Below are 72089 nucleotides of genomic sequence, written 5' to 3'. Positions count from 1 at the left end.
TCATATCACAAGGCGGAGCAGAGCTCCTTCAGTTCAGTAGGGCTGTGTCTGAACGGGACTGAACTGATAGAGTGAAGCAGGAGAACCAGCTCTGGTGGTTTGATAGTGAGTAGTCGGGATGGGGTTTTAAGCCTTGGCCGGCTTACATACTTGTTTTATAGTTTTAGGGTTTAGTTTTAGGTAGAATAGGCATAGTGGCTCAAAAACAAAATCAAAAAAATACTTTAAAAAAAAAATACATTTAAAAAAATACAAAACAAAAATAAAAAAAAAATTTTAAAAAACATGTAAAAACAAAAATGTTAGAAAGTTAGATTTGCTGCTGTAGTTGTTCTATTTTTAAGTAGTTTATAGGTAGAAAGGTAGTTTAAGTTACCTTTAAGTTTTTTTTTTATCGATATTAGTTTTTCGCAAATTTTGTAATAAAAACAAAAATAAATAAAATATAAATTGAAGAAGAATAGATCCGAAAGGCATAAGTATTAAGTGTTATAGTTTAACTTAGAGTGTGTATATGGGACCATTAAGATAGTTGTAAGTTATGGATAAGTAGGCTAGTTTTATGAATTTTTGTCTAGCTTTAAGATAGGTTTAAGATTAAATTAATAAAAATAAATAAAAAAAATTGGGATGAGAAGTTGTCAGTGTGGGTTGCATCCCAGCCTCATTTTTAATCTTAAAATACGAACATTTAACTAGACAAAACTTTTACCAAATTAAACCTTAGAATATCTTGATAAAAGTGTACTTACAACTTTAATATCAACCGGTTTCCCTTAACGCCAAAAGTTAGCCCTCAATGTTTACCAACTTTCAGTTATTCTTTTTATTTTTTTAGGGAAACTATTAATTGTTTAGCGATGTTGATGGATCGTCTGTCAATAAGTGGCGTTGGTATCTTCTTTGGTACAGTTCTAGTGGAAACATTGCACATTTACAATTTGGAACGGGGACTAAAATGTCCATTTTCCTTTGCTAGAAACATTCTTAAACACAATTTTGTTTTTTTCCTAATGACAACTAAAATATATCAACGTCAATCGCTTCAAATGAGGGAATGTAAAGTCTTGAACAGATTTAATAATAAGGAAGCTTGTTTCGATTTTTCTAAAATTTCAAATTTTGAAATATTGAAATTTGAGATAATGCTAGTTTATTTTTATAAAATTCAGCAGAAATCAAATTGAAATAATAATTTATAAATACGTTAACATCTTTTTATTTCAACTACGGTAATTTTTCGATGCCCTTAATCGTGTTTTAAAAGGTCGTGCCATTGTGTAAATTTTAATGAATTTCACACGAAATCCATTAAAACAACGTCAAGATATTTGTTAAAAAGGTATTTTTGAATAATTTCGTTACATAAAACATCCAAGTTTTTTTTTTTTTCCCCAATTATGTGCATTGAAATAAAAATTGGATACAATTAAATTCTCAGAAAATTGTATGTTTTGAAGAGTTCATTCCCGTTTTTGCCAAAGTACTAATGAAAATGCCAATCTTTTTTCCTACTAAATTTTTCGCTTCACCTTTGACCTAATGAAAAGTTTTTTATTAATTAAAATGTCTTCGTCATGCATAAAATATTCTATCTAAGTTGAATTAAATTGGAGATTCCAAAACTCACGTGCGCGTCAGCCGGCGTCGCGTCGTGTATTGATTTCAAACATTGAATAACCACCATTAAATTCTTTGCCGGGCAACCTAAACGTTATTTAAAAATAAATAAAATTTCAAAAACAAATTTTCCACGAACTAGCCATGTTTTCGCAATAATATTGTTTTTTAGGTATGCCGACACGTACGTTGTTGGTTATATTGTGTTCTGTTCGGTTCGGCTATTATTTTGTTTTGTCTTACTTTTTAACTCCGCCAAAATATTATTGTTTGAATTCCTGGCTAAAAACGCTCGTATACAGGGTGTAAAATAATAAAAAAAAAAAACTTTTCAATTTTGAAATTGAAAATTTTCTTATGATTTCAACCAAAAAACACAAAAGTCTGTTTAAGTTCTCAAAAATGTGCTCTACATAAATATAAGGCTGTGGGTACACATTCCCCTCTTCAATCAAGAGTGAATTCCGTTTGCTATTTCAAGCACCTGTCGTCGTTGTTTTTTTTTCTTTTTAAGAAAGTAAATCCTTCGATTCACCTTTTTTATTTTTCCTTTCTTTTTTGGGCACAAGAATCGCATGTTGGGAAATGGGGCATGTTTGTATATATGGAAAAAGTTTTAACATTTTCAATCGCAATACGAAGGTATTCCAGAAATAATGAAAAGCAAATATATTCATAGAAAGCGAAGAACTTTGGATTTAATTTTTGTTCGTCTTTTTCATTTTACATTTTTGAACAAATTCATGGTGAATTGACTTAATTCAGCACAACGGTGCGGTGACCGGGACGATTAAACAGTTTTCTTTTTTAGAATAAGAAAAGAATAGGTACATCGTGATGGAAATAGTAGCTTATATGCGGGAGAGGAGAATTCAAGGTGACTTAATAACTAAAATAGGTATTATATGAGAGTTCGAAATTCTGTAACGGTTTTGTGGTTTAGTTTTAATATTTGCCCTTGAATTTTTTTTTAAATTCTATCAAGAAAGTAGAATGGGATGCGGTCTGAACCGTGAATGTCTGTCGACATTTCTAAATATTATAAAAAAATTGAAAATATCTTTCTTTGTCTTAACGATACCATTCGAAAACCATTTTTGTGAGTTTTCAATTGTTTTTATTTTTAGATTATAGTTTTTTTTAAGTTGTAAGAGTTAACTAACTGCCAATTTTTGACAAAGTTCAAGTCTCTAAAACTCAGTTCATTCATAAATTAGAACTCCATAGAGCTATAACTGATTTCTTCATCAAGTTCTCAAGCTCTAGAACTCTTATTTTATTTTAGCAATATTTTTATTTCTTCGAATAACCTAATTTTTAGATTCATCTCGGTTTTGGATTAAATATCAGACCACAAGGACATTTTATGTGCAACAATTAAATATTTTCCAAAAATACACAAACATGAACCGCAACTACATTAACGGACCATGACCATTGAGTATCCAGAAATGGACATAAAGGGCTATTTAAATTATTACTTAACTTTTAACAATATTGTTGCATTTTTGGTTTTGACAATAATCTGAACAATTGGCTAAATTCACTGAACACACGAGATCTTGAAACTTTCAATATAAGACTTTCTACCATTTAAATTGCATGGATGATATGATATTTTAGAGATTGCACAACTCTCAACCAATTTCTTTTGATTTTATATTTTTTTTTTTGAATATACATATTCATGTACAACATGAATTTTAACAAACAAAAAAAAATAATCAAAACCAGATCCTTAATCCAAAAAAAAGTGACAAATGTTTTAGATTTTGTTTGCAACATCTGAGTATTTTGAGTCAGAACCGGCTCAAGTTCTTAATATTTTTAAAATGGCGAAAAGATAAACCGAAAATTATTATATTAATTTTTTTTCGAACTTCGTAAAAATCGAATTCTCAATTAAGTATTTTCTTCTGACGCTAATATGTGGCGTGATAGTTAGTGAGTTAAACTGTTATGCCAGAGGTCTTGGGTTCAAACCCATCTTAAGGTTTTTGACGGGTACTGCATGCCTGCGAAGAATTGACAAATAATCAAAGTCTAACACCTGAAGAGTGCTTTCTGAAATTAGTTGTTCGGATTCGGCTTAAAAAATTGTGGGCCCCTCCACTACTGAGGCCATTACTTGCACTCAGAAATGGTTGAAAGTTGTAAGTCACTAGGCCCTAGTTCTCAGCGGACTGTTTATTAACTTCCCATATGAAGTTATTGTAATCAGTGCGTTTTTTCGAATTTTCAAGGTTCCTAGAGTCAAAATAAATTATGTTTAGAGAGATTTCTGTGCATGCGTGTGTAAGTACGTTCGGGAACCAGTAGTGATATCGACTTTAAATAAATGTTGTTACACAAATAATAATGCAGAAAGATGAAGGAAAGACTCTCAAAGTGCTTAAACTGTATAGGTTTTTGTGTTGGTTTAAAAAAGTTGTTGGTTGAATTATTCATATAAAGAAATAATTAAGTTTGAAATCTAGTTTTTTTTATATAGAATCGCAAAAAAATTGTAGCATTTCTTAAATTTTTAAAAATTTAATGAATGAACTTAATTTGAGAGATATCAAGAACCGAACATCAATTTTTACCAAATTTACGTACAATTTTTTGTAGATCTTACTTTTGTATAAAAAAATGGACTGTTGGATAAGAAAAACAAACTACTGAATATCGAATTCAATATTTTATGTGCAATAAAAAGAGTTTGAAGACCATATTTTTAATTTGTAACAGCTTTTTGAGTCGTAAGGAAATTTTTACTAAGTTTCAGTATTGTTTTTTTGTTAGGTTTTGTTTAGGATTTTCCTCAAAATTTTACTGAGTGTTCACAATATTTTTAAAAAGAAAAATGTAGTTTAAAGCCAATATCTCAAAGCTTTGAAAAGATATTTGAGTGGATGTTTATGTTTTTTTTTTTTGTAAAAAAAATTGTCAATTTGATTTTTCTCAACATTTTTCAGAAGAATTTCTAATAAGATAAAATAAGTTTGAAGCCTTAATCTCAAGTTTTTGAAAACATATTTGAGTCGAAATTCGATTTTTACCAATTTTGAGTAATGCTCTTTGAAATAAACATAAGTAAGGAAGTTCCAAATAAACAAAAGGAAAAACAAAATATCCGAAAAACCGAACTACTTATGTCATTAAAGCAATTTCGTTATTCGCAAGTAAACAGACATAAGTCAACTTATGCTTTTCTTCCGAATTTCGTTAATTCATTCATGTAAGCACATGTCTACTTGTGCTTTTTTCCATTTCAGTAAAGAACACAGTGCCTGGACCTAAATGTACTTAGGTTTTTATTTCCATAATAAGAAATCATCACACATGTGCAGCTCAGTTGACTAATGTCATTTTTCCCTTACACGTTTCAAATATTTTGTATGAAATAACTGCACTCATTCGTTTATTCTCCAAGCAAATATCCTCTGCTTAAGGTAGTTGTGCTGTATTTGTATAAGGTTTTCATCCAGTTGGTGAACGATCATGCGCGAATTTCCTAAAAAGTTTGAGTTGTTACAGTGAGCCTAAATTAGTTGATGGAAATAATAATAAACATTAATACTCGTTCCTATTGTTAATTACCTGTAAAAAAAACTGTGTTAAATATGAAAAGTGTTAAATATATATTAAGAAAAATCATTTGTGAAATAATGAATACTCGGGCAGGTAAAATGTTGGCACTAGCCATTACTAAGGTGGATACAAACTTTGAAAACAAGACTATAAATGCAACAGTGAACAGTGTTGTTTACTTTAATTTTGTTAAGTTTAATTTTGTTTTCTGTTTGATGTTAAACATAGTATTTGTTTCATAATCTTTTATTAAGTTCCAGTTAAAATAACCGGCAGTAACATTAAAATAAGTTCTAAATCCTTAGAATAACCTTTTTCTCAAGGGATACAATATAATATTACCTTAGTTCAAAAAATCTTTGCATAATAATTTTTGTTCTTAAATCGCATCTCCAAAGCATCAAATATTGCATTCCTTTTCGATTTGTGTTTGTTCTTGTTATTAGCATAATTAATGTAGTTTTAATTTCGGATTCTCATTATTGCGTGTATTTTTATTGATAGCCCAACAAAATTTGACTCTTTCCGAGTTGGAAAACGCTCTTCTCTATGAATGCCTTCGAGACGCAACTGCCAATGAAACAACTGTCAATGAACCAAGGGCAACGAAATAAGGGCTTGCCTTATAAGTCGAAAGCCGGAAAAGCTGTCGGGGGAAGAAAACTAAAATACTTGTCTTCATGTCGAAACGAATACAAGGAAAAATTGAAAAATACTGGGCACTTGGGAGGTACAACGCACAAGTTCTTTTCATGAACTCAATGATCATCGTAAAAGATAAGGCGCCAACGAAAGCCAAGAAACCAAACACTGTTTACAAAAAAAGGCAAATTTCTATTGATTATTCAATTGAATTTGCAAAAGAAAAAATAAAAGATTGCAAAAAATGTTTCTTATTTTGTTTCGGTGAAACAAATTAATTTATTTGAAGCGTAATTGCAAAAAAAAACATTACATCGGATGGTCTAGATTTGCTGGACAAAAGAGGTTCATCAACACGACCAAGAAATATTTGCAGCCTGGCCTTACTATAACAAAGATGTACGAGCTTTATTGTTCCGAAGTGGACACCCCAGTCAGTTTATCAAAGTACTCTCAGGTTTTTCGAGAACTTAATGTAAAAATAAAGAGTCCTAAGCTGGATACCTGTGGAACTTGGGATAGATATGCTACTAAAATATCGATTACCCAGAACTCTGAAGAAAAGAACACCAGCTCTAGACATACAATCTCACAGTGCATGATTTTTCAACAAATAAGCCCTTCTGTTATATGTGGCATGAAGGTACAGCAAAAAGAGGAGGAAATAAAATTTCATCTTGCTTATACGAACATCTTTTAAATGTTCCAATTAATGTCAGCAATCTGATTTTATAAAGCGATTCTTGTGCGGGGCAGAACAAGAATTTACACGTGAGTGTTATGTTTATGGCAGCCTTAGAAAGAAATCCCAGTTTTTTGACAATTGACCATAATTTTTGAGAACCTGGCCACACTCATTTAGAGTGCGATGTCGATCACTCAGTCATCGAAAGAAAGAAAAAACACCTCGGTGTCAAAATACACCATCCAAGGGATTGGATGAACTTGGTTGCGTCAGCAAGAAATTTAAACCATTTTCACGTAGTAGAAATGGCAAACGAAAAATTCCCTGATTTTGCTGATCTTGCAAAGAAAAAATTTACTTGGCGGAAGCTCAATACGGATGGCGAAAAGTATCTTTGGCGCGATTTTAGATGGATCCGTTATAGTAAAACAAATTTCGGTACTATTTACTACAAATATACAGTTTAAATGAAGATGAGCCATTTAAAGAAGTAAACATTCGTAAGCGCGGGTATAACGCGATCAACGTTACTGACTTAAATGTTATTAAAAAGGCCCCTGAGATTTCTAAAGAAAAGAAGGAAGATCTGCTATTTTTGCTAGATTTTATTTGCCCTGAATTTCAAAATTTTTATAAGGAAATTATTAAAGGACCTAATGCTGAGCAAGATATTCATTCTGATATTTTAAGTAGCGACGAAGAAAATGATTAAAACAAATTTTTGATACATAATTCAGTATATTTGAAAAACCCCTATAATATAATAATTTATTTATTTTATTTTTTATACCTAAATTAAAATGAATTTCTGTTTTCAAAACACTTTTTGCAATAATCTATTTTTTAATAATACAAAAACATGTATGTAACATTAACAAATTAATATATTTTTGTCTTTATTGAATAAATTTAAATTTGTTGCTTAACAGCATTTTTTGCATAATTATAATCCTAAATCACAATCAGTGGATAATTTTACTTGAAAAAATGTTTCTTTTACAATCGTAAGTTTAAATTTTTTGAAATACCACAAAGCAATAAAAGCGTAAGTAAACTTGACGAACAAATACCAATTGTTGTTAAAAAGGCAAAAAAACACAAGTTAATTTATTATTCAAATATTTAAAAATCTTTGTAAGGAATAACGACATAGGACGACTTTAATGAGTAATAAAGTCATTTTGTGTTCAAGCCAAACGGTTTTTTGCTCAAAATCACAGTATAATAAAAGAATTTAAAAGAAATTTAAACTTCAAAAAAAAGTTAATTATATTTTGTATAACTTAACAACTTAAAAACTGTGCTTATGGTAATATTTTTGTCTGTAAAAGCGTTTCAACTGATGACAAAAACTTCAAATGCTTCTCCTGAAAAGTATCGAAAATTGACTTATCCTGTTATGGGTTATTGCCACAGAAATATATTATTTTACATTTTTTTTATAAATCAAAAACACTGAAAAAGAAATATTTTTCACCTCGAAAATTTTCAGAACAAAATAATAATTTTTTTAACATCTGGTAAAATCATCAGTTTTTTTTATAAAAAAATATACTCAAAGTTTTTAGAAATTGATTTTCGACTCTAATATCTTTTAAAAAAATTGAGATTATGACTTCCAACAAAGTTTATCTTCGGAAACATTTTGAGAAAACTCAAATTGACAGTTTTTTTAATTAAAAATAACAGCATTTTTTGCATTATTATGTGTATAACGAAATTTATTTGAAGTTGATATCTCTACTGGTTCCTAAGCTATAGACGTTGCCAACATACGGACGTACGAACCACCCTTGGTGTGTTAGTGATCCTATAGGACCAATTTTGTATACTACTCGAACTGTGGCGAGAGTCTTAAAAGATTGCAACATACATAGAACTCCGCTATTGTTCTGAAGAGGTGTTCTTTAACGCTGGCGAAACTACTGCTTAAGATTTTTCATCTGTCCTTTTCCTCACGTCTGGTACCGAGTATATGGAAAATAGCATTTGTAGAGCCTATTTTTTGCAGCATTTTCATTTTCTCCATTTTTGCACTTGATATATCAAAAGGGTTGGCATCAGGGTCCCTCACCAAAAATGTGTGTTTTCATTGGGTCATTAATTACCTTAAGGATTGTCCAATACAAGTTTTACTAGATTAGTAGATAAGGTAACAGAAGATCCAAGAAAAATAACAGCAAATCGACATCAAACCTTTTTTCTTCTTGTTTTTTTTTTATTTGAAATGACTTGAAGTCAAATTTTTTAAGCCGACTACGTTTTACTTTATATATATGGGAAAAAGAAAAGAGCTGTTTTTATGGTTTTGCCGGCAATTCTTGGAATTTTTCCCGCCCCCGCCGTAAGAACCATCCTTGAACTTCAACGAACATTTAAAAAAAAGAATTGGCCAATTCGGTATAGGCGATGTTGAGTTATGCGGTAACCAACACATTTTGCGGTTCATTTTATATAAATTTAATGAATTTAGGACCTTTTCTAATTTTGTATAGGTACTCTATTTATATCACTAATGGGCATCACTTTCACTTCAGGCTTGCTTGCATTCCTAGACTTTTTTAACAAGTTTTGTCTGAGAGTGTAGTATTTTTTAGTAAAAATCTTATTTGCTTAGATGAACCATTAATTTTCCAGGTTTTCGAAAAAATTAATAAATTAAAAATCAAAGTTATAAAGTTGATTGCGTATACACTGACTTTTCTAAAGGATTTGATCAACTTCGCCACGAAAATATTTTATTAAAAAAAAGCTCTTGGTTTTCCACCATTTTCTAAGCTCGAATCAAATCTTACCTTGAAATTATATCCTACCAAGCAAAATTTAAAATTGTAGTCTATGATGTTTTGTTGCTCAATCTGGTGTTACCCAGGGAAGCTATGTTGGCCTCTTTCTGTTCATCCTTTCTATTAACGACGTAACGTGATGTAGTTGCTGTAGTTTAACATTTTGGTGTAAGAAAAATAGCCTTTTCCCTAACTCTTCAAAATGCCAGGCGACAAATTTATCTAAAAAACTTATTATAAACGTATTTCGCAGCAAAAACTTTTTCTTGTGTCCACTTTTAAGGATGTAGGTTTTTAATTCGGTTCCAATAACTTATCACATTCATTTTATTGTCAATGAAGCGAGTTGTATGCTTGGTTTTGTAAAACACAAAGGACATGTACAATTGCCATGTAAGTCTTCATATCGATGAAGTATGGGCTTCCTAAAGGTTCTTCTTTGAGAGGATCCTAATGAACTGACTCTCTGACTATTAACATCGTATTCAACTCCTGAATATGCTATCTCAACCAAAAGCTTATTAATAATAACTTAATATTTCTTCATCAACTCATTAATGTTAAAATACATCTTTATTATTTTTTTAAATTTTATTCACCATAACTTTTCATATCTGCAAGAGTCTTTTAAAAATGCAATCGATTACTTAATAATTCAACCAATTTTAATACTGTTTTAAATAAATCTCTCGAATATAGTCAGAAAATTTTTAATTTAAATGTATTGCATTTTCTGAAAAGTTCATTAACAGTCAATTTACTTATTACAAAAAATATCAATTTTGAGTTTTCAGGGACGCACGCCGTTTCCGTTTTTTTTTTGCTTCTGTTCACGAATTGCAATTTCACAATTTATTGAGAACTTACATAACAAAGATTTATAACTTGAACTTGAAAAAAAGGAATAAAATAAAACAAAGAACGAAAAGAAAATTAATCATGAAGTAGTCGCTATATTCGTAGCTGTGTGCATTTATTCTTATCCTTGTGGCGGTGGCCTTAGCCTTCAAGTCATTGATGTCTCTTAATACCTTTTAACAAATCAAACACAAAAAAAGAAGGAAAGAAAAATTTCAACTCAATTGTAGAAAAAGAAAAAAAAATAAGTTCATAGAATATTTTATCTTCTTTCGATTATATCCTTCGTCCTTCGTGTGAATTTGTTTCCACTTTATTTCCTGATAATAATGACTTCATTACCGTGGCACGCGGCAAGTGAATCGATTACATTCTGTTTGTTTTTCTTTAAGAAGTGTATCTACTTTCTCTGCCGCACCACACCATGGCGAGCGGCCGGCGACTCCGCCAGGGGGAGGTACAGATGTTGCAAGAAAGGTAAAGTAGTAAAGATAGCTTGTAACGAAAATCCCACTCCAGGTTCGTGTATAAACCTTATACCGTTACCAACTATACACTCGCTCGAGTAGGAAATGACGTTCTTTTTTATTTAATTTTTTTACTTAACGGTTTAGTTGTCCCCCTGGTGGTGGAAAATGGAGCAATGGAGACCACCCGTCATGGTGTCGTTGTCCTTCTCATCGTTCGTCGCCATTGCCTTCGCTGGCTGTTGTCGGTCGATCATCGCTCGTTTTCGTCCGTAGCCCCGTGCGGTTGTGGAGAAGCAGAGCTTTTAATTTTTAAATACTTAGACAAAACTGCTGCTTGTGGTGTTGCTGCCGTGTCGCCGGTCGCTCGTCGTCGTCCTCGTTGTAGTCGCGGTTGGTCCCTGTAGACTATGTTAAAGTCTGCGAGTTCTAAAGTATACGAATAGAGGTGAGTAAAAGGTTTATCTTTTACAAAGGATAAGAATCATCTGGGGGGAAGTGATTATAAACGTTTTAACTGCTCGCTCGTGAAACCTTTAATAACATCCATCTCGGTTATTTAAGTCCACGATGGAATTTAATATGAAGTACTTATGTAGATAAATTTATGGAGTGAGACAAATTTTAATAAACCAGTTAAGGATAATGCAATGTAGCTCTACGTGAATTATAGATAGTTACCGAAATTATAATGTACATTCTTAGCAATAAATTAGGTGTATACCTACGTTCCTTACCTACGTATAAAGGATCAAAATGGTACCATAATACGTTTAAACTTTCATTTGCTGGCCACGTGTGCCCAACTACGCAGGATTAAACGTAAACGCTTTACTGAAAATGTCGATGAAAACTTGGCCTAACCGATATTTCATTTTTCAAGACAGCCCAGATCTACATTTTTAAATTACTGAAACAACAAAAGAAGTATCGGGTTTTTTAATAAGAGCGCTACAAAAGTTTTTTTTTTAAATAAAACAAAAACAGTTTTGTATATCAATAAATTCTTTATTCCTGTGAAAGTCCCTTTGATGCCATAATGTATGGAAACCGATTTCTGTTGCATGGTCACCACGGGCACGCTTGCAGAAGTCCAGCGTTGAAGCCAATTTTCGACAGTTTTCAATTCACGTTCGATATTCGTACGAAGTTCATCAATCGTCGCTGGCATAGACCAAAGACTTGACGTAGCCCCATATGAAATAGTCTAACGGCGTCAAATCGCACGACTAGACCATTTTGTGAGGTAGCACGTTCTCCAAACTTGGTTTCCAATAAATTGATTGTAACATTCCCTGTGTGGCTTGTGGCGTCGTCCTGTTGGAACCACATGTCCTTAAAGTCCATATCATCTAATTGGGGCCAACAATATTCGGTTATTATTGAACGGTAGCAATGCCCATTTGTATTACTGTGCCGGTCTTGATCATCATGGAAAAAGTACGGCCCAATGACACCGCCGGCCCATAAACCACACAAAAACCGTATTTTTTTCGGGATGCCATCATGACTCATGGAGTACGTGTGAATTCAATATTCTCGACACTACAGGCACTTCTTTGTCTCAGTGGCACAAACAAATTTTGTCCTGAGCCTGTGGATTCAAATTTGTCCACTAGACGTTCAATTGTTGTTCTGCCAGGACAATTATGACGACCATAAATTGGACGTAGCGCTCTCAACTTTGAGGCCACCAACTCCGAATTTCGGTAATAAATTTAAATTATTTCGACTCGGTTTTGGTTTTTATATCTTTTCATCAAGAAATGGTAAACCTTACTAAAGCGAAATTTCAAAAGATCGGCAAGAAACATGGCGTCGTTTGCTTTCCTCGTCGCTTTACTTTTGAGCGTCCTTGTTGAAAAACCCTGTATTATCAAATTCGTTTGAAAGTTCTGTTGAAGTTTTAATTAAATTTACTGAAATCAACTCCTTCGGAGGCTCCTGCACAGTCTCAGCGGAGATATTTCCGGTTGATTTTGCATTGTTTTTAAGTATGTACGAACTGGGTACTGTGCCAGTGGAATGCAATGCATCCATATCTACCATAATGCGTTAGGATTAGAATGACCTTAAAATATGAGAAAAAAAGTTGCATTCCTATTGACGTTAGTATAACGGTTGAACTTATAATGGAGAAGAATACAACTGGTTATTTTAATAGAGCAAAATCTGATAAAATTTCAGAAAATAAGGGTTAAATAGTCAACTGACATTATTAGCTACGAACGTTTTCAAGCGATTTATATAAGTTAATTGTTTTATTGCAAACAATCATTCTGAACGCTCTTCGGTGAATACTTTAAAGGAGACCAAAGTAAAACGTGGGAATTTATATGTAATAGTATTATCAAAGTTTAGGAGCTTCTTGTATACATAAAGTTACATAAGGATGCAACATTTTTTTGGACCAATGTTTAGGAAAGTACACACTGAAGAAACGAAGACACAAAAATAAACTTTCAAAAAGTCCAGGAATGCATCGAAATTGAGCAAAATGGTCTATAGTTGAAATTATCCTTTTTACAATATATCTTAAAAAACAATTAAATATTCATTGCACATATTGTGGAAAAATCAAATAGAAATCTTTTATGTATAACCTCAGGTTTTTTATGTATTAAGTTTACACCGGTCCGGATTTAGGGGAGGACAACGGTGGCGGAAGCCCTGGGGCCCCCAGAAACGAGGGCCCCCACAATAGAGACTTCGGAAAATGTTTGTTTCAAATTCCAACTTATAAACACTAGTAAACATCTTTTAATGTGATATGTATTTTATTGTGTACCTTTACCTTCAGCCTACAGTACTTTGGACAAACATGCTACATTATATTAATCTTAAATGACAAAAATCATTGGTCAATATTTGTTCAATCCAATCAGGCAATCAGTGAAATATCAAAATCTCAAATGGCTTCGATAAAGAAGCACTTCCAATTCACTACCCATCTTGAGGGAGTACCTCAATTGGTTAATGGCCCGCAACCTCGGCTTGGAGGATAGGTATTCGATTCCGTGACTCGCCAATTTTTTTTTTTCTTATATATGTACATTTGTCAATACAAATTAATTGCTGAAGAATTGGTATTCTTCAATTCGTGGAAAGATGAATTATTATTGAGAAATTATCGGAGAAGAAAAGCGGCCAGTTTTTAGTCTTAAAAAAGCTCAGCGACACTCGGTGCTCTTGATGAGCTGCAGCTACGAAAGCCTTAGTCAACGGCTATTTGGAAATCGAAGAAGTTCTTACCAGCATTTCTTTCAATAAAGAGCAAAAATAGGTACATGGTGAGGAATGAAGCAACGCACCTTTTACAGAAGATGAGTGGTATCGAAACCGCTTTGTTTGTAACATTTTGGAACGCTGTCTTGGAGCGATTCAACGCTACAAACAAGATGTTGCTATAGACCTAAAAATGATTCTTGAATCGGGTATGCGTGCACTAGAATCATTGAAATAATTCGTGGAATCCAAACGAAATGATTTTGATAAAAACGACGAAAGTAGCGAAAAAAATATCCCATACTGATGAATATGTACAATCACGCACCCGCACCAGAAAGAGAAATGTGAGGTTGAATCCGTTCGATTAAGGGAAAGCACAAGACGCAAACCTGCCATCATCCCACTGAATGACCAACTATCTGTTTCTCTTACTGAAAGATTGCATGTCTATGAGCTATACGTTCGAGATTTGTATTCCTGAATCACATAGAGGAGATGGATGCTGAAAATTTGCACGCTGCAACAAAGGTAGTGGTGAAAGTGTATCCGGATGGTTCAATTTGTGTCTTTAATTGACTCATACAAAAAGGAAAAGGACTATGGAACAGATCAATCGCCGGAACGTTTTTACTACCAAATTCTGGAAAATCAAAATTTCAGAGCTACATTTGGTTTTGAAGGTAATAAATTGCACTGGAGAGCGCTCATTTTCAAAAATGAAAATTATAAAAAATAGGCTTCGAGAAACTATGGGACAAAACCGTCAAATGAAGCTCTTTCTCCTGAGCATTGAAAGCGATTTACTCCGAGAACTGGGTTTCAATGAAAACATCAACGATTTTTCGGCGAAAAAAGCTCGAAAGTTTCCGTTCGTTAACCCTAAAATTTAATTTTAGATAATTCTTTTTTCCGTTTATATTTAATGTGTTTGTTCAAAAATAAAGGAATCCACTTTGGTTTCACAATAAATTATTTATTGAAAAACTCGAGTGAAAAAAAGGTTTACTTTATTTTGAAAATAATTTGGGGCAAGGATGCCTCCGCTTCTTTATTGACCCGAAGCCTCTGGACCTCTAAATCCGAGACTGATTTTATAGACGCATCCTTAAATATCCCCAAAAAAAATAGTCAAACGACGACGTTAACTTTAAATCAAATGATCTTGAAGGCAAATTCGCCACGGGTCCATCCGATAGTCCAAACTTTTGACTATGCTGAGGCATAATTGAGGTTCTATGCCGTCAATGTGTCGAATTATCACATATTTCAAGTATTGAATTATTGCTAACTTATCGATGTGTAGTACCCGTGTTATGATGGTAAGTGCGATAGACTGTCATGCGAGAGGTTTTGGGTTCGATCCCTGCCTTTGTCACCTAAAGTTTTTTTCGCGGGTACTGCCTCTTGCGAGAAATTGACAAATTCTCCAATAGTAATTCTTGTCACGAAAAGTGCTTTCTCTAATTTGCCGTTCGGGTTCGGCTTAAAACTGTAGGTCCCTTCCATCCCTGACAACAGTACTCGCACACAGAAATGGTTGAGTGTTGTCAGCCAATTTATTTATTACTGTCGATGTTCAAATGGTAGACATGTGCATTCAAGAGGACACAAGCGTCCACACGTTTTTCTCAAAACCTACCACTGTCTCCTACTCTCGCCTCCCCGTGGTGAACATCGGGTGCCTAGTACCTCAACTAAAGATTATTTTCCAACCCCAGTTGAAAGTTGTTGGCGCAGCAAACCAGACAGGGTTGGAGAGGTGTTTCCACTAAGGCACCTCTCCTTATCCAGACGGCAGCGAAGGAATTCCCGAGATGGAATCAACGTTGACGTCTACAATTCCAGGAAGGTTGAACTACTTTGTGAACACCTTATTGGGCTTCTTCGACTTATTCGGAGCACGGGCCTATAAGGAGCGGTTTTATCCGGCTCCCCATCCTTGAAGTTATACTCAGGATCTGGCCCTCCAGGTTGGGGATTGTGCCGCCGGGGTGACTTATTGGCCACGTTAAAGCTTTCATAGTTGCAAAGCACCAGCAAGCCTCGGATACGGACGGATTTACTGTTGGCAACAAACGCAAACGAATTAAGGACAACGAACTTCGGATATGCACGTGGAATTTTGGGTCCTTTAACAGACCTCGTGCAGCCGAAGAATTAGCGGAGGACTGAGACCGCTATAAAGCAGACATCAGCGCCATCCAGTAAATAAGATGGGATGGGCCGGGCAAAAAGAGGATGAAAAACTGCGATAGTTACTATGGTGACTGCTACCACGAAAAGCAATAGCGCTAATTTAGATGCGACTTCGTCATTGGAGCCAGACTAAGGCCAGAAGTCTTAAGCTTTAGGTGCACCAATGAGTGCCTCATGACCATCAAGGCTAAATTCGGCACCATTAGCATGATATGCGCGCACGCCCCCACAGAAGAGAAAGTCGAAAGCACCAAAGTTATGTTTTTCAGACTCCTAGACAAAACATATGAGCAGTGTCCTAGCTACGATATTAAAATAGTCCTGGTCGATTTTAATGCCAAGCTAGGAAGTTACGACATCTTTCTTGGAATAATCGGGAAGATCAGCCTGCATGACAACACTTCCGACAACGCATTCAGGCTCATAGAGTTTGCTGCGGGGCGAAACGTCATGGTAGCCATTACGCGTTTTCTACACCTCAACATCCACAAAGGAACTTGGAGTTGTCCAGATCAATCTACCGTCAACCAGATTGACCACATTGCGATCGACGCCAGGCAGGCTTCCAGCATCATGGATGTCCAAACTTTCCGAGGAGCTAACATCGACTCGGACCACTACCTCGTTGTAGCCAAGGTAGCACTTCGTGTTTCCAGACCCAAAGCAAAACAGGGAGGTGCTGGGAGAAGATACAAGGTCGAACGGCTACAATCGCCAGAGATCGCCAAATCCTTTTCCGACCGAGTTACAAGTAACCTCTCTCGAAGTTCTCTGCCACCAACACAATGTATCGAAAACCAGTGGAAACGTTGCCAAGATGCAATCAGAGAAGCCGCCTCTGACTTACTGGGTTTCAAGCAACCACCAACAAGGAACCCCTGGTTTGATGAGGAATGTCGGCAGGCAAATTACTTAAGTGGATTTAGTTACCAATTATATGGGAATATATTCCCTCAATGAACTTAGTCACTACACTTATTTTCCTGCACTGTTCGTAACGTTCAATCAACGGCAATCTTTAGAAAAGAGGTTGGGATACGACCCACACTCATAACTACTCATCCCGTTTGTGGATTTGTGTTTCTTAAAAGGTTTGTAGGTTTTCCAATTATGTTAAAAAAAAGTTGTCAGTTCTATTATTTCAAAAAAATTTTAAATTAAAAACAATATTTTGTATAATTATGATGAAATAGTTTGAATTCAAAATTTATTTTTGTTAACGATATTTTTTAGTAAAAAACCAACCCGTCATTTTGATTTTTCTCAAAATTTAACCGGATAGTAAAAACAATGTTTCTAATAAGATAAAATTGATTTGAAGCCGTAGTTTCTAAATTTTTCAAAAGATATTTATGTTGAATATAAATTTTTACCAACTTTTAGAAAGATTTTTTTTTAGGCTTTTATTTTTGCAAAAAAAAAAACAATCGATTTGATTTTTCTCAAAATTCTAATAAATGTTGAAAACTAAATTTTCAATGGGATAACATTAATGTTAAGCCAATATCTCAAATTATTGAAAAAGATATTAGAATTTTAGCAATGTTTTTTAGGTTTTTATTTTTTTATAAAAAAAAATGCCAATATGATTTTTTTTTATATTTGACTAGAAGTCAGAAACGTTATTTTTCGTTGCATAAAATGTTATGGTTAAAATATTCCAGGTGACATTTATTTGACTTATAAAAGAAATCGTTAATTTGATTTTATTCCAAAAATTTGATTAACCAATATTTTGATCTTGTTTTTAAATTGCTATAGAAGAAAAACCACACTTTCAATTTTTTTGAGAGTCCTTTCTGATTTTTTTGCATTATTATTTGTAAGACAAAAGTTATTTGAAGTCAATATCTCTCTTGCTTCTTGAGCTATGGACGACGAAAAAATCTTCGCGAACGTACGTATAAATAATTTTGATTTTGAAACGTCCAGAAATGTTAAAATTTTCAATTCTACAAATCGGACCGTTTACTATAATTTATTATAGTTTACTATGGGAAGTTTATAAATCACTTGAAAGCAAACAACTAAAAGTCTTATACCTCAAAAAAAAAAAACAGTTAAGTGTTACAACTAAAATTACCCCAAAAACGAAAATACTACCATTGTACTTGGACCTTAGAACTTTTAGTAAGCAATTAAATTGTAAGCTGTTTTTTAAGTTTGGCAATGTTTTCAACTAACGAGATATTTTCCACATGCAGGTACACAAAACCATCGTTTTTCGATTTCAAAATAACAAAGACGACGCGACGTTCAACACTCAGAGGCTTATCTCTATTTAAAACTTTTTGAAAAACATTGATGATATGAAATTTGATTGAAAAGCCTTCAAACAGACATTAATAAAATACGAATTTCAATTGAAAAAAATCCTCCTAAAGGGAGAGAAGTTTTGGAAAATTTGTGGGCGTGTATGTGAGTGTTTTTTTCTAAATTCTATTCGCGTTCTCTATACGTATACAAACAAAATACCAATCCCTTATTCCGGAGAATTTTCTGCTAACGCATTCACATTGAATCAAACAATAGAAATATACGGCAATCAGATATCATTCAACTATCCCAACAACAGCCCGCGGGATAAGAACACAAACGATGACTGATAGCAGAGCACAGGATTGAAACATGTAGCTATACTATAGGTATAAACACATACATAGATATAAGAATGTTTGTCACGAATCGGAATTTTGCTCCTTCACACATTACGTGTGTCGTGTCTCGTGAGTGAGGGGCTAACGTTTAGTGCCTTGGTATGGTTTTTTGTCGAAATGATGATGACACAAGTTTGGAATCTCTGCTATGTTTGAGCTTTCCTCTTTGGTATCAACGAACCTGCCCGTGCCTAGACCCGCGTGTTTGATTCCTTTCCTATCCTTCACTGAGCTGATAGCTGATAGAGAAGTTCAGCGGTATTTGAAATTGTCATACTACTTCGTTTTCGTTTTGAAAAGGACCTACGTACGTTACGCTATACGATTGAGGTTCGACGTACGTCGCGTCGTCGTCCTTGTAGTAGCGCGTCGTCGTCGTCATCGTTGATGGAAAAGCGCGTTTGCTAAATCAACAAATTTTATGGGTTTCAGAGAATCATTTATTCCTTGTCGAGTACCTCTCGTCACTTCCGTTTAGGCAGCAGGCAATGTCATGTGTGATGTTTTTGCGCCGCGGTTCGGTGTTAGCTGGTATAGAGTTGTATCCTTTTGAATAGTTTGCGTTTCGTTCATCCTTGCGAGTTAGTGGTATAGGCAATGATGACGAAAACGCCACCATTTCTATTTTCATCGAAGCTGGTGCTGCTTCTAGATATGTTCTATTTGTTGTGAGGGTAGAACTGACGCGACGTGGGGTTTTATGTAATTGAAATGATGATTTATACGATTATTACCACCTTGAACAATAGAAAAAACTTTACGATCCTAAATCGCGAGGATGAAGAAATACATGTACATATATTCTTCCACAGCACATATTCTATTTCACTTCTCATATTATGCTTTTATGGGAATGTCGTAAAAATACGTTTTCTTTTCTTACTTCTTGAAATTAGCTATTATTGACAGTTGATAGCGTTTATTTAGTTTATTCAACTTATATTCACACTTCTTCTTATTCTTATTCTTCTGGGGTTGTTTGTTTTAGAAATATTTTTCTCTGCTTTCAATGAGGGAAACGTAATAGTTTATGACAACCGAACAGGCGAATCGTAAACAATTTTGACACTTCTTGCTTTTGTCTCACGTCCATCCGTGTCGCTCGTATCTTTATTGGTGAGTATTTTTTTATTGAAAAATAATAAAACAAAAATGGAACGTGAGCTTTAGAACACTCTTGGTTTCGAAGGACAGGTTAGGTTGGTAGATACGACTCTTATGTCTTATGTTTTTTATGGATGTGACATAAAACTTGGGTGCTGCTATTAAGTGTTCAGAAGTTGGAGAAAAAGAACAGCTGCTGGGTGATAACAATTAGAAAAACAATAATATCCTTTTTTAATTTACATATTTATTATAGAAGATTATGTTTGGTATTGAATTAAGTCTTATCATGTCCTAATTATTGTTTTTAATTGTTTTTCAAAATTTTCTTAAACTACGAGTATGTTGGTAATTGATTTTATTCCACATTTCGACAACATACATTTTCATTAAATGTTGTTTTTGTTAATTTTATTTATTATAATTATGTTTTTATATATAAGAAGTTAAAGAAGTCCTTGAATGTACAGCTTTTAAATTGCATTTATGTTTAAAAAATGGTCACTTTGTAACTTTTCATTGTTAATCTAACCGTCCGATATTTCGATGAAAAAAATTTATAGTTTTTAAAACTTTTATAAAGTGTTTTCCAATAGGAACTTGTTATGACAGTGAAATAGGTTTTATCAGCTCTTGCCACAATATAGTCTTTATAAGGATTCAAAAAATGTTTGGTATAATGCACGGGAGTTGGGTAGAAACAATCGCGTATTACAAGCTGAACTTCTGGCATCAAATTTCCGATCCTTGTTGACATGTCAAGATGACTTACACTCGTTTCATTATGCTTGCCCAGACACAGCTGATGAATTGCTTGATTCTGTAAAAGTCCTTGATGAACTGGAACCCACACTGATAACTTCCCATCCCGTCTGTCGATTTGTCTTGCTTAAAAGTTTGTCTATATGTACTCGTACCAATTTTTACCAAATTTGCGTACTATTTTTTGTAGATTTTATTTTTTATGAAAAAACGGACTATTTTTAAAAAGCTATTGGAGTCGAAAGTAAAATTTTACCAACTTTTATACATTTTTTTTAGGTGTTTATTTTTTAAAAAAGCTGTTCGATTTTTCTCAAAATTTGTCCTAATGTTGAAAACAATATTTCTTATAAGCAAAAATTAGTTAGAAGCTATTATCTCACAGTTTTGAAAATATATTTAAGTCGAAAATCAATTTTTACCAACTTTTATTATTTTTTTTTGTAGGTTTTTATTTATTGTAAAAAAACTGTCAATTCGATTTTTTTAAAAATTTTATGAGATGTCAAAAACATTATTCTTCGTTGCAAAAAATTGTTTTGGAGATAACATCATATTTTAATCGTAAAATTTTAGAGGTGACAAATTTTTTTTCAGTTTTTTTGGTTTATAAAAAAACGGTTAAATTTATTTTTTTCAAAAAATATACTTCTTTGATATCACGTTACAATATATTATAGGAAATTTAATTCAAGTCTATAGAGTTTTTGGTTCATGAGATATTTGTGGTTAACCAAAATGTTCACCTTTTTTCAAACTGCTATAGTAAAAAAACCACCCATGCAATTTTCTTGAGAGCCCTTACTGCATCTTTCTGCTTTATTATCTGTTTATTTATTTATGTAAATTTATTTGAAATCGATATCTCTTTTGAGCTGACGACGAAAAAAACGTCACGAACGTACAAACGCACGCACAGACATCTTTCTAAAAATCTTTTATTTTGACTCTAGGGACCTTGAAACGTCGAGAAATGTCAAAATTTTCAATTTGACAAATCGGACCCATTATACAAAAACTTTCAATGAGAATTTTTAAAACAATAAGACTCCAGAAATTGATGACATTACCGTTGAATTTCTTAAAAACTCATCTTTAGAATACAAGTAATATATTGTTTCTTTAATAGTCGAGTTTCAATAAAGCTGTTATTTTTTCAATATTTAAGAAAGGTGATGGTAGCTAACCTGAGAATTAAAGAAGTATTTCAATATTAAATTCCATTCGAAAAGTATTTGCTAGAATCCTTTACAAAAGACTTATCAATTGGGTAGAATCAAACAATCGCTTAAGTATGTTTTAAGCTGGTTTTCGTGAAGGCGTTTCAACGGTTGACCATAATTTTGCTAACAAATTTATCCAACAGAAAAAGAAGATGTATGCTTGCTTTATCGACTTTATCGAAGAAAGGTTGTTCCTTTACAAAGAACCTATTGAAATAGTACAGGAATTCAAATATCTGGGAGTGTTGATGTCTGCTAACGGTAGCTTCACTAAACATGTTCAGCATAAGAGTAAAGAAGCTAAAGTAGTTCTCAACACAATGTAGCCAACTTTCTTCTCAAACAAGAACATAGACTTAGGATCTAAATAGCGAGTTTTCCAAGCAATCAATAACAATTGTTTGTCTTATGGTACTCAAGTTTTTGGTCACACCTATTTTGAAGAATTTGAGTTGATACAACGCCTCTTTTTCGAAAAAATTATTTCGGTTACCTAGTTCGACTCCATCCTTGTTATAGGTGGTTTCTATGTACCCGATTCTTCTTGGCTTCAACATTCGGGTCTGACAGCACCCGAATGAGTGTGTTCTTGGATCTTCGCTGAGTTAAAATACGTAACGCAGCTGGTCAAGAAACGTACAAGAATATCGGACATGGATGGTCGAGCAGAAAACATGCTTTAATTGTTTCTTACCTCTGACCGTGATAAGTGCACTTATAGTGTTCTATCTCTTCAAGACACATCTAACCATTGTCTAATAACGGCAAATTCACCTCTTGTTTTTTACATGTCTCTTATAAGAGATTCGCTTGGTAATACGAGAAAGCAAATGGTCACAATAAACATTTTAAGATATTTAACTGGTCACTATACTTCCTCAGAAGCTTCATTCTAATGGGAATTAGAACTTTTATCCCCAACAGGGTTAATAGCATCGGACCTCATGAAAATGCATGGTTTTGTTTCAGCTTTTAAGGAGTTTATTATGTTTAGAACATTAAGTTTCTGTTGCTATAAAGCCTACAGAGGCAAGCCGGAACAAGTTCGAGCAATTCAAAAAAGGCCTGCAACGCCTATATTCGAAATTTACAGATCGTGTCCCCGCTATTGTTCTGAAGAGGTGTTTCTAATCACCCTCTTATTTTTAACTGATTGCACTTGCGTCCTTTCTTTGCCATGGCTGATTATTTATTACTTCAAGAAATGTCCGGAAGTATGTCTTTAATGTCTTGCAATTTGTGAAGTGGTGATTTGAGATTCATCTCACCGAAAAGTGGATCAAATGTTAGCATATCATTTTGGATAATGTGAAATTATTGTAACATATTTTAAAATAAATTGATATAGGGCTTGGCATAAGGCCCTCTTATCGAAAATGCGTGCCTCTAGCTTAGTTAAATTCCTCATTCATTGGATAAGAAACTACCTTTTGGATCGTTCAATACAATGTTGGGGTACCCCAGAGCTCTGTTCTATTTCCAACACGATTTATTATTTGTATTAATGATCTAATGTCTAGAACTTCTAATCCAAAACGTTTTTTTGCTGAAAATAGTACTCTTGGCTTTTCATAATCGTTATCAGACTCACATCCATCAGGAACTGCAACGGAAAAATACGAAAAGCTCATGAAATTCAGAATCAACCATTATCTTTAAAAGGGGAATAAAAAACAGCGCGGAATTTACTTACTTACTTTCTTAAGGTGGTGCTACATTCCTGTGTAAACTAGGTATTTTATATAGCTCGGTCCCTAGCTAGATGTCTGCTGTTTGGAGCTCCAAGTTGGCTGAAGTCACTTTCTGAAGCAGAGCATTGGTTTCCATATGCGCTCGACGTGACTTAGCCATCTCAGTCTTTCTACTTTTACCCTTCTGGCTGGCTATGTCTACATCGATGTACAGCCCGTACCGCTCATTGTTCCATCTCCTCCTCCAATTCCCTTCTATGCATGCAGGACCGTAGAACTTTCCTTTGAAACGGCCCAAAATGCTTTCATCTTCTTTGTCATAGCTCATGCTCCTGCACCGTATAGCAGGACGGGGATGATGAGGGCCTTGGTGACACTTTGGTCCCTAAAGAGATTGCTTTGCTACTCAATTGCTTTCTTAGCCCAAAGAAACAGCGGGTAGAAAGAGTAATTCTTCGTTTGATGTCATCGCCGGTATTGTTTTCTAAATAGAAAGTACAGCTTAGGTAGATGAAGTCCTTGACAACGTCGAAGTTACGTCTGTCGATAGTGTAGTTTTCACTGAGACATCAGTGTTCTAGGTCCTTTCTTGATGACAGTATGTACTTTGTTTTGCCCTCAACTGTTAAACCCATTCTTGCCACCTCTACATCTATACTGACAAAAGCCATATTGACATTTCGCTGAATTCTTCCGATTATGTCAATGTCACTAGCCTAAAATAGTGCATCTAATGTTGACGTGGGAGCTCTGCACTATTCTTCCAAGGACGATGATAAGGAAATTGCATGACAGAACATCACTTTGTCTGAAGCTTTTTTCGTATTGAAAGGTTCCGTTAAGTTTCGTTTAACCGTTTAATGAAGCAGCTCATTTCTTTAGCTGCTGTCAAATGTGGCCTTGAAATCGATGAAAAGATGTTGGGTGTCGATTTTATGTTCTTGGGTTTGTTACAGGATCTGCTGTAATGTAGATATTTGATCGACTGTCAACTGTCCTGGTCTTTTAGGTTCTTGAAGATGGGCTTTAGATGTTCACATATTACGGCAGAGAAGATTTTGTAAGCGATGTCAAGAAGTATGATGCCTCTATAGTTGGTGCAGTTTAGAGGGTCTCCTTTTTTCAAAATCATGAAATTTAACACTTCGAAAATTGTTGAACAATTATGTATGAACGGATGTTGGCAAACGAGCCACAAAATGTTTGATTAACCTTACGCGAAGTTTTCCTAGCCTTCTGATGGTGCTTTTGCAATTACTTCAGCCTCTTGGACATTTTTGAAAGTAGAGCTTTTAAATTGATAAGTGATAATATCATCATTGGTTTACTTGAGTCTCGTGAACATCGTACTATTATTTTAACGGTTTAAGCTCTAGAGAAATAGCCAGCTGCATTTATCCCCTATACCAGTACAACCGTAATACTGGCGCTTCTAGGAATGCTCATCAGTATACCCTCTAGCCCAACTTCCGGCGTACTGTCATGTCCAGAGATTCGTTCATTAACCGTACTATGCGAATGTTAAATGCCTTACTATACTATGTTTTGGCAGTCATGCCAATATTCAAGAATTCAATACAAATATTTACCGACACTTCCTTTAAAACCCTCTCCCCTTTTTTAATGGTCGCACCGTATCACCGCATTATATTGTTAAAATAAAAAGAGGCTGGGATGCGACCCAAACTGATAACTTTCCTATCCTGTCTGTCGATTTGTCCTGCTTAAAAGTTTGTAGGTTTTCGTGTTGGCTTAAAACAGTTGTCAGTTGAATTAGTTTCAAAATCTAGTTTTGTTAAATAGAATTTTAGTCGAAAACAAATTTTTACCAATTTTAGTAGCATTTCCTAAATTTTTACGAATAAGAGGAATGAAATTAATTTGAGAGATTTCAAGAACCGAACATCAGTTTTTACCAAATTTGCATACTATTTTTTTAGATTTTATTTTTTAATGGAAAAACGAACTTTTGGATTTTTAGAAAAAAATATAAAAAGGTTTAAACACAATGTTTTTAATTTTTTAGGTTTTCATTAAAAACAAATCTATCAATTAGTTTTTACTCAAAATTTTATTAAATGTTGACAACAATATTTTTTAAAAGATAAAAGTAGTTGGAAGCCAATATCTCAAAGTTCTAAAAAGATATTTGAATTGAAAATCAATTTGTACCAACTTTTGGAAATTTTTGTAGGTTCTTAGTAAAAAATTGTTGATTCGATTTTTCTCAAAATTTAACTGAATATTGACAACAATGTTTTTTTTAAATATTAAAGATAATATCTCTAAGCTTTGAAAACATATTTGAGTCCAAAATCAATTTTTAACAACTTTTATTAATTTTTTTTGTTTAGGTTTTTATTTTTTGTAAAAAAACTGTTAATTCCATTTTCTCAAAAATTTACCAAATTTTGAAAACAATATTTCTTATAACTCAAAATAAGTTTGCAGCCATAATCTCAAGTTTTTGAAAAGCTAATTGATTCGAAATTAAATTTTTACCAACTTTGAGTAATGTTTTTTTTTTTGGTTTTATGAAAAAAACTATCAATTTGATTTTTCTCAAAATTTTAGCAGATGTTAAAAACGTTATTTTTCGTTGCACAAAATTGTTTTGTGACAATCTTTTTATTTATTTTATTTATATAATACAAAATTAAATTGAAGTCTCTTGGCTTGGTTTTTTTTTTAAATTTCTACATTCTGCAAAATAAATGTGAAGCAACAATTCCATGAACTATGCACTTATTTCACATATTCGATCATAAAGAAGTGTAATATTTTGTAACTAAATGACAGTATAGGGAAAAATATAAATGAACACGAAATAAGACAATTTCTTCAAAAACATCGTTACAGAAATTTGGGCCAGTGTTTTTTGGATAAAGCTATTATTACTAAAATGCCATTAGTTTATAGCACAGTGAGAAACCAAAAGCACTGAATCGGCTCAAATGTTAAAATTCTCTACTATGAGACAGCAACTATAGGTCATAAAGACGCTACGCTGCATTGGCGGAAACACAGCTCAATATAAAAAATGTTCAAAGATTATTTTCAGAGCAAAAACGACAATAATCAATAATTTAGTTCACAATTCGATTTGACTTTTTTGAATTAAAGATATTGAAATTTCTCGGCATTTCAAGGTTCTTAGAACCTTAACATATCGTTTTTGAAGTTAGTTAATATATTCGAGAAAATTTGTATCGCCTTCTTACAAGAAATATCGACTTCAAATAATGCAGAAACGATTTCAAAGTCTTTAAGAAGTTTGGCTGGCCTCAAATATCTCACGAAAATTTTGTGACTATCTTGAGAACGAATAGTTTAATCAACTTGCGCATAATTGAGTGCAATTGTATAATAACCGGCGAAGTTCAAAAACATACAAAATGTTAACGCATAGACAAAAAAACACCTTAACGTTTCGAAGTTCTTAAATGGCAATAATTTGAATTACTAGTCAAAACCTTTGGTCACAAAATTGTCAAAGGTACTGATGTGCTTCTCACTTTGGCTTCTTTTTTTACTTCCACGGTAATAATGGTAATCAGTCCGATTTGCTGAAATGAAAATCTTCACATTTCTTGACGTTTATAGGTAGATAAAGTCTAAATCCATGAGAGTGTGAACCTAAACTCGGATGTTCAAATGGCAAACATGTGCATTGAAGAGGACACAAGCGTCCACATGTTTTTCTTAAAACCCACCTCTGCCTATCAACTCCTACTCTCACCTTCCAGTGTTGAACATCGGGTGCCTAGCGCCTCAATTGGAGATTGAGTTCCAACCCCATTGGAAATTTTGTTGGGGGTAGCAAACCAAAAAGTATTTTCACTAAGGCTCCTCTCCTTTCATCCAGGAATTCCTAAGATGGAATCAACGGGGGCCTATATACAATTCCATTTAGGTTGAACTATACACCTTATAGGGCTACTACGACATATTCGAAGCAGAGGCCGAAGGAGAAAAATTGCCGGCTCTTAGCCTTAGAGTTAACTCAAGGACCTTGTCATTCAGGTTGAAGGTCGTGTGACAGCCTCACTTCCTGACAATGCTAATGGAAAAACAGCGTTTACGAGAACACTTCCGATAACAGAATAAAGCTCATTAATTTTTCTGAGGGGAAAAAAGCTATCGTAGTCAGTACTAGTTATCCACACCTCAACATCCACAAAGGAACTTGGAGTTCTCCAGATCAATCTACTGTCAACCAGATTGATCAATTTACGATCGACTCTACATAAGCTTCCAGCATCATGGTTGTCCCAACTTTCCGATGAGCTAAAATCGACTCGGACCACTACCTTGTTGCAGCCAAGATAGCACTTCAGGTTTCCAGACCCAAGGCACAACTGGGAGATACTTTGAGAAATTCGTCAAACGGTTATAATATTATTATAAGATTGGAATTTAATGAGCAGTTCCATATCCGAAGAAGAGGGATGTGAGTCTGAAAAAGAATATTAAAAGCTTAGAGTACTATCGTCAGCGAATCAAAGTATTGGATTTGATGTTGCAGACAGGAGATCATTAATAAAAATGAGAAAGAGTGTTGGAGATAAAACAGAGCCTTGGGGCACACCAGCATTTATTTTGTGGTTTTTAGACTTGAATCCATCTAATACAACTTGTATTGAACGATGCGAAAGGTAATTACTAATCCAATGAAGGAGGGATTCATGAAAACCGAAAGCACGCATTTTCGATACGAGAGCCTGATGCCAAACCCCATCAAATGCTTTTGAAATATCTCGTGCTTTACTATCTTACTTTCTCCAAAACTATGTAAAGATTTGTTCCACTGTTCGGTGAGATGAACCATGAGATCACCAATGGACCTATTGCTAAGAAAGCCATATTGTCGGTCATTAAGAAGCTTTCGATCTTCAAGATATTTCTTGAGCTGATAATTAATCAGCGTTTCCATGACCTTGGAAAGAAGGGACGTAAGTGCAATCGGTAGTTAGTTAGAATAAGTTGAGGAAGATTTGCCTTTTTTGGGAATAGGCTGGACAAATGCCGGTTTCCATCCTCTCGGAACGAGACCTGAGGAGTAGGACAGATGAATAAGCTTACGCAGTGGTTTTGCTAGCGATGAAGAATACCTCATCAGAACAAAAGCGGGGATACCATCCGGACCAGCGGATTTATGTGTGTTTAAATCACAAAGGACTCTTGACACAGTACGAGTGTGAAAAAAGATTGGTCCCATATGATTACTAACTCGCTCAAGTACAGGAGGAGTCATAACACTCACTGGCAGCGTAGAATTGGCGGCGAACTGATTAGCTTTCTCTAAAGAGGTAACAAATGGAGTGTCATTAAGAACGAGCGTAGGAACCGATGAAGAAGATGAATTTCTCATGTTTTTTACAAATGACCAAAAATTGTTACTGCCTTTGGGAGATTGCAGTATTTTTTGACTTAACTTTTGGTCATGTAAAAATTTGGTCCGCCTTCCTGGCTTGTTTGAATTTTTTCCGGCTTCTTCAGTACGGTTGGCTTTATAGCAACGGAAACTTACCTCTTTGACCTTAATAACCTCTTTACAGCTCGCATCAAACCGTGCGTTTTCCTTGGGTCTAATACTTTTAACAATGTTCGGTATAAAAGTTCTCATTCCCAGGAGAATTAAACTTGTTATCATATCAGCGCTGGCGTCAACGTCACTATCGAGTAAGCATAGTGACCAGTTAAAGATCCTGAAGTAATTATTTAGTGCGTCCCAGTTGGCTTTCGCGTATTGCCAAACGGTTCTCTTTGCTGAAATTTGCTGATATAACACAATGGTCAGATGTGCCTAGAGGAGATAGAACACTAACAGTGTACTTATCAGGGTCAGAGGTAAGAAACAAGTCAAGAGTGTGTTCCGCTCGACCTTCAACGTCCGATATTCGGTTGGGTTCGTTAACCAGCTGAGTTAGGTGGTTCAACTCAGCGAAGATTTCTGCACACACTCCATCGGGTGTTATCTGGCCTGAATGTTGAAGCCATGAAGAATTGTGTACATTGAAACCCGTAACAACGATTTCAGTGCAAGGATAGGACGAAACAATTCTTTGGATGGAATCAGACAAAGCATCAAATTCACGAGAAGTTGATACTCTGTCTAAATTAGGGCTTCGATAAAGGAAGCAGTATTGAATGATTTGCCTATTTACGGTGAACTTAAATAACATATTATTAAAAAAGGAATTGGTGCAAAGACCATAGTGTGGTAAGAGCTGATAAGCAACATCATTCCTAATGTATATGGCGAGGCCATGATGGGAAAAGAATAAAGGCACCAAGCTATACCCATGAATAAAAAATTCAGCAGGATCAGAATCCTCACCTACTTGGGTTTCACTTAGTGCCAAAATAGCTGGCCTGTATGCCAACAAAAAATCATAAACTATACGCTGCTAAACTGTGGAAGAAGGTGAAAGTAAGGATGGGATAGTACTTTCTCGCTATCTTTTAAAAGTCTGTCCAATTACTTGCATATGCTGATCGCATTGATATAATTGGAAGCGTGATGTTAAAATGGCTTTTGCAAGTATTAAGGCAGAGGCGGCAAAAACGGGTTTAATTGTTAATGAGGGCAAAACAAAGTACATGCTGTCGTCAAGAAATTACTTACAAAATCGACGTCTCGGTAAAAACTCCATTGACCGACGAAACTTTGAGGTAGTTAAGGACTTCGACTTCCTAGGCTCCGCTATGAATACAGAAAATAACAGCATCAAGAGAGGAATAACTCTTGCTTACCGCTATTTCTTTGGGCTTAGAAAGGAATTGAGTAGCTCTCTTTCGAAGGACCAAAGTGTTGCTATATAAGACCTTCATCATTCCCGTCCTGCTATACGTACAGAAGCATGTACTATGGAAAAAGTGGATGAAAGTACATTGGGGCGTTTTGATAGAAAATTTCTTCGTGTGATCTACAGCCCCGTATGCATAGAAGGGGAGGGGAGGAGCGACGTGACATAGACTTAGCCACTTAGCCAAAAGACTAAGAGTCCAACGAACGAGATTGCTGGCTCACGAAGAGCGCATGGAAATCAATGCTCCGGCCCGTAAATTCTTCGAATTCATACCCACACCAAGTAACCCCACCCTACTTGAAGCGCCAAACTGAAGACATTTAGCTAGAGACCGAGCAAGATGTAGAAGTTTGTTGAGTGGGGCCCTAGTTCACACAGGACTGTGGCGCCACCTTAAGTATAAAACAATGTTTGTATGGCCTTATAGACTTACTTTTATTTGTCAACATTTGGAAACATTTTTAGAAATATTCAATCGACAGTTTTTTATATCAAAAATCAAAATTTTTAATACATATTACTGAATATGTCTATTTTTCAAAATTTCCTTATGATTGATGATTGATTGTAAATTTTCCTTAAACTAAAATCCGGCATGACAGTCAAAAACAACATTTTTAATCTTTTAAGGTAACTAATGGGAAGTTACGAATCGTACTGAAAATAAGGTCTTAAGAATAACAATTTCTCCACTTTTTTTGTTAAGGAATTGATATCCAACTTATCTTAATTGTAACATTGATTCAAATACGTCTTCTTACTATCTCAATACCATAATGTTAACTGAAATTCTACATTCTAATGCCCCCCTCCCTTTCCTACCTTTGTATATTGGAGGAGGAAGCCTTTAACCATATCTTTTAGTTGAAAAGTTCTCAACTCAATTATAAAGTGCTTATCGACGAAAAATAAAACCCTCTTCAAGTTTTTTTTGTTTTTTCTTCTTTTTCTTTTCCGTCTTCTTTGCCTTTTGAAAAAAAAACATTCTTATCACTCTTTAGAATGATTCTTGATCTGCCTTAGACATCGAATATTTTATGCGAATTCTGTTTTTTTTTTGTATATTTTCAATTCTGAAAAACTCTCCAATCAAAGTGAATTGAACAATTTCCCAATTGGACAAATCCAATTTACCTTGATCCATCATCACTTCATTCTTTGCTTAAAATAATCCTTTTGAAGTACCGTTTCTTTAATGGTATAAGTAAATTTATTACTTTAGAAGATTAAATTCTTTTTTTTTTGTTCCTTGTTGTCTCTCATTTTGGGTCTATACTCGACTTGTACCTGCTATAGAGAGACTTTAAAATGGTTTTCATTCTTTTTCGCACCTGATTTCATGGTCTAGGGCAGGGGTCAACAAAAAAAAGATGATAAAGAGAAGAAAAATAAGATATACCTATCTTCTTTAACAACTTCATCTCTATTGTCCTTCATCAAAAGTATACTCAGGGATTTAATCTTTTCTTACCTATATCTACTTAACAATAACAAAACAACATCCTTTTCGGTGGAAAGCTGTTTCTTCAATCTTTATTTGGTAAACAACTCACAGGAAAAAAAGAAAAAATAAAGGTTAGCAGCCCAGCCCAACCCACCTCGGCCCGGTCAGGCCAGCAAAGGCCAAATAGAACAACAACTTATAAATAAACCATCAGTTTTCCTGCTTTCCAATCCTATCATGTGTCCCTCACTTGTCCACCCTTTCAAAAGCATTAAGACCTTTTCCTGATTGACATGACATGACGATGATTCCTTGGTAAAGGTTTTAGGAATGGTTGTTCTGATCGAAGTGGTGGCGTGGCGGTCGGTATCGTATGGTGTACTGTATAGCGCAGCATATTGGTAGTGGTGCATGGCTACTAAGGCGAAAAACTACTTGCTTAAAAAATAAAATCCGAAATCGATTTAAAAGCATTTTTCTATAAAGCCTTTCGAATGCAGCCAAGCCTGAGCCAGTTCCTAGTACCTACCCCGCAAAAACCAGACTAACATGACATTTATTTTTGTGCGAAACTCGCACTATGTCTACGTGCTGTTTCCGTTTTGCGTCGTTTCGTTCTATGCATATCCTTCCGTTTCGGCTGTCATATGAATTTTTGTTCTGTTATTTTTGAAAACAGAAAAATCCTCGAAAAAAGTGTACTTTTCATCCTTTTTGTCAAAGATAACAGGGTTGGAGGTGTTGATTGCTTTTCAGAGGTTAGTTTGTTTGGCCGTGTAATGGGCCTGCTAGCCTGATGACATTGTCGAAAATTGTTGTTTCAGCTTTTTTTTATGTGGACATTGCTGTTTTCAAGGATGCAAAGTTATTAAGTTCATTGTAGAGTCAAAAAATCAAAAGGGTATTCTAAGAGAGATTTTTAAAGGTTGCAGTGCATGTGTTAGTAATGGTGAAGTTATTCTGAGTCATTTTATGAATGCAAGTCTTTCTCGCTACATCATTTTATAATTAGAAATATGATAATATAGAATCTACAAATAGACTGATAATTAAATAACTTTATCACACAATAACAAAATGAATACGATAGCAAGCAAATTAAATAAACTTTCAAATATTTTAACATTTAAATATTTTTAGAATCATTACATTTTTCGAAGAATTTTCCATTTTAAAATTAAACTTATTTTTTTTTTTATTTCTGAAACCCCACCTACACATGCTTTTAAATAAGTTATGAAGGTCATATAACGACAGAATGGAAATTAAAAAAAAAATTAAATTTTAGATAGCTATTATTTTGGGGAAATTTGAAATTAACTTCATACAATATTTCGGTTAATGAAAACATTCGAGAATTTTGTATTTCTCTTTTCGCATAAACAAATATTTTGAGTTTTGCAGCATTAGTTTTATAAATATGCAATGGGAATTATCATATATCTCTATAAGCGGTCCTAGAAGTTCTATTTCCATGAAGTGAAAATTTCTGTCGGGAATATCGGATGCATAGCCAACGAATGAAAAATGGGATTCAATAGTTCGCTTTTGAATGTAAAGATCATTCATTCGGAAATTAAGTTTTACAAAAAAACATATACAAAAATGGCTTTCTCATTAAATAAATAAATTAGGTGGCCTTTGAGATCTAGGGCCAACTGACTTACAACTCTCAACAATTCTTCAGTGCGAATAATGTAAACAAAAAATATTAAGAATCCTGTACCCTGTGATCCGGGGTGGCTGAATCACAAACACGCTTCAGCATCGGCTTCGTCTGCGTTACGGTGAGAATACTTCGAGGTTGCTTTGAATGACGTTTCTATTATTTCATCCCTCCAAAGAACAAATATTTTGTTTGTTGACATTTTTTTACAGCTGTTGAGCTGTCAGACAAAGCAAATATTCAGATAATTGAACTAGAGCTTCCGTTTGGAGTCACATTACGTTACATAACATTATTTTCCTTTCCACGTTATCCAAATGCTTTAAATAGGATGTCAAAGTCCATTGGATCTCTCCGCTACCTGAAAAAGCTGTGCGCAACAGAATACAGACAATACGCTGGCAGAATTCCAGACTCTGAACCCAATTTTTGACGGTTTTCAAGCATGAATCGGCCGATACTGCTGCAATTTCTTGTTGGCAAAAACCATAGTCCCACAGGACTTGGAGGACCACATGTCCTCCAAGTCCATATCATCCATTTGGGACCAAAAATATTAGGTAATCATTGAACCGCAGCGATCCTTATTTACAGTAACGTGCCGGTCTCGATCACAGAGAAGAAGTGAGGTCCAATGACGCCGCCGGCCAATAAACCCCACCAAACCGTAATTTTTTCGGGATGCAATCATGGCTCATGGAATACGAGTGGATTGGTGCCTCACCAATATCGCATATTTTGTTTATTGCCGAAGTCATTAAGCAAGAAATGAGCGTGAAGATGATTTTTCGATGAAAATCCGAATCTATTTTCAATTCACGAACATACGACGCTTCTGGTGGTCAAGCGGGTGCAGTTATTGCGTCAATTTAATCTTGTAAGGATGTAGGCCAAGACGCCACAACGACGTCACAGAGATGCCCAACGCTTAAGAACGATGTGTGAGAGACACATTTTGGCTTTCTGCAACTGAAGCCTCAGCGGCAGCAATATCCTCCATACTATTTGCACTTCTTTGTCTCACTGGCAGGGGAACGTTTTGTACTGTGCCTGTGGATTCAAATTTTTCAACTAGACGCTCAATTGTTGATCTACTAGGACGGTTATAACGACCATAAATTATTGGACTTAGCGCATTGAATTTCGGTAGTAAATTTTAATAATTTGGAATCGTTGTTGGCTTCTATATCTTTCCATCGTGAAATGAGGAACCTTACTGAAGAGAAATGTTAAAAGAGGCTGTCTCTGTCGCCTTCTTTTTTGCGTCCTTGTTGAAAAGCCCTCTATATAGCTTTTTGAAGACTTTAACAAGTCATAAGTAAACTTGCATTAAGCCTTATATAAGTCAAATTATTAGTTGAAATTGAAGAAGAAAAGGCAAAATAGGAATACACGATTGCTAGAGCTTTTTGAACTATGAATTAATTAAATATTTCTATTTCCTAACCTTTAAGATTTCCTGATAATTTAATCAATCGAAAGGGTTTCTTCAGCCTTAATGTACAGCCAACATATAATGCAGCTAAAGAAGAATTCACAAAAGTGGATTGCTATTGGCCAGGCCAAGTTCATAATGGTCAATTCTTGAACAGATAGGTTCTAGCTTCATAAACGGTAGAAATATGTACAGTACACATGCTGAAGGTTGGTACCACAAGAACTTTCTTAGACTTATCTATCAATAGTTGGTAAAGTTAAATTAAAATCTTGAAATGTTCTTTTTCTATAATTTGCAGGCACTCAATTGGTAACTAATATTCTTGGCTTGTTTAAAGCTTAAACACGGAACGAGTTTTAGAAAAATAGGGAAGGGTTTAAGAGGTTTACATTGGTCTAAACGTTTTGAAAATCAATGTGAGGTGGAAAGATACAGTTGGGCAAAGAATTCCACATTCTCAATGTGCTGTAGAAAAAGAATCTCTTTTCTTGAAAGTAATTACTTCTAATATTTTGGTGGGAAACAAACTTCTACTTAATATAGGTTGTATTTTTATGAGTCGTTTATATTTTTAATCTAACCAAATTTTGTCAAAGTAAAGTAGATAACTTGTTTACTAAAAAATTAGTAAACATTATTTTTTTTTACTGGGATATCTTGAGAGCATTAAAAAGAAAATAATGAATTTATATTATAAACTATTAACAATTGTAGGATGAGGAAAACATAAAAATGAGACAATTAAATAAAACAGACGTTTTTATTTCAACAATTTTTGACAAACCTGATTTGAGTATTTAAACAAAAGAATGATACCATGGTGTAGCAAGGAATTGGTATATACAAAATTGTACATTCTACAAAAACTAAATTTGGTCTTTTATCGTTAAACAGAAATATACATAAGTTCGACCTGAATCAAAGACTGAATATCTCGATTACCTTGGTATGTAATACCTGCAACCACCTTTTTTCAAAAAACGATGCAAAAGATGCCAAACACTGAAAATACAATAATTTTGCTTCTACTTCTGACCTGGCTACAATTTACAAAAACTTTCGTTCATCCAAAACTTTAGTGAAACTGCAATCTTTGAATGGGTACTCCAAAGACTTACTTCATCTTTTAGACCGATTTTATAGAAGATCTTTTAAAATGATTGATGACTGAAACACGTTAAAATGGTAAACATGTGCATTCAAGAGGACACAAGACTACCTCTGTGTATCAACTACTACACTCACCTCCCCGTGCCTAGTACTACAACTGGAGACTGAGTTCAAACCCCAGTGGAAAGTTGTTGGCGGAAGCAAACGAGAGAGAGGGGCAGAGGTGTTTCCACTACGGCACATCTCTTTATCCAGAAGGGATCGAACGAATTCACGAGATGGAATCAACGGTGGCGTCTACAGTTTCAGTAAGGTTGAACTATTTAGTGAACACCTTAGAGGGCTTCTTAAACATATTCGGAGCCCAGGCCTGTAAGGAGTGGGGAGTGATTTGTCGGGCTCCCCGTTCTTGGAGTTATACTAAGGATCCGGCAATCCATGTTGGGGGTTGTGCCGACGCGTCGGGGTGACTTCCTGATAACGTACAAAATACCTTAGTTGCCAATACCAACAAGCCTCGGCTAGGGATGGAATTACTGTTGACAGCCCAAGCAAACGAAATAAGGATAACGAACGGCGATGACGAACTGAATTCCGCTGTAAGGGAGATAAAACCACTCAACATAGGCAAGGCAGATCAACAATTCGAACTACCCGAACTAGACGAAGTGAAGATAGCTATATCTAAACTAAAGTCAAACAAAGCTGCTGGAGCTGACGGCATAGCAGCCGAACTATTCAAAGCAGCAGGCGATGACTTGGTAGTGAGCATGCACCAACTCATCTGCAAAATATGGTCGAAGAAAGCATGCCCAATGGGTGGATAGTTTGCCCGATACATAAAAAATGAGACCCTCTAAATTGTGCCAACTCTCTATCTATCATCATCAGTCTCTTTACCATTGCATATAAGATCCTCTCTGCCGTATTATTGGAACGTCTGAAGCCACTATCCACTATCGACCAAATATTTACACTAGGTTCGGCAGATCTTGAAAAAAAAACGAGGAACTTCAAATCGGTACCCACCATTTGTGTATCGATTTTAAAGCCACGTAAGACATCATCTATAGGGAAGAGCTCTACCGAGCAATGTCTAGTTTTGGCATCCCTGTCAAACTTATCCGTTTGTGCAGAATGACGATAGAGATGATATTGACATAATTGGAAGATCAGAACGTGATGCCGGGGGAACGTTTTTGAGCATTGCGACGGAAGCGAAGAAGATGGGTTTAGTGGTCAACGAACAAAGACTAGTTGGACAAAACGTCAACATGGACAGCTATAAATTTATGTTAGTTTACCGCTATAAGCTCAGACAAAGACACCAGTACTGAAATGAAACGGAGAATAACTCTTTCAAATCGCTGCTTCTTTGGACTTGGAAGCCAAATGAGTTTTAAAGACCTCCCTTGAGCATCTAAAATCACCATCTATAAGACACTCATCAATGCCGGTTCACATTAATGGCGCTGAGGCCTGTACCCTGTCAAAGAAAGATGAGAGCGTCTTAGGATGCTTCAAGACAAAAATACTTATTTTTGGTCCCGTATGCATAGATGGAGATTGAAAGAGAAGATACAACGATGAACTGTACGGGCAGTACAGCCACACTGACTAACCAGGTCAGAATTAAAGTCCAAAAACTTAGATGGCTGTTTCAAGCAGAGCAAATGGACATAAACGTGAATCCAATCCAGATTGAAGGTGCAGTGGAGGAAGACCGCGACACAGATGGTGCATGCAGGGGGACGAAGACCTCAATCAACTTGGAGCGCGAAACTGGAATCAGCTAGCTAGCGACTGAGCTGGCTGGGAACGCATGTTGGTTGAGGCCCAGGTCCGCCTCGGACTGTAACTCCACCTTAAGTAAGTACGTAAGTAATTAAGACTATACATCATTAACACAATTATGCCACTCAACCATATCGTCTTATAGTTTCTTAACTTAATATATCGCCTTGTTAAGAAGAAAGCTACTAGTGTTGCACCCATCAGTTTACCCTTGAACCCAATTTCTGACGTACTGTTTAGCATAGATATTCGTTCTTTAGCCGTACAATGCGAATGTGGAAAGCCTTGTACATGATCAGTGCGACGATACTTGCTTCCTCATTCGTCCTTTTTCGTCTAATGCTCACACTGTATCTTTGGCTTATTTAAGCTATACAAAAACGTTTTGAATGTATGATAATTCTAAAAAGATATAAAAATAGTAAACTTGGTTGGATCAGGAAAGTCTAATCGCACGGGCACAAAAACCCAAAATTTTTAATTTCATATTTTCTAAATTTTAGCAAACAAAATGTTATTAATTTTAAAGCTTTAACCTTTCTTTTGATTCCTTGATAAGGTTAAACAACAATATAAACATCGTTATATCAATTCTGACTACTCAAGAAAGGGATTCTATGTATATAACATTGACCTATTTAAATAACTTGAATCCTTTTTATTTTCAATGAATATCTTTAAAGTCAATATTGAATCTATTTCCTTCATATATTGAGCAACATTTCCCTTAAATCCGTCTCAATATTCCATAAAATACATGATTTTTTTAAATTGAGAACCTATTTTATCCCCACAACATCCAACATTCAAACTTATACCTAACCTACATAATATTTCCTTCACCCCTTTTATTTATGTAAAAATAGAAAATATCTATAAAAAAATTAATAGAAAATAAAACTAAAATAAAAAGCCATTAGCTTCGTTTCACTTTGATGGTAATCCCTTAAGTTCACAGCCTTGGATCTCTCCTATTGGCATATTATACATTTTCAAAAAAATATTATTATCCTTTTTCCTTATTCGCAAAAGGATATCAATTTTTATTCCCATCCTTCGGGGAGATATTTTTATATATTTGTGATGTGAAGGAACGCAACCATATCAAGGGTGCAGGGAAAATAGTTATATGGAAAAGTGGTTAATATTAACGAGTATACACCCATACCGAACCGATACACACTCATATCCTTGATCTAAACTTCAGGGTCGCATATCTTAACGTTCCCTTAGGATATTGAAGAAAAAAAATGAAAGCCTCAAATATCTGTTCGTTTTTTGTTTTGTTGTGGTTTACCTGTTTATTCTATTTATATTCATATTTACGTGTCTGTACATACAGACGCTCTGCACAGACTGTTTGAACTAAGATAATAATAAATACTGTAGAAGATATGGAAATCTTTCAAAACCACAAAAGGATAACTTTCTAAAATGAACAAGAAGAACAAAAAAACACACACAAAAAAACGAACTCCTAAAAACGTCGACGGTCTTTGAATAGACTGTATGTATAGGCCTTGGTTGGGCACTCAGTGTCAGCACTTTCGCTCACACATGAGAGAGTGTATCCTTTCTTCGGTTACTTTCCCTGCAATTTATTCAAATTTAATAAAGACACGGGAATTCGGCTATAATATGTATGAAACTCACTGACCCATTTCGTTTGTCTTCATATTTTGTATGATATGTAGATGCGACTATAGTGACCGTGCTATGTTTTTTTTTGTATTCGAAAACCAATCCACAAACGAAGCACCCATTTAGAGAAGAAGCTATTTTATCAGCTCTTCCAGAATACATCATTTATCCTACTCCTCAGGAGGGTTTCAAGGTGATTGCCTATGCTGACGAGGTTGCAATATCCGTATCTGGGAAGCACCCCCAAGTTCTCTCGGAACTCCTACAAAATGCATTAAAAAGGCTAACAAAATAGGCTAAGCAATGTGGATTGGACGTCAATCCACATAAAACAGAATTAATACTATTTTCGAGAAGATATAAAATTCCTCAGATTAGCCCACCCAAGATTAGAGGAATACCATTGAGCTTTTCCTACCAAGCTAAATATTTAGGCCTCATTCTTGACAAAAAAAACTTAATTGGAATGCAAATATTGATGAGAGAGTAAAAAAGGCTACTGTAGCGCTTTTTACTTGCAAAAAGGCCATAGGATCAAAATGGGGCTTCTCCCCAAAAATAACCCACTGGCTATACACTTCGGTAATATTACCGATACTCATTTATGGCGCTGTTGTATGGTGGACCGCACTGGACAAGATGGTAAATCTAAATAAGCTCATCCAAGTCCAGCGGTCAGCAGGTATGTGCATCACATGAGAACTTTGCTCAACGCCAACCGCAGCACTGGAAGTGCTTTTAAACCTAACATCTCTTGACATCTTCTCCAAAATGGTGGCAGCCAAATCATGTGTAAGGCTTAGAGCCACCTGTCAATGGACCAGTAACAATACTGGACATACTATTATTCTAGACAGTTTCAGATCTATCCCAGATCGCTTAAACTATAACACCCCAAAAATGATATTCGGTAAAAGCTTAAATGTGTCCATCCCCTCAAGATACTCCTGGGAAGAAGAGAGACCCCTGGAAGACGATGCGGTACACTGCTATACAGACGGTTCAAAGACCAATCACGGAGTTGGAAGTGGTATCTTTTCAGAGAAACTGAATCCCAGTCTATCCTATAGACTTCCCAATCAATGTAGTGTATTCCAGGCAGAAATAATGGCGATTAAAGAAGCACTATCCTGGCTCCAAGAAAACGTTATATCTTGCAAGGATATACGAATATTCTCAGACTCAGACAGAATCAACAAATGCTAGATGGTCACAAACTACCACCTGCCTAGCAATCAAGCAAATATGGCCAAGTATAGACTTAAATGGTCAAAAGGCTTGATATCACTGAGCAGACAAAGTATAAGCTGTACAATTGGAGTAATAACAGGACACTGCCTCATAGGAAGACATGCTCTGAGGCTAGGGGTCTACACAAATGACTTCTGTAGAAGCTGCATGGACGAGGAGGAAGAGGAAACAGTCCAACACCTTCTATGTACATGTCCAGCACTCACCATTAGAAGTAATAACTTTCTCGGTAATCCCTTCTCCGATAATACCAGTGAAATGGCAACGATTGACACAAAACGTCTCTCTAACTTTATTAAAAGTACGAAATGATTTGTGTTTAAGTTCATTACTCTCCCATGAGTAATCTCATAAGTGGTATCACAATGGACCCTTGAAGTTTACGTGCGTCAATGACATCTGGACAGCTACTCCAACCTAACCTAACATACTCCTCAGGTCTCGGTCTTCCACTTATGATGAACCATTTAAACGAGTTAACTATGAAGCTTTCTTATAGAAAATGCCTTTATATTTGATGAATTCCTGGTTCGTAAAACTGGAAATTACATTTCAACTCGTTCAGTACAAATACGTGAGAAGAATGTGATTCCCCAAATATGTCCTTGTGCAACGATCACATATTCGATGTCGCCAAACATTCCCTGGTTACTATCTATTAAACTCATACACTACCAGGACTTGAGAATAACTTCCATCTCTGGGCTCATGCTATTTTAACTTACTCAAGTCTGCTAAACTGTACCTTATTACGAAGGGCTACACTTCTTCTCTATCACCCAAACCTAAGACAGTGAAACATAAAACCGGCCGACAGAGTAGGCACGACCATTGCATACACATCTAAAGATGCCGAAGAACTATATGTGGTATAACTTTTGCCATTCACTTGTTTGGAATTCACAGTGACTTTTAACAGGATATTTAGTAAAGTTTTAACCAAAATTCGTCTTCTGATTTTAACAAGTATCATTATCAAAAACTGTGTTTGTACTTAAGGAAAAAATTCCTATATTCGAGTACAAAACCATCTCCTAACTTTTAGATCCCGAAATATCTTCTACCTTCCCGCTTCCTTCCGCCCAAAAATGTTGTTGCTGCTGTTGATAGGAAACCCATTCCCAACCGATTATTCTGTCTAAGTCTAAAAGAATCTCGGGAAGTCTATCGTTCTATAACCTATACTGCTGTGGGTATTATAGTAAAGGGTTGCTGCGGGTAGATTTTGGCACCCCGTGGCGGCCATTTTGTTTTGGTGACATCTGTCAAATCTTCTGCTCTGCTCTTCTGTTGCTTATGTAAAATCATCATAGTAAGGTGCACGATAAAACAGCATGTTCAAGTAATACAAATTTTACGCTAGACGTGGTGGCCCTTCACAGTCGACTCTTTAGGGTTTAGTGTTCAAACTTGAGACGGCCGGTTTAGTAAAAAATCAGTCAACACCCTAACGTTCAAGGAACACAAGATCGCCCGAGAACATCAGAGACGTTCGTGAAAGTGCACAGCAAAACCCGAGCTCGGCCATACACAGACTTGAACTTGGAAAATTTTGCGTTAGGACTTGGGCCTTCACTCGTACAAGATCCAACTGACCCAGGAGCTTAAAGTTCATGAATATAGACAACGCTGTTGGTTCGCTGGCTGAGCCTCGAATCGTTTGGAAGATGACCCTAGATTTTGCCGAAAAATCATCTTTAGTGACGAGTCGCATTTTTGGATGAATGGCTGCGTTTAGATGCAAAATTGCCGCATATGAGACGAGACCAACCGTAACCCACGTGGGGGAAATGCATCCTCAAAAAGTTACCGCTTGGTGTGGGCTGGCACGCGACATAATCGGTCCGTATTTTTTTTGAAAACGACGTTAGTAAAAAATGTGCGTAACACGTCTTCATCGGTTCCGACGCTCGTTTTTAATGGCACTCCTTTTGTAAGATCGATTGATAAAACAATTTGCAGCAGCACAGTTTGCTGTTACGACGCCGCTAATAAGTAACACGACTCCTGTACTTGAAATCGTAAACGATCTTACAGGACGAATCTTCTTTCATACACGTTCAGTTTCTAGAGTACTTAAAAATCTTGACTTCCACAAATTAGCTGGCCCAGATAGTATCCCCGCTATTGTTCTAAAGAGGTGTTCCTCAAAGCTGCATTCGTCCTAAAAAAGGCGAAGCCTCCTCACTATCTATCTATCGTCCAATTGAACTTACGTTCTTTCTTTCCAAGGTCATGGAAACTCTGATCAATATTAAGCTTAAAAAATATGTTGAAGAACGGAAGCATCTAAATGACCGGCAGTATGGCTATTGTTGCAATAGATCCACTGGTGATCTCATGGTTTATCTCACCGAACAGTAGAACACACCTTTACATCGTTTTGGAGAAAATAAGATTATTGCCCTTGAAAGAATTTGGCACCAAGCTCTCTCATCGAAAATGCGTGCATTTGGTATTGATGAATCCCTTCTTTGTTGGGTTAGAAATTTCCTTTCGGACCGTTTAATTCAAGTAGTATTGGACGCGTTCAAATCTGATATTCACATAATAAATGCTGGTGTGCTCCAGAGCTCCGTTTTGTCTCCGACACTTTTTCTTATTTTATAAATGATCTGTTGTCTGAATCTTCCAACCCACTCAATTGTTTCGCTGATGACAGTACCCTCAGCTTCTTGCATCCTTGTGCTTCGGGTGTGGACTGGACTACCAACGGCAGCTTATGATAAGCTCATTAGATTCTGATCTTGACAGCATTAATGGGGAATCAAAAACCGTGTACAATTTAATGTTTCGAAAAATTAATGCTGTCTACTGTCACAAAAGCGTAACCCTCCCCCAATGTCACTATCCATGAGTTGTACTTGCATCGAGGAGACTGGACAGCTTTCAGTCCTAGGTATGTGCATTACAAATTACTCGTTGCGGAGTGATCACATATTTGACATCGCCGGTTTTCTCCCAAGATGCAAGAGGTTTTTTTCCCCTTCTGATCTGGTTACAATCTGTAAAGCTTGTATTCGTCCAAAACTCGACAAATTCTCACATCTGGGTAGGTGCTTCAATAATACATTTGAGTCTATTAGACAGAATTCAAAAAATAGCTCTAAAAAGGATAAGTGACCAATGTTTAACTGAAACTTTTGTATCTCTTGAGCACCGAAGTAGTTTCATATCTGTCATTATTTTATCACTATTTTCATAAGCAATGTTCTAGTGAAATAGCCAGTTGCACTCCGCCCCTCAAACAATTTACCCGTAATACACGTTCTTCTAGGAATGCCCATCAGTTTACCCATGCGCTCAAGTTCGGTCGAGAGATTCTTTTTTTAGCCGCACTACACGAATGTGGAATGCTTTACCAGACTCAATATTTCCCATTAATTACAATATGCAGACAATCCCATCCTCCCTTCCTAATTGCTCGCACTGTGTAGTTACATTTTAAGGGTATTTATATCCCCTTGATACACAAATTTCTTGTTATCATAGCCATTAATACGATTTAAATAAAAACTTTGAAAACTGGAAACTCAAATTTGTTTTACTATATCTTTGGGAATGTACCTCAGCCTCCTTGAAAGAGATTCACAACTTAGCGCAAAGCTTTCAAATTAATTAATGATTATAACATTATTTGATTCATTTACGTCGTGCTAACAACATCTTAATGTCTCTTGTCTTAATCTTTTTACCGTTTTTCAAAGGATTATGATAAAGCTAGTTAAATTCCTCCCCTTAAGCAATTCAAGATAAATACCCTTTCGCCAAGCATACTCATCATAGCTTCAGTCTTATTATCAAGTATCAGGCATTTAAACCTTCTCTAAACTTACTAATGCTAACGCTGTGTCTTTTTCACACTAAGGATAAAAAAAATCCCTGGAGTGTGCGCAAAACAAAATCAATTTGACAGATGAAGCTTTTGCAATATGGCCGCCATATTAAATGTCAAATTTCTAACCATTACACAACCAACAAGAAGAAATAATTGTGTGTAACAATGTCTATGGCAAATATTATGGTATAAAAATACCTTACTCATTTTTAAGGCATAAAATCCTTTAGAAATAAGTCCTGTTAAATATGTTAAATTTATTTTAACAATTTGCCATGTTTTTAGCGAGAAAAATCCGCCATAAATTATAAACCTTTTTTCCATTTGTTAAAGAATTGTTCATTTAATCCTAAAAAAAAGGATAACTTTTTACATCGCTATGGTCACCATCTATAGACTTTACCAGGGGCGAACGCAGGGGGGGGTTTTGGGGGTTAAAACCCCCTCCGAAATATCAGAATATGTGCAGTAAACAAATATCCATTATTGTATAACAGAAATGATACAAACTTAATTTCTCAAACTATGTTAAACGAAAAATTTGAATAAATTTGCTACAACTTCAAAATTCAATCAAGCAATCTACGGGAAATTTGAAAATGCGAAAACAAAAAAAGAGAACTGTGATAATAGAAAAAAAATTATACATGCATAATGCATATGAAAATTAAGTTTTAGCTTTGAAGTCAAAGTCAAACTGTTTTGTGAATCGTGAAAGCAAGTCATTTTTTAATATTTTTTGATATTTGAATCTGATTAATATTTAGTTTTTGAAAACTTAGAGTAAAATGAGTAAAAATAATATTCTGAAGTTTTTTAAACCGACAGTGAACACAAATGCTACAAGTGCAACAGTTACGAATGCTGACGAAAAAAGTCCCCCCACAAAAAAGCAAAAACTAGAGGTGTCACAGCACAGTGAAAACCGAAATGTAAGTTATTATATTGCAGTATACAGCTGCTGTAAAAACAATAGCACCAAAAACATATTGTCTTGTCTTTTAAGAATAAAGTTAAATCAATATCTATGGAAAAATAAGCAACTGACTTCTAAAAAAAATTAAATTTTAATCATACACATAATTTATTCGAAAACTTTTTTTTCAAAACCTACTCTTCAAATAGCAGCACTACTACATTTCTTAACAAAAAATTATTACTTTGAAAAACATGAAAAAACAATCAACAAAATTGTATTCTAAATAGTGTGTTGAAATAAAATTAATACTTCGTGACAAAGTTTTTGTTGGCTATTACCAACTCACATCACCTGGTCATCGATTCATATCCTGGAATGTTCTCTAGCGAAATATTTTTCCAGGAGACCTTTATTACGTCCCACAGTGCTTCGTTGCTAGTTGGTTTCATTTCTGGAACTGCTTTGTATAAGTCAGCCCACCACATTCTCAATTGGATTGAGATTAGGCGACTGGACTGGCCACTTTTTCACATTTATTGTATGGAGTTGAAACCAAACAAATAGCTTTCTTGTTCATATTTTTGGGTCATTAACCTCTTGGAAGACCGACAAAAGCGGAATTTCTTGATCTTCATAGGATAGCATAATGTTTTTAAAAATGTCAATATAAACGTGTTGATCCAACATTGGTTCAAAACCATAGTAGGAAAAGCAAGCCAAAACCATTATGCTTTATCCTCCATGACCTACCATTTTGAGAATGAAATTTGAGTTGTTCTCCGCGTGATCATTTTCCTCCAAGCAAAACAATTTTGCTTTCGTCCGTCCTTAAAAATTACGCCATGTTTCTTATGGCGAAAAATGTATTAGTGGTATATTTGTTACCGGCACTGTACGTACACTCTGACTGTATTTAAGACACACAATATTGAGTTTGTATTTAAAGTAGAACAAGTACTGAGCAAAAGCTATATTTGTTTGTAAGATATTATACTGGTATACAGTGATAACAAAAAAAAAAAACAAAGCGACATCAATTTGAAAGATAGATAAGTAAATTGATTAGTTTTGTTAAATAGATTTTTAGTCAAAAACAAATTTTTACCAATTTAAGTAGCATTTTTTAAATTTTTACAAGTTGGATGAATTAAATTAATTTGAGAGATATCAAGAACCGAACATCAATTTTTACCAAATTTGCGTACTATTTCTTGTAGATTTTATTTTTTTATGAAAAAACGGACTGTTGGATTTTTATAAAAAAAACTACTGAATATCGAAAACAATATTTTCTGTGAAAGACAAAAAGTTTGAAGACAATATTTTTAGATATTTTTAGAGATCCTGGATGAACAAAATTTGAAAAGTGATGGAGTCAAACCTCACACTTTACTAACAGCAATACAAAATGCTCATTTTATTGTTTCCTTAACAGTGATAAAGCCAATTTAAGAATCTTAGTGAGTTTCTCCAAAAAAAAAGATTGCGATCTCAACAGCTGCGTAGAATATGCCAACCATCTTTACGAAGAAATTGTCGAAATGCGACATAATTCCGAAACAAGATTTGGTAGCATATTTACAGAAGCTAAGGAAATGGCTGATAAAATGGGCTTACAATTGGTAGTCCCACGAATTATTGCCAAACAGACAAAACGAGACAATTATGCGGGTGGTCCGGAAGAATATTTTCGTCGGTCTATCTATGTTCCTTTTTTGGACCATTTGTTGGTTCAGTTAAAATGTCGGTTCCTCGACCATCGTGAATTAATTTCCAAAATTCAAAATATTTTACCAAAAAAAAGAACTGTTGAAGTATTTACTCATGAATGGCCATCTACAAAGAAATAGACATCGATTATGAGGATGTAATAAACATTATGGCAAAAGTACCAAGGCGCTTGGATTTCACTTTGTAAATATTCTGTATATATCTAACCAAAAATGTATGATATGTAGATAACTACATAAGACATACGAGTATGTATGTGTATATATTTAATTTTTATTCAAACATGTTTATTAGTACCTTCCTACATATATAAAATAGTACCAAAAAAGCAAAAAAAAAACTTAAAATTTAAAATAAAAAAAATAATATAACATATATTTATTGAAACCCCCCCCGAAATTTTTTTCTGCGTTCGCCCCTGGACTTTACCAAAAGGATGTATGCCATTGCCAAGGATACATTATACAGGAGTATGTTATTTTTCTATTTGTGAGAATTATAGAACGATCCTGGCCTCTTTTTCTCCCATTTGTTATTTCTTAAACTTCAAAATTCATACACATGACTGCAACCAAAATGGGGTACTACACTACACAAACTAGGTTCAGGAATAACTTTGAGCGTGGGGGATGTTAGAATATCCTTTAAATCCCCCTGCCTGCCGTCGAAAGTAATATACTATACATGCATAGGATTCAAACGTTCGTTGTAATAAAAATATTGTTGGGTTGTCGCTTGGCCTATTACCAACCATTCCGTATAATAATGGTTGAGTAAATCCTTTGAGGTTGTTCGGTTGGTCGGGAGTGAAGAAGGTAGAAGGTGGTCGAGGCGATTCAATAGGCGCTCCTTGAGTCGAGTATCGGTTTCTTTATTGAAAGGGTGGTTGGTAACAAAAAAATAAAAGAACTGAAAAAAAAGAATACTTCATAAGTCCTCTAAGGTCTAAGGGATTGAAGATTAATAACAATTTTTTCATCATGACTGAACCATTCCTTTTTTTTCCCAAGGCATACGAGGATATTCCTCCATCCACACTTATGTATAGGTATAGGGAAAATATTGTTTTGCCGTACATAAAATTCCCTAAGGGCGAACGTTACGACAACGACGTGGGAAGTTACTCTGGGTAAAATGATGGTTGGTCTTGGGTTTCTTTGTTGTTTGATATGTGATAACCTTAGTGCGAGTCATGAGTTTATTCGAGCGTATTGAGTGGGTTTACAATTGGACAATTGGTTTGACATTTTTTCCCTTTTTTTTAACAATTTTTTACCCCACCTTCTTCGTCGTCGTCTGAATATGAGAGTATGTATAGGTAAGTATGTAAGATGAGGGTCTATCAAAGGTATCAGTGTAACCCTTTTTAAACAGGTTACAGGTAGAAAAACAATTTGGACTAGGTATAGGTATAGGTACTTTGGTTTAGTCAAGCTAGGAATTGAATAGTGTTATAGGTATACTGCACACAATCCATTTATTTTCGAGACATTCTTGCCATTTATGTTGATCCTTTGTGTAGGCGGAATCTAAGCTGAGATAGTTTTAATATAATTTTAAAAAGATTGAGATTTCAGATCATTGTCAGAGATAGAAAGTGATTAATTGCATTTATTTTTTGTTTGTAGCTTTTCATAGTTTTTGAGGGGGAGGGGAGTAGAGGTGTTTCCACTTAGGCATATCTCCTTATCCAGACCTTGATGGAGATGGAATCAACGGTGTCGTTTTTGATTTCAGTTGATTGACGGTTGGTCCGGCTCGCCGTCCTTGGAGTTATATTAAAGATCTGGCCCTCCATGTTTTGGGTTGTGCTGTCGGGGTGACTTCTCGAATACGTCACGAAGTGACCAGGCACTGATGACGAACCAAGCAAACGAAATAAGGACAACGAAATTCGGATCTGTACGTGAAATGTTAGGTCCTTTAATAAACCACTTGCAGACGAAGAACGCCCCGGGCGTTCTGGTAGATAGTAATACGCAGTTCACATATCTTGCTTTCCACACAAGGGTTATGACTTCATTGCAATCAACGCACGTCACTTCTCCAGTATACAGGATGTTTGAACATTCCAATTGGATAATTTTGACTCGGACCCCTATACCACCTTGTAGCCAAGGTACTGCTACCTATATCCCGATTCAAGCCAAAACAAGGAAGTACTTTGAGAAGATTCAACGTTAGACGGATACAATCGGAAGAGACTGCCATGTCCTTTTCCGATCGAGTCTCTAATAACCTCTTAAGGAGTCCTATGCTGCCTCCATTAAGCATTGAAAACCAGTGGCAACATTGCCTTGCAGCCATCAGAGATGCAACCTCTGAAGTGCTAGGTTTCACACGGCAATCGCAGCGAAACCCCTGGTTTGACGATCTTTCAGAAGTCAAACAAAGCTGCTGTATGACAGCATCTATAAGGAAAAGCTCTACAGAGCAATGTCTAGGTTTGGCATCCCTGTCAAACTTTTCCGTTTGTGAGGAATGATGATGGATACGCTGATGATATTGACATCATTGGAAGATCAAAGCAAGATTTCAGGGGTGGATTTTTGAACATTGCGGCAGAAGCGGAGAAGATGGGTGGTCAATGAGGGCAAGACCAAGTATATGCTGTCATAAGAAAAGGATATTGAACAACGACTTGTTGGACAAAACAACACCATGGACAGCTATAATTTTGAGGTAGTTGAGGACTTTGTCTTCTTAGGTACCGCTATAAATACAAACAACGACACCAGCAATTGAGTAGTAAAGTGTCCCTCTAAAATCACCATCTATAAGACACTCATCATTCCGTTTCTCATTTATCTCGTTGATGCCTAGACCCTGTTAAAGAAAGATGAGAGCGTCTTAGGATGCTTCGAAAGAGAAAAATTATTCGATGGAGAATGAAGGAGAAGATACAACGATGAACTGTACGGGCTGTACAGCAACACTGACTAACCAGGGCCCTATTTCATAAACATTGACAGGTGACAATTCTACAAGTTTGTCACACTTATGTGACAAGTTTTCATTGTATAACGTATTGACAGGTGACATAATTGTCATTTAAATAACGACAATTTAGTCGTGACAATTTTGTCGTTGTCAAGGTATGACAATTTCGTCGTGACAAATGACAAATTTGTCACTTTCATATTTTGGCAATATTTTTTAACGTACATAAGGAAGTGAATTGATCTACAGTATTTTTTATTTACAAATTGTGTATGCATGTACATACAAAAATTGTGGGATGCTGAAGGTGATGACCGATTTTTAACAAAATATATTCTTCTGTTGTTTTGCAGACACGGAATTTTTCCTTAAATTGATAATCACTTAATGAAGCGAAATCATTGTTTATCCTTTGTCTAAAGGAGGGTGGCGTACCTCGCGTTCGTCGTCACTTTCACTTGAAAACATTATATTAAAATAAAATTGTTACCTTACGACCGAAACTCAATTGCCTGCCACAATTCGCAACTATATACTGACAAAATTGTAATTTGTACCATTTTTTCTGTTTCATAAAAAAATTGTCACTACAAATTTGTCGGGGAATTTTTAAATTTTTAATTTTAATTTTAATTTTAAAATTAATTTTAATTTTAGTTTTTAAATAAATCCCTGACAATTCATTGTCATGACAATTTGTTTATGATCCGAAATCTTGACAACTTTGTAAAATTGTCAGGGAATTTTACAAAGTTGTCAATTTTTTATGGGACCGAATTTATACAATTGTCGATTTGTCATTTACAAATTGTCACCTGTCACCTGTCAATATTTATGAAATAGGGCCCAGGTCAGAAATAAATTTCAACGACCTAGTGGGCTGGTACATGTAGAATGGACATCAATGATCCAGCTCGAAAGGTCTTCGAATCCAATCCCGCTGTGCCGCTCAGTACAATAAAAAAACTCGACTCAGGTAGCTAACGCAGGTGGGTGGGGACCTCAACCAACTTGGAGTGCAAAACTGGAGACAGCTAGCTAGGGACCGAGCTGGCTGGTGACGCATGTGGGTTAAAGCCCAGGTCCGCCCCTGACCGTAACACCACCCTAAGTAAGTTAGTAAGTAAATGCAGACAATTTGTTCGCTTTTCTTACGTTAAAATATTAATAACAAATTTTCAAACCTTACTGAAGAAAAAGGTTTTATAGAAGCTCTCTTTTCGATGAAACTAACGATGCGACGGACAACGAATATGATTTTGTAGGGTCAGTTTCTGATGATTATCTTCCTTCTGCTACTGATGTACAATCCTTTTTCGATTTCAACGCAATCATCAGATGAAGACATTTTCATATCTCTAATACTTGGAGACCTGATGTTGATGGAAGTTCTTTAAACAAATTTGATTATGTGGAATATGCAAATTTTTCCAGTTCTACAATGGATAATTTTAATTATTTTTCACTCAAAGCAACTCAAAAAGTTTATGAATTGATAGTTCTTCAGACAAAATTCTTTTTCTTGTATAGCTGTTTATCGAACATCCGTATCACCCAATGGAAAAAAGGTAATAGCCAAGTGGGAAGGCATACACGACGTACTTATCTTCAATACAAAACACGATCTAGAAGAATGGGAAAATTTGTCGATAAATTCTTCTCTTTTGAGCGGCAAATCGGCTTTAAATGTCCCTTTTTTCCGCATTTTTCACAAGTAGCGTCTCTAAATTTGCAAGTTTGTGATTTGTGTGTCCTCCAGCCACAATGTTTGCATGCATCCCTTTTCTGGTGATTTCCGTTAGATCGCCTGTTGCGTTGAGTCCCGTTACTGTTGTTGCCTCGGACAAAGTTTACCTCAGTTGACATTGAGTTACCCTTGAGTTTCACCTCGTGTATGAGCGCCTTTTGCCGTGGCTATCGTCAGCTTCTCGTCCTCTTCGCAAAATTTCTCAAACAATTTCTCGTTGTTGGCCATTCCCATGATAAATCGGTCACGTACAGCTTCGTCCAAATTGGCAAATTTGCATTTCAGAGCTAATGTTTTAAAGCGTGCGTACCATGAATTGACTGATTCATTTGAATTTTTCTATGCGGTGTAAAAATTCAATCGTTGACGATAAATCATTACCGGTAGCATAAAATGCTCTTCCAACAGACCGCATCTATCTAAAAACAGTATAGGACCTCGTTGGAATAGTAATGCACGTAAGAAGATTCGGCTGTTTCATATAAGCCGGTCCAGCGTCGTAAACACTGCCGCTCGAACACCCGAAACTTCTCCATCTGGGAAGGGGCAACGTTGAACCACACAGGACAACCATACAGGATCATTGGCCGTATGAGAGCCTTGTAGCAAATTACCTTCACTCTGGGGTCTAGCCGACTGCTAAAAAACAGCCGTTTCGTCAGAGCGAAGGCTCCTCTGGCCCTGGTCAGAGCAGCATTTATATGTCTGTCGAAATATAAATACTGATCTAACCAGATACCGAGGTACTTCACTACACTTTTGCTCGCTAATGGCTGCCCGTGCAGATCAACGATGACCATCTTGCGCCAATTCTTACACGTATCCCTCGTGGCCCTAGCCAACGGATTTCGGAACAGAATTGTCTCTGACTTCTGGACATTTATTTTCAGTTTCCATTCGTCGCAATATCGCTGAATCTTGTCAAAATCACGCTGCAAGAGAATTATAAAAACCTCAACCTTTCGGGCCGTTCTGTACGCAATTAGATCGTCGGCGTACGCAATTGCCTTTGTAAGACTACCCAACAGATCGCTGGTGTAAATGCTGAAGAGAATCGGCGAATTCACCGCTCCCTGTTGAAGACCATTTTTAATTGAGAATATTGTGGTAGAAGTTAGATTGCTACTTTTGACAACAAACTTTCTACCGTTAAGCATATCATAAAGTATATACAACAATGGCTTGCTTATGCCAAGCCTGCTCAGTTTTAGGTAAAAACACTCTAACCATACGGTGTCAAAGGCCTCTTCCAAATCAACCAGGACAGCACCTGTGCATTGTTGTTTTGATTTATTCCATTGGATATCAGAAACGAGTTTAGACGCAGCATGAATTGTGTCATGACCTGCCTTGAACCCGAACTGTTTATCCGGAATTATTTTGTTGTCCGCAGCGCACTTAGTCAGAGCCCTATTAATGATCTTTTCGAAAACTTTGCTGATACTCGAAAGAAAACTTCTCGACAGAAGATTTGACGGGATGGAGTTGTCCTATCCAGTTTTCGGGAGATGATGAACCACAGCGGTCTTCCAATGCGCTGGATAATATGCATTATTCAGTGCATTGTTGAAGAGTGTGTTGTATAAATATCAATTGCTTCCGTCGGTAAATGTCTTAGTAGAACGTTGGATATATCATCGATACCTGCTGACTTTTTATTTTTTTATTGAATTGAAGATGAGCTGAAGCTCAACCTTCGTCACTAACAAGGGACTTGGTCACGTTTGCTCGGCGATTATGGCATTTGCCAAGGAATCGTCATTGAACCGCGTGAAACCGCGGTTCTCAGATCGCCATTGTGTCATATCATTTCGAAGGTAAAAGTGATTAAGTAGGGCTCTGTTTTCCAGGTCGTGGTTGGGGCGAATGCTAACATTCACCTTGTACACTTGCTGGAAAGCAGCTCCCACCGCCTCCACTTTTTCCTTCGGATCTTCAATTATGTAAAAGTCATCGTCAAAGATGGCTTCCTCTGGATCTATTTGCGATGTCATGAGTACGTCTCTGTTCTCTTCAGTTCTTTGGAGTTTAAGACACGGAAGGTCACTCTCGTTTTTTTTTCCTGTATATCCAACGCACTAACCATCATACCACCGGGTACTACGATTATCACGTCATAATAATACAATATTCACACTACGGCAGATCTTGGAAAAAACCCAGGAGCTTCAAATCGATACCCACCATCTCTTTATCGATTTTAAAGCCGGGTATGACAGCATCTATAGGGAAGAGCTCTACCGAGCAATGTCTAGTTTTGGCATCCCTGTCAAACTTATCCGTTTGTGCAGAATGACGATGGAGAATGCACGCTGCTCTATCAAGGTCGGAAAAGATCTTACCGATGCATTTGATGTCAAAAAAGGTTTTAGACAAGGCGATGCACTGTCATGCGACTTCTTCAACATCGTTCTGGAAAGAATTGTGCAAAACTCAACCGTCAACACTAGAGGCACAATCTTCCAAAGATCCATCCAATTACTTGGATACGCAGATGATATTGACATAATTGGAAGATCAAAGCGTGATGTCAGTGGAGCGTTTTTGAGCATTGCGACGGAAGCGAAGAAGATGGGTTTAGTGGTCAATGAGGGCAAGACCAAGTATATGCTGTCATCAAAAAAGGACACTGAACGACGAACGTCTTGGACAAAACGTCACCATGGACAGCTATAACTTTGAGGTAGTTAAGGACTTTGTCTTCCTAGGCACCACTATTAATGCAGACAACGATACCAGCGCTGAAATCAAACGAAGAATAACTCTTGCAAATCGCTGCTTCTTTGGACTTAGAAGGCAATTTAGAAGTAAAGTCCTCTCTCGAGCATGTAAAATCACCATCTATAAGACACTGATCATACCGGTTCTCATTTATGGCGCTGAGGCCTGGACCCTGTCAAAGAAAGATGAGTGCGTCTTAGGATGCTTCGAGAGAAAAATTCTTCGGGTGATTTTTGGTCCCATACGCATAGATGGAGAATGGAGGAGAAGATATAACGACGAACTGTACGGGCTGTACAGCGACACTGACCTAGTTAACAGAATTAAAGTCCAACGGCTTAGATGGCTAGGTCATGTAGAGCGGATGGACATCAACGCTCCAGCCCGGAAGGTCTTCGAATCCAATCCCGAGGGACGGCGCAGTAGAGGAAGACCGCGACTCAGGTGGCGCACGCAGGTGGGAGAGGACCTCAACCAACTTGGCGTGCGAAACTGGAGACAGCTAGCTAGGGACCGAGCTGGCTGGAGACGCTTGTTGGTTGAGGCCCAGGTCCGCCCCGGACTGTAGCGCCACCTTAAGTAAGTAAGTAATAATACAATATAAAATTTCATTCAACTCGCTGGCATTATTGGTTTGTGTCACGTTTTGTTCTTGTAGGAAGTTAATATAATTTTCAAGCGTTGTTCGTTTTAAAGGCGGTTAAATAATTAAATTATAGACTAAACTTAAGAAGTTTGAGAACGACATAAAACGTAATTGAGCTGTAAAAACCAGTGTTCCAAAAATAAAAAAAAAATCCCATTATGAATACTATTCAGGTTATCAGGAGCTTACTCTGTCTTACCTCAAACCTTTGTTCAACAAAATTTATCATTTTTGTTCATAAATATGCTCCTATTATATCTTTTCATTATATAGACCTGCCAAAAATGTTCAATCTTTTTATCTACTGTCTTCTCAAAAATTGGACATAAATCCACAATAATTTACTGTCCCACTTTTGAATATACGTTAAAAGGGATTAAGAAACGTATTGTGATTTCCATCTGATCAAGTCCTTTCCAACCAATGTTACACCAACTCCATCAATGTTTCTTCTTTTTTGTTCTGATATAACAGTCTTAACCCTTAAGTCCAATCCATATCATTTGTTCATTTCTGTCAAAAAAAAAGAAACTTTTCATGATAAAGTCTTTCCACTACAACACATCTTTTACATTACTCCTGAAAGCTTTTCAAAAAAAAGCAAACCAAAAAATTCTTCCTGATAGAACCTTTTTTTTCGTAATGTACCTACCATCAACTACTCCAGACTTACTACAGGACTTCCATAATGTACCTACCTCGACTACTTATTACTATACCATCGCATTGGGACAGGAAGATAGTCCTCACGCGAAACTTTTAACTTTGAGTGAGAATACAGACGTAAAGTACGAGTCCCGGGTATGGTTTGGGGCATTAACATTTTTGATGTAAATTCTGTGAACCTGCGAGTCTGAGGCTGAAGCTGAGCCTGTGTAAACCTTACATCATTATCTCAGCCACCCCATCTCAACATTCTCATTTTACTCTATCGCATCGCATTAGTGTCCTTTCATGTTAATGGTGCATCGTCAGAATTTATTACCATGACGAAATTATTTTCGGAATTTTTTAATTTACTGAATGGGTTACATTTACATTTAACGTGATCCAATTCATTGGGTGAATCCATTTCATGCGGCGCGGTGCGGCTACGCTCTCTCTCCTTAAAACTCAACTCACAGTTCGCAAGGATATCTCTGCAGCTACAACATGTCTATCTGCTCCTGCCGTTGTTCTGTATTACAATGCCAAATGTTACCACTCTGGGCTGGGGCTATACCACCGAAGGGCATACGAATTAAAGACAAAGGCAAATGCATTGGGTCTATGAATTGGCTCATGCAGAAGTGATATCGCGAACCACTGAACCGATTTCACATTAAACGTTATGTGTTCTTTTTTCCCTTTGAAAAATTACTTCTTTTTGAATTTATGGATTTATTTCCCATTGAGTGGTTTCTTCACCAAATATCACTTATATACAATTTTTGACGGTAGATTTTTGAATCAAATACCTGACCCTAGCAGAATCAAAACAAAACAAAATAAAAACCCTGAAAGGGCTGGTGAAGAATTTAATTTTCTGTTTTATGACCAAAGGTGTGGTTGAACGCTTTCAATACCAAAGACTCACAAATAAAAAGAACTGGGCGCGCAACTGCACAAAAGTAGGAGTTTATACTGTTTTCGATATGTGTCTGATGATTTAGTTAAAAGAATAAAAATGCTTCACAAAAATATACATTCCCTTACATTTAAATTTATTATGTGAATTCTTTCGATAGCTTATAGCTTTTATAACATAACTTGTGATAATTTATTTTATGGGGGGCGTGTGAATGAAAATTAATTTTGAACCGAAACGACAACAAGAAAGTTATAAAAGGTTAAGTAATAAGTTAAACAATGTAGTGTTATTTTTCTTTTTTATAGTTCCTACGTCATCGGCAGGATTATAATTCTAAGAAGCCTTGAATGACTTGAGATTTGAGAAAGTAGTGATAACTTTCGATGAGTTTTGAATTTATGTTTTCTTCAGATTTTTATATGAATACAAACAAATTATCAGCTGGAATTTTATTAGAAACGAATGTTGATATTTCATTCAAAATAATTCGATGCCACGAAATGTAACGTTCTTGACATCTGTTTAAATAAAAAAAACATTTCCTTGCAAAATTTAAAGTCTTAAAAAATAAATTGTACTTTCAAAATTAATACAAATACAAAAATTAACAAAATATTGGTCTTGAGATTTAGTAAAATTTTTAGAAAAATGCAATCGAGGTTTTAATCAAAATGGTTTAAGATAGAAAGACATTGTATTACTTTCTTAAAATAATATTTGTATTTCTAATGCTCAGTTAATACAGAGGCTGGATATTAAAAATATATCTTTTTATACTGAATGCCTTATTTTTACAACATTTTAAATACAAATTCAAAAACAAATTAAATATATTTTGAAGAAAACTACTACAAAAACCTTCATTTAAGTACAACAAATATTTCGTTTGAGATATGGATTGAATAAGACCTTTAGTTGAATGATGCCAGGGTAGATTAAGCACTTTTGTAAAATGTTGTTTTGAAACACTTGGAGTTTTTATTATGGGAGATTGCGCGGTTACAACACACCTGACATCCATACAACAACATTGCTTGAAACACAACCTTTTTTATATTAATCTGATTTTTAACACTTAAATGCGATAAATACTAGTGTGCCTCAGGGTTCCGTTTTGACTCCGGCACTCTTATTTTAATTCATAAACAATCGCTTGCCTGCCACAAAAAAAAATATTCTTATCCTCGGATGTGGAACTTGAACGCCAGCGTATAATAAACCCATTAAATTTCGACCTCGGACTGATGAACCGTGTGGATTTTACTGCTTGAAAAACTCATACTAGTAAAGCCTTATCAACTTGATACCGCTAACCATGAATTTCAATTGCATGGAGGAATTTTACATTTTATAGTACTCAGTATGTATGTACATCACTGATTACCTCTTATGGAATGATTATATATTCGACATTGCCAAAAATGTTGCTAGGTGCTTTGGATTTCTTCGACAGTATAATTCATGACTTACGATCTGGCTGTAATTTATAAAGCCTAGATTCATTATCCCTTAAACACCACCATAATTTTTAATGCCTTTCGTTGTTTTCTAACATTTTTACAAACAACGTTCCGTCGAATAAGCCAGTTGCATTCTCTGCCCCCTCAAACAATTCAGCTGTAATACTTCTTTCAATTTACCCTTGAACTCAATTCCTAACGTACTGTCATGCATAGAGATCCTGCACCAACATCAAGAATGTAAAATGGTTTAAACAAAAATTATCTTTAAATTAAGGAAAATCTGCAAAATTTTAAGAACATAAACAAGAGCCTTAATTTTTCATTTATTTAAGTTGGTTTTTTCTAATAATATCGATGTTACTTAAAGCTACAGTCGCAGAGCCTTAAATTTGGATGTTAAAGATTATACACGGCTTAAACTAGTGTTTATAAATAATCTGCATTCTATGGGCTTGTTAAAGCTATCATTGATTTTGATAATTGTAAATATTGTTTCGAGATTTAAAAGCTAGTAAAAAAATATAACTTCTTATGTTTGGTGTCGGAAGGAAGCTTTCAATTCTATTCTACTAAAAAAATTACATTATTTAACTCTTTCAGTCACCATTGTATACTAAGAATATTTTATCATTTCTGTTTTACTTTTATAATTAAAATCGACTAAAATATAGCAGAAAATATTTTAAAAAATCTGATTACTAAGGATTTCGAGAAATTACGTGGTTAACAACACTAATCACCATGACTATTGACGAAGAGAAAACTATGATGGATTGTTTATACTTTTTATTATTAATTAATATTTCTTTCACGAAATGAAATTATAAACTTATGACTACTTGGTATAAAAATCTGCAAAACAGGTTTTTCCTTTGCGAATGCAAAGTGGAATTTTTCACGTATTGCACTGCCATATTGTCCTCATTGCATTTACTTTTGTGGTACATTTGCAGCATCTTCTCGAAGTACTTCTTTCTGGTTGATGTTGATTGCGTTCTAGACGAATTTCCACTGTAGGCTTGTGGCGTTTGATAAATGCAGGTCCAAGAGATAAGGACCTGGAACTTCATTTTCTGTGTTCTAAACCAGGCCTTTGCTTCTGTCTGACATATTCCGGCGCCAGAAGACCCCGGTATACGCTTCGTCTGAAGTCTTTCAGAGTTAATGGGTTTAGGTCCGTGCGAGAAGAGGCCTGCAGTTCCTTATAAATTAAAATGGCAATGACCACACAACAATCAAGGAAATGAAAAAAAATCCTGTGCCACCACTTGTGTGATTTTCTACCAACAGCATAACTTCCTTTGAGCTGTTCGCGTTGTAGTCTTTAAAGGCTTCTGGACAAGAAACCTCGTTATAGGTACCATCGCGCTCTCTACGGTTAACTTTACCAACGTTCTTAGGATCATGATAGTTTGACAACATGAATACTGATCTCTTGTCTTTCCATTTCAACAAATTTACTTTTGTCTCACTTATGCGGTAATCGTGTTCGCCCCTGCGTAAATGCCTGTCTTCTTTTAGCTTCGGCAAGAACTTTCTATTTGAATTCACCGTTCCACAGGCGAAAATTTTGTCTTCCTGTAATCATACTTGTAAAGGGTAACTGTTGAAATAATTGTCAAAATAGACTTTATGATTTTTTCCTTTTAAATTTTCACAAAATTTCGTTACAACTTTACCACCTAAGTCAGTTTCAATGTTAGTTCCCTGCTTGCCAGTATAAAAATCGAAATCAAGGCAGTAACCTAACTCTGCACACATCATCCATACCTTGTACCCTCGTTTTGTCGGTTTTTTTTGGAATGTATTGCATATTGTGGCTAGTGATACTAACCACCCAGGCTGAAAGAGTCTTAAACCAGAACTTTTCTTTTAGGTAATTTTTAATGTTTTCCATGATAAAATCTTTTTCAATGAAATTGTTAAATTCACATTTCGTAATATAATTGTTCCACTGGCAACGTTATATTTTCTTTGTATTCCCACCTTTTAGTTTTACTTTCAACCTCAAATGCTTGATTATACTCATGAAGTTTGGGTCCATTGACCAAATTTTTAATGAAAGCTATAAGTAACCTGTCAAAACAATTTCAATGATAGGTTCCAATGATGGAAAACAATGATAGGCTATAACTGGTCCCTAAGTCGAGTTCGATTTAAAAAAAAAGATTCCGAATATTTCTCCAGTATTGGTTTTAAGTCAATTACAATTAAGTTTTGAAAAATTATGGTTTTTGACTACATAAAAGATAAAATTTCTGTATTCTTCAATAGCATTTAAGACTTGGCTAATATAATTTAAGTTCTAGTCAGAAAAACATAAAAAGGACTTTTTTAAACTGCCACAACTAATAAAGAAACTAGAAAGATGGATAGGAATGTAATTTTTCATATATTTTGTTCCGACATATCTAAATCCATGTATTTTTCCAGTTCTCTGGAATGAACTGCCTCCATAATGAATGACTCTGACTTGGAATTTAATTTCTTACTTACCTCCTTTCAACAGGCTTAATCATCTCATATACACTTTGAAAACACACCTTCTAACTTGTACTTACCGTAAACAGACTATATTCCTATTTGGGTAAGAAAAATAAAAGTAAAAGAACGCACCACCCTCCATTAGGGTCACACCCTGCCTGGTAAGGGGTTGTATAGGTATATTAGTACACAGCTAATCCAAATGCAAAGTCATCCTCCAAAAAAAAACTCTTTTCGAAGTTATTTGCATATTTAATTTATTAAGATCCGATGTAATTACTCAACGCCGCCGTAGATAGGATGACGGCAATGAGAACGCAGAAATAGGCAACTCCTTCCTATATTTTCCTCCTTAGATGGTTTGGCATCAAACTACTATACCATTATAAAGGTCGACAACAACGACTAAGAACGATGACGAGGACAAGGACGACAACGACAACGACGACGAAGGAGAAGACGACGACACTGAAAAACTTTTGCCCCGGAAAGATGATGATCCATAAAACATTTTCTTCCTGGCTGTCTTAAAGTATAAGGGTTTACTTTATACGCTACGTTTGCTATGCCTGTGTATATCTATTAAGTTAGGGTTTTTGGATAATGCTATAATGCAGTGCGGGTTTTGTTCGTCTCGCTATTTTCCAATATACTCGCTTCAATATATACACAGACACGTTATGTATTTTTCAGCTTCATTGCAGTTTACATTTGTGTATTATATACCTACACATTGTTATGCAGCTGCATCAGAAGCTCGAAGAAATTGTATCTGTTATGCATCTAAATTGTATATTTTTGAAAGTATATGTATTTTTATGTCCTCGTACACATATGTGAACGTGAAGTTTAGATAAATCGATAAGATGCCTTTTGGGTAAATTAATATGAAAAGAGTTGAAAATATTTCAGAACCCTGGAGAAAATGCCCGAATTATAATTTAAACGGTTGCCTTAGAAATTAGGAGACTGAAAATCGAAAACACATCCGGCGGCGTGCAGTTTCCGAAGTTCTATAAGAAAACCTTTACTAATTTTATGCAGGCAGTTTCACTAAGGGCATACTATCTTTATTATTGAAATGCCTTTAGATGTCACCATATTCAAATAAGCGAAGCCAGCGGACCAGAGCGTAATTTCTAAATTAGGGCTATCTTTAAACTTCTCCAGAGAGCCTTTGGGGAATACACATTGTTGAGTGTTGTTGTTTACTTTCAGCTTTTGAGCCAGTTAAATTTAGACCATTCTGGGAGTGTTGAGAAAACACAACGTCCTCTCTTTGAGAAATACGCAATGAGTAACCGTGGCTGGAGCTTTTTTAGATGGAAACTTTAATAAACAAAGTATGCGTTTTCAAAATTTAAAAAATTATCTAATTTTTGGTTTTTGGATTTTCTTCTTTGAAAATTTTATGAAGAATTTTGATTGTTTTTCAAAAACTCCTTTAACTAGTTCCAATGTTTCACAGATAAAACGTTCGTTCTCCTGAAAAAGTTGCATTAACAACTTTAAAAAAGCTTTAATTCTTTGCGTTTGAGTTGCGTTTTCGTCAGTAAAAAAAAAAATGTCTATTAAAGTGAAACCAACTTTAATTTTAAAGCCGAGATTAGAGATAAAAATATAATGAGGAGGCGAAACAGTCCCGTTAGAACTATAGGGCCTATAGTGACTTTCAACTCTCAACCATTCCTGTGTGCGAGTAATATTAGTGATGAATAGTAAAACAACCGGGAACACTTTAAGAACAATATTACAAAGCCATGAGGTGCCAGGATCCGGTGTGGCATTTGATCCTGCTCCTTTTTCTATGCTTAAGAAAGATGTCACCAACATTAAGGCTAGAAATTATTTCAAAGTCACAAACTACCGAAATTCTTAATATTGTATAGGTAATTAGGTACCAATTTGTTCTCAGGTCAGAAAATTCGTTTATCAAAGAGGAGTAAATTAATTATTGGTAATGTTTCTTGAAGTATTCAACTACGAAGACGAGTCTTGTAACGCGAAACGCTGAAATAAGACATCTTACGGTTTCAATTGAGATCCAGCTAGTTAGATTAGTTTTCGGGTAAAGACTGAGACGGAAAGACTAAAAAACATTTACCAAATCAGAAAGAAGTAGTACCATGCAAGCAACAAGACTTTACTAAATTCGTCCAAAATTGGAGTCTACAATAAACATTAGTTTTCAATCGCTCATATTAAAATTTTACTTATTTTACTTCTCATATGAAGTTATTTTTATAAATAAAAAAAAACTGAAGAAAAAAAATGAGCCACCTTGAACAAAAAATGATTTCATCTCCAAACAATTTTGTAAAACAAAAACTAACGTTTCTTAACATTCGGAAAAATTTTGTGGAAAAATCGAATTGAAAGTTTTTGTTGCAAAAAATAAAAACCTAAAAAAAAAACAAAACTTTGTAAAAATTTACTTTCGACTTAAGTTCCTTTTAAAAAATTTAAAATATTGTCTTCAAATTTTTTTTATTTCCTAGAAAATGTTATTTTCGATATTCAGTAGTTTTTTTTTTTTTTGTTTTTTAATTTTCTGAGCAACTTTTGAACTTATTTCAATAATTTTTTTTTAAATAAGGGGTTATATTGCTTTAACAATATTTGATTAGATTTTTAAAAAAATATTGTATTTTTTTTCAAAATTCTGTATCTCAAAAACTGGTCAACATTTTTTTACGAAATTCAAATGTAGAGCGTATATTTACAATCACTTAACAACTGCATACCAAAAATATTTTTTGAACAAAATTTAAAAATTGTAAAAAAAAAATTTGAAAAATCAAGGTTTTTTTTATTTATAAAACGGTTTTTAAATTTTTGAAGACAAACTTATATTTCAGGTAAAATTTTGAATCTTAAAATAGTTTTTTTTTTTAAATTATTTTAGCTGTATTAAATTTAACTCCTCTCACTGTAAAAAACACATGAATAGCAATTTCTTGTACCTGTTCGTATGTTTTTTTTTTAATTTAACGAACAAATTAAACTGAACGTAATAAGTCCATGTTTAAGCTGACAACTTGTAGGAAAGAAGAAATGTGATTGGATTGTAGTAAGTACCTTCTATCCACCAATAACATTCCTTCATTATCATCATAAACATGTCCTTATCTATCTATCTGCATAAAGCTGATCACGCCAAAGAATCATTCCTTATTCGGTATTTCGATCTGGATACAGCTGCATCTTAACCCTTTTAAAAGTTTCTGAAGATTTAGACTTAAATTTTACAACTTTGATAACCCTACTTGACTTTTCCAAAGCATTTGATTGCGTTAGCCTTCTCTGTGATAAATTGACAACTTATTTCAATTTTTCTGACACAACCAAAAATCTTATGGCATTCAAGCCGTATCGTGTAACGGTAAAATGTCTTCATTTCTTCCTGTCAATATAGGTGTTCCTCAAGGATCTATCCGTGGTCCTTTACTGGTCTCTATGTTTATTAATGATTTGCCATTTGTTTTATCTTACTGCCAGTTTCACATCTAAGCGGATTTTGTACAATTAAATAAAGATACATAAACTTTCCTATCGATATGATTGAAGATGCGATAGAAAAATTGAACATTGATTTATGCTCAATATTCGATTGGTCAACTCGGAATGAACTTGTACTTAATCCAGAAAAAACAAAAGCTATTCGAATATTTAAAAAGAGGCTGGGATGCGACCCACACTGATAACTTCCCATCCCGTCCGTTAATTTGTCTTGCTTAAAAGTTTGCCTATATGTATTGAATATCGAAAACAATATTTTCTGTAAAATAAAGTAAGTTTGAAACCAATATTTTTAATTTTTGAAAAGCTTTTTGAGGCGAAAGTACATTAATACTAAATAAAAGTTTAAGTATTGTTTTTTTTTAGAGTTTTATTTTTTGTAAAAAACTGTCAATTCGATGTTTTTCAAAATTTTACTTAATGTTAATAACAATAATTTTTGAAAGAAAAAAGTAGTTTAAAGCCAAAACCTACAATTTTTGAAATGATATTTGAGTCGAAAATTTATTAATTTTTGTTGTTTGTTTGTCAATTCGATTTTTATCAACATTTTTCAAAATGTTGAAAACAATATTTTTTATAAAATAAAATAAATTTGAAGCCTAAATTTCAAGTTTTTGAAAAGATATTGAAATCGATGTTCAAATGGTAGACATGTGCATTCAAGAGGACACAAGCGTCCACAGGTTTTTCTCAAAACCCACCTCTGTCTATCAACTCCTACTCTCACCTCCCCGCGGTGAACATCGGGTGCCTAGTACTTCAACTGGAGATTGGGTTCCAACCCCAGTGGAAAGTAGTTGGGGGCAGCAAACGAGAGAGGGGGGAAGAGGTGTTTCCACTAAGGCACCTCTCCTTATCCAGGAGGCAGCGGACGAATTCTCGTGATAGAATCAACGGTGGTGTCTACAGTTCCAGTAAGGTTGAACTACTTATTGAACACCTTAGAGGGCTTCTTTGACTTATTCGGAGCCCAGGCCTGTAAGGAGCGCCTTATCCGGCTTCCCATCCTTGGAGTTATACTAAGGATCTGGCCCTCCAGGTTGGGGGTTGTGCCGTCGGTGTGACTTCCTGGCCACGTAAAAATACCTTATGTTTCGAAGCACCAACAAGCCCCGGATACGGACGGATTCACTGTTGACCCACGCAAACGAAATAAGGACAACGAACTTCGGATATGTACGTGGAATGTTAGGTCCCTTATCAGACCACGTGCAGCCGAACAATTAGCGGAAGCCCTTAACTGCTGCAAGGCAGATATTACAGCCATCCAAGAAGTGCGATGGGATGGACCGGGCAAACGCAAACTAAAAGACTGCGATATCTACTACGGCGACTGCTTCCGAGAACAAAGACAGCGTCTATTTGGGTGTGGATTTGTTGTTGGAACTAGACTCAGGCAAAAAGTCTTGAGTTTCAACAGTGTGAGCGAGCGCATCACGGCTATCCGCATCAAGGCTCAATTCGCCAACATAGGCCTCATATGCGCGCATGCCCCAACAGAGGAGAAAGATGAAGATGCCAAAGACATATTCTTCGAGCTCTAGGACAAGACATATGAGCAGTGACCTGGCTATGACATTAAAATTGTCTTAGGAGATTTTAATGGCAAGCTAGGAAGAGAAGACATCTTTGGTGGCATAATCGGGAGATATAGCCTGCACGACACTACCTCCGACAACGGATTCAGGCTGGTCGATTTCGCTGCGGGGCGAGACGTTCTGGTAGCTAGTACGCAGTTCACGCATCTCAATATCCACAAGGGGACATGGAAAACTCCTGCTCAATCAACCGTCAACCAGATTGACCACATTGCGATCGACGCACGACACTTTTACCAGTATACATGGTATCCGAACATTCCGAGGGGTCAACATTGACTCGGACCACTACCTCGTGGTAGCCAAGGTACGGCTACGGATATCCCGATCCAAGCCAAAACAAGGAAGTACTGCAAGAAGACTCGATGTTAGACGGCTACATTCACAAGAGACTTCTATGTCCTTTTCCGATCGATTCTCTAATAACCTCTTAAGGAGTCCTATGCCTCCTGCGTTAAGCATTGAAAACCAGTGGCAACATTGCCTTTCAGCCATCAGAGATGCCGCCTCTGAAGTGCTAGGTTTCACACGGCCACCACAGCGAAACCCCTGGTTTGACGACGAATGCCGGCAAGCGCACGCAGCGAAACAAGAGGCATACAAAACGGCGCTGCACAAAAGGACTAGAGCTGCTCGCGAGCTCTACGAGCAGAAGAGGAGAGAGGAACACCGGCTTCTTAGATGGAAAAAAAGAGAGCATGAGAAGCGCGCGATCGAGGAGATAGTGGGATGTCACAACAGGAATGAGGTTCGTAAATTGTACCAAAAGGTAAAAAAAACCTCCCAAGGGTACCAGCCACGAACCGAAGCCTGTAAAGACGATCAGGGGAACATCGTAGTAGAACCGCAGTCGATGTTGAGCATATGGAAAGATCACTTCTCCAAATTATGTAACGGCGATGACGAACCAAATTCCGCTGTAAGGGAGATAGAACCACTCAACCTCGGCGACGCAGATGAACAATTCCGCCTACCCGACCTTGACGAAGTGAAGATAGCTATATCTAAACTTAAGTCAAACAAAACTCCTGGAGCTGACGGCATCACCGCCGAACTATTCAAAGCAGCAGGCGATGACTTGGTAGGGAGCATGCACCAACTCATCTGCAAAATTTGGTCGGAAGAAAGCATGCCCGATGAGTGGAATCTCAGCATAGTATGTCCGATACATTAGAAAGGAGATCCTCTTAATTGCGTCAACTACAAAGGCATCAGTCTCCTGAACATTGCGTATAAAATCCTCTCTGCCGTATTATGTGAACGTCTGATGCTATTCGTCAACAGCCTGATTGGTCCTTATCAGTGTGGCTTCAGACCAGGAAAGTCCACTATCGACCAAATATTCACACTACGGCAGATCTTGGAAAAAAATCAGCGGCTTTAAAACGATAACCACCATCTCTTTATCGATTTTAAAGCCGCGTATGACAGCATCTATAGGGAAGAGCTCTACCGAGCAATGTCTAGTTTTGGCATCCCTGTCAAACTTATCCGTTTGTGCAGAATGACGATGGAGAATGCACGCTGCTTTATCAAAGTCGGAAAAGATCTTACTGATGCATTTAATGTCAAAAAAGGTTTTAGACAAGGCGATGCACTGTCATGCGACTTCTTCAACATCGTTCTGGAAAGAATTGTGCAAAACTCAACCGTGAACACTAGAGGCACAATTTTCCAAAGATCCATCCGATTACTCGGATACGCAGATGATATTGACATAATTGGAAGATCAAAGCGTGATGTCAGTGGAGCGTTTTTGAGCTTTGCGACGGAAGCGAAGAAGATGGGTCTACAAAGCAAGACCACCATATATAAGACTGCGAAACTGGAGACAGCTAGCTAGGGACCGAGCTGGCTGGAGACGCTTGTTGGTTGAGGCCCAGGTCCGCCCCGGACTGTAGTGCCACCTTAAGTTAGTAAGTAAGTATTCAATTTTTACCAACTTTGAGTAATGTTTTTTTTAGAGTTTTATTTTTTGTTAAAAAAACTATCATTTCGATTTTTCTCAAAATTTTATCAGATGTCAAAAACAGCATTTTTTGTTGCACAAAATTGTTTTGGAGATGAAATCATATTTTAGTGGTAAAATTTTGGAGGTGACACATTTTTTTTTTTCAGTTTTTTTTGATTAATAAAAAAATCGTTAAATGGATTTAAAATAAAAAATATACTTCTTTGATATAACATTACAATATATTATATACAATTTAATTCAAGTCTGGCGTTTTTGGTTCGTAAGATATTTAGGGTTAACCAAAATGTTCACCTTTTTTTCAAACTTATATGGTAAAAAAACCACAGACGCAATTTTCTTGAGAGCCCTTTCTGGATCTTTTTGCCCTATTATCTGTATAACAAAATTTATTTGAAATCAATATCTGTTCTGGTTCTTGAGCTATTTAAGACGATAAAAACTTCGTGAACGTACGGACGTCTGAACGTACGTACACTGATATCCTTCTAAAAATCTTTTATTTCGACTCTTAGGACCTTGAAACGTCGAGAAATGTCAAAATTTTCAATTTGACAAATCGGACCCATTACAATAACTTCCTATGGGAAGTTAAAAATAAACCCCACCTTGAAAATTTTCCAACACTTTACTTAAACGCCTGTCAAATCGAATAAGTCGCAAATGCAAAAAACCTAGGTATAACTTTTAACAGTAGGCTAACGTTGTACACCCATATCGATACTGTTATCTCCAAAATTTATGCTGCACTCCGAGGACTATCTGTCATTAGATCAATTCTGCCTACTCAAGTTAAATTAAAGCTGGTTTAAACACTTATCATAACAACAGTAAGTTATGGGTGTGAGATATTTGCAGATCCTGACTCCAACTCGCTTCGTAAGCTAAAGGTAGCATTCAATGCCATTGCTCAGTTTGTTTTCAACCTCCGAAGATACTATCACGCTCGTCAACTTTTAAATTGCAACTTGGGGGCTTTTTTTAAATGTCGGTGTTGTTCGCTTCTCTTCAAACTTATTTTTAACAAGACTCCAAATTATTTATTTAATAAGCTTGATTTTTGCTCTTCAAATCGTTTTACCTTGTTGCGCTCCCACAGGTTCACCTGTTTGACATCACGGAGAAAATTTTTCGTTTATGCTGTCAGACTGTGGAATAATCTTTCCAGTCACATGAGGTCTGAAATCGAACATAGAATGTTTCATCAACTTTGTTTTGAATATTTCTCAAATTTTAACTGAGGTAACTTTTTTGTAATTATTGTAATTTCTTCTTCTTGCGACTTTAGTTGTTAATTTTGTTTTTTATTGACTGTTATTTAATAAATTTAAACATAGGTAGTGTTTGCATACTTGAACTAGTTGAATACACAAACTTCTGTTTTCGTTAAGTATGCTTACAAGTATTTTTCATTTCCGGGATGAGTTGTGTCTTGGAATGAATTACGCGGTTTTTTTGACAAGTCAAATTGTCTTTGAAGACAAACTTATTTAACAGGTATATTTTTAAATCTCATAAAGGAACTTTTTTAAACAGACTCTTTCCATACAGGAGCTTTAAATTACATTAGTGAAGCACATCCCCACTATTTTTTGAATGATGCTTTCTGTATCTTTTGACGTAATTTTTTGAACAACTAAATTTATTTAAAGCCCATATCTCAACGTATTCTTGAATATAATCAAAACGAAGGCGAAGCAACGTTTACAAATTACTCTCATATTTAAATTTTGGTACAACAAAGCATTCAATGTTTTCCCGTAAATGAGTAAGTTAATATGGAGAAGTTCAATGTCAACACGTGGCGTAATTCCTATCAAACATACATATCGTTAACTTTAAATTGAAATTATGTATCAGTCAATCTACTTACTAGACCAGACCAGACATTTAAACCTTCGTCATCTTCCAAATTACAGACCGAATCAAGTCAAATTATAATCATCAGGACTGAAGTTTATTGAAATGTAAAAACGGACTGTCTGAAAAGTTGTTAAGATGCCAGATTAACCTTTGAGAATCGATTCAGAGCCAACCGACGCACTGCGACGTGCATATCAATGCCAAAAACTTCTGAACTTCTTTCTATATTTGAAGGGCAACATGTGGGCAGATATTATAACAATAACAAGAACAAGCACAAAAGCAACAATAATAAGAATCTAAGTTTTAAATGCTATCTTTACTTAAAATTCTAAAGAACTATAAACTTAAAGACTTTTAAAAGCTCATTTTATGCTGTTTTATATTTTATTTTATTTTTATTTCCAAAGAAACTCACATCCATTATGTCTCAAAAATAGATTAAATTCAAAGTAACCATGATGAAGATGATGATGATAATGATGATGATTCAAGAGTTAAGAGCTCCTTATAAGATAGATAGAAAAGTTGGTGATGTTCGTGCGCTCCTTTAGACTTTATCTAAAAATTTTCTTTCTTCATCACTTTGAAATACGTTTTAACAAAAACCTTTTCAAAATTCAACAAAATTCAATAGACTTTTCTTCCATCTCTCTATATCAAAAGACATTCCATTAAATTTTAGTTTAATTTTCTAGATTACAAAGTGTTTTCAGTTACATAAACATACCCTGACTTCTATACTCATAGTATCTTTTAAGCTATAGATACAAAATGCAATGTAAGACCAATCGATTTTGACTTTAGATAAAAATATCTATGTTTATACACATTTTAATTTATATATATACATACATTAATAGAATATACTCATCTCATACCTATATGTATGAGGAGAAGGGGATGGCTTGAGTATATAAGGGCAGGTATTCCTATTCCTATTCCTATTCCTGTACTCTCAAAAGGTTTTTTCTTGGAATATTTCGCATCGAAAAACCCTTTTCAATTCTTGTTTTATATTTTTTCAAAATAATGTTTTGGTAATCGATTTGATTTGATCTAGAAGTGTATTATTTCATCAGAGGTCCAGCTCGAACTATTGGTTGGCCAGAAGAAGCTTTGAGTTGCCTGAAAATCCACTTAAAAAAAATTAACTTCTTTGAGGCTTTCAACAATAAAAAAAAAGAAATACTCGTACAAAAAAAAATACAAGAAATTTAGTTTAACTCGAAAATAACATCCCCCGCCCCTTCCACGCCCCCTTTTTTTTCTTCTACTTCCTCTACGGCCAGGAGCAGGACCTGGATGCTCTCTATAATAAATATTGTCGTCATCCTTGTATTGTTATGAGTTCGAATTTACTTTTAAGGACGAATCTTTTCTACTCTGGGAATAATATAGTTAAGAGCTACAGTTACGGAAAAAAAAAGAAATCATCGTTTTGAACCCCGGCAATAAATATCTGACAAGAAAAGAGATTTTCGGACGACTGAACGAATCTCAAAAGGGTACATCAATGATTGCTAAATGTGAGTTCCCAAGGAGTCCTGACTCTGATTCTGAGTCCGTGGTGCTCGCTCAGTTTGGTAGTGGCAGTAGTCATGTATACAGTTGGTAGTGGTGGCGGGCGTGGGTGCTCGTTTGTTGGCGGTGGTCGGTGGAGTAGTACAGAACCATGACAGTGGTAAAAAATCCACTCAACCGAAAAGGAAAACACGAAATTCAATTAAAATTTCTTCATCGAAGAGGACCGGAACGAGAAACGATAAAAAATAATATCGGAAAGATGTCCCTTTTTATGTCGTCCTCGATGAATCTACTCGTGCTATATATACTTCAGAAACGTACGCCGCCACCCGCACCGCCATCGTCGCCGGGCTCCTTCACCCGCACCTATATACTGCGGATACTCTTTCTGTTTTCTTTTTTTTTCGGTTGCTATGACTTAACCGACTTTCTGTTAGTAACTGTAAGTGATGTTCTATGGCTATGAAGGCACAGTTATGTGCGATAACAAAAAAGTGAACCAGTTTTCAAATTCTTCGTTGTCGTCTTCTTTAACTTTTGGAAAACTCACGCCCGCAACCACCCTCTCATTTATCGTCGTTTCAGTTTGTTAAAAATATAAAACTGAACTCCAATTGGCATTGTATTAAAAAAATAAAAAAAAAACAAATGAGAAGAACTACTCATCGAAGATGATTGGGTACTTGAGGATTGTTAAAGCAGCACCCTATAGTTTAAAAGTGGTGTTTTACTGTGGTATTTGATTTTTGAGTGCTTATCCGAATCATAAACTCTACTCGGATAATGATTGGTACAGTCAAGATCTAAACTATTTTGACACTGTCAGCTATCCGGATGGATTTGGATATCCAGATTATGTAAATGTTGCTTTTGCAGAAAGTGCTGGATATCCGAAAAGTG

Source organism: Eupeodes corollae, chromosome 1, assembly GCF_945859685.1.
Source record: "Eupeodes corollae chromosome 1, idEupCoro1.1, whole genome shotgun sequence".
NCBI classification, from domain to species: Eukaryota; Metazoa; Arthropoda; class Insecta; order Diptera; family Syrphidae; genus Eupeodes; species Eupeodes corollae.
Note: the sequence above shows the minus strand (reverse complement) of the source record.